Consider the following 72089-nt stretch of genomic DNA (forward strand, 5'->3'; position numbering starts at 1 on the left):
GAAAGAAGAAATGTCAACAACAACTCTCCTCCAACATTGGGCTACTCCCAACAAACCTCTTATCAAAATGACGATCTTGGGCATTGACCAATCAACAATGGCATCCAACTTGGAGAGGCTTTCCTTCAACTTACCTCCTCCAATATCATGGCCCAAATGCATCAAAGAAGTGAAACCCAACTTGTACTTTGATATCTTCAAAACATAAAAAAATTTCCTTCATAAATGACATGTGCATAAGAAAACTTTCTAAACATGTTTATATCACCTAGGTGGACAATTTATTCAAGAAAGGACTATTTTTTTCCATAATTAAAATACATGTATGTAATAGAAGTGCTACAAATAACATACAACATTAAAATCCATACAAACCATTCTTGTTTGGTGTTATGTATATTCTTGCGCTAGCCTCTTTTTACAACTTTGCTTTGGTGAAAACTACTCCTTTTTTCCTCTTTCTTAAAATTCTTACCATTCCTCTTTGGCACCATAACCATTAGTGCACAACATGGCATAAGGGACGATTGAATGAGCCCATTGTTAAAAAAACTTTTACATTGCATTGGTCTCTCTAAACTCTGCAGTTTTGTCAACCCTTGCATGCGAACATCACAAAGAGAAACCTCTTGCTGCGAAGATATTTCATGTGAAGTTTCTTTCTCCTTGAAGGATGATTCTTTCACAGCTTGAAATACTTCATCACTCTGATGAACTGAACCAACCAAATCAGAATTGAAACTTGCATTACATGCAAAAAAAATTCATAAACAATATCATCATTTAGCTTGAACATGAGAAGTACTAAACTTTTACTTGAATTCACTAGTCTTTTTGCCTACCCTGCATTAACAACTGAAATGTTTAACTATTTGGGATGGGATATCACTATATACTCCACACTATCCCTGAACAAGTGATACTTGTTTTCATGGAGGTAAAAGACTGCTTTTTGGTCATACAAATATGGACTACCCAACACTACACCTGAAATATCAAGCAGTACCACATTTAACTCTACTTCGCCAACAAAATTTGCAGTGATTGCAAACTTAAACAAACATTTTCTTGTAACTTGTAAATTGGTGCCTCTTGTTATCCATCCCAAAGGGTATGGTTTATGGTGAGGTACAGTTACAATATTCAATCTATTGATCAAGTCTTCAAAGATTAGATTCGCTTGTGATCCACTATTGAAGAGTGTGTCAATCTTGGTGTGTTTAGATATGACCCTAACATGAAATAATTCAATTCGTCTCTTTTCATCTAGAGTAGTAGTAGTGTTACATTTTTGTGAACTAGTGGTTGCAATATATTGTTTTCCTTTGATTCCCATGACAATGATTTTATTTTCATCACCTGATTCAGAACCTAAATCTTATTGAGTGATAGCAGTGGTTTTCTGTTTCCCTTTATTGTTGAACTTATTTGGTCTCATTTTTGGATGAAGTTTTCATGAATGATCCTCATTATGTCACTCTTTTGAACAATGTTTACAAATAACTTTCTCCCCTTCTTTCTTCACACTTGCACTTTTCGCCCCTTTCCATTTTCCTCCTTTCTCTTTCTCCTAACCCTTAGGTGGCTTTTTATTATTACTCTCTTCATAAGTGTTCTTTCCTCTAGATTCAAGGTGTGTGGCTTGCACACATACTTCATCCAAATTAGTTGGATTGAACATAAGAATAGTGTGTTTAAGATAGGAATGTAAACCCCCAATATATTTTAGTAGTGTATCTTGGGAATTGAAATTCACTCCTAATAACAAAGCCCTTTTTCTAAACTCCTGTGTATAATCTTGGACTGTTTGGCTTTTAAGCTGCCTAAAATTCTACCAACTCATAATGGAATTTTGCATATAGGATAAAGGATAAAACCGGCTTTTAATTGCAGAAACAAATTCAACCCAAGTGATGGATATCTTACCATGGATTCTCATTTCTTCTTGAGTCTTTACTTCCCACCAAACTAGTGCAGCTCCTTCTAGCCTTCGTGAAGCCAACTGGATATTTATGTCATCTTCTTGAAGGTTTTGAATTCTGTAGTATACCTCCAACTTTCAAATCCAATTGTCCAACTTTTCTGCATTCACCTTTCCGTTGTACATGGGATGTATGAATTTTATGTCCAATTTCAGTAATGGAGTCTTTCATTTTCGGGTTTTGGAATGAGTATGGGCAGTTTTAGTGGTGGTAGTGGAAGATGATGCTGTGTGAGATAATGGAGATGATGAGGAAGATAATGAGGATGGTGGATATGGAGGTGGCTTTCCACCATTCCCTTTGGAATCCTTCTTCTCATCTTTTTGTCCTCTGAGTTTCCTTCTCCATGTGGAGGTTTAGAACTCTCTCCAACTATTCTAGTGTTCCTCTCTTCATAGAGGACTTTAACCATCTCAGTCAAAGTATACAAATATTTCTTGAATTCTTCCTCTTCTAAAGAGGGAACTTTAGGATCTCTTTCTCTAGACATAATGGCTATGGATTTAGGCTTAGAAATTGGTATTGTTTGTACCTCTTCAATCTTAGCTGAAGAAAAAAATTGAGGAGTTTCAAGTGTAGCTGGAATTGGAACTTTGAGTGGTGGAGATTGTGGCCTTGTGACTCTCCTTCTTCTGGGCATTACATTAGGAGTTGCAACCAATAGCTTCCCTTCTCCTTTCTGCAACTTTAACCTTGTAAACATCACAATTTTGCAACCATTAAAACCCTAATTACACAAACTCAAGCAATCAAGCAATTCAACCTTTATTCTGATACCAACTTGAGCTGTTTTTGTATCATTAGTTTTGATATGCTAATAAAAATTATAGATTTATAAATATGTGCATGCTTATTGCTCCTTGTGCTGAGGTCTCATTAACTATTTGTGCATACAATCAGGTAAATTTCCTTAAGTTTTTAAAGACATTCATGAGAAAAATAGCTTCAGAAACAAATATTGAACAATAAACATGTACAGTGCAACAAACCATCAAAGAGGCACATTAACACATTGTCTTTATGAAGGATTTCACTCCTCCTGGGCTACATCTCCTTGGTCCAACTTCCATGGCTTGGGCCTCTATATTAGCTCCATGTGGAAAAATGTTGTTTACAAAACTCCATGGCTCTTGATACTTGCACGAATGTGTTTATAATGTCAAAATTAGTTAAGAACACCTATTTTTGAGCTCAATTTGGTTGAAAATTTCTCAAGATATGCTTCTTTCAAATTTTCCCTAGGAAACCATGCTAAAATTGGAAAAGACTCTAGTTAGCACCGCCAAAGTTGGAAATTCTGCTGAATTTGGTGCACCTCCAAAACTGTCACCATATTAAATTTCAGATTAATTAATTTAATCATGATTAGTGACGCTCTATGTACGCTTATATATTTAGCACTGGCCTTGGTTTACATGGCTTGGTCATATGGTGAGGGAGTTGGCTCGTGGGGCTGGCTCCCTTCGCTCTGCCGTCTGCATTTATTGTAAGCAAAAATTAAATATTGTGCCCACATTTTAACAAAACTACCGCTTGGTCTAGTGGTAAAGAAATGGAGTTGGGAGGGGGAGGTCAAAGGTTCGACTCGCCCTCCGCCCGTCCCTTAATACATTTTGCCTCCATATATAAATATTACGCCATTCAAATATTTCTTGGACTTTGGTATAGTTCGGAACTATGACCATACAAATGCGTCATTATATAAATATATATGCGGATTTGGAATTTATAATGTTTGATTATATATATATATATATATATATATATATATGTATGTATGTATGTATGTATGTATATCTATGACATTATGCCATATAAAATAATATAATTAATATATATATATAAAACATATATATCAATATTTCTAAAAAACATTTCCACATAATATTAATCATGAACCATAATTCCACCTTGGAGGACATTAGACAATTTCACCTTCACACAACCAAACTGACGAATCTTGAAGTGACACTTGTCACAACCTCATTGGGAAAAAACTGAAGAAGATTCCCTTCATGCTGATTGTACTTCCATGTCATCATTTTGTCATGTTCTGCAATTTTTTAGCTGTTTAGGAAAATGAACAACAGGCCTTTTCTCCTTCATCTAGGCTTGGTTTTCAGTGAAACAAATTGCGTTGCGATCATCTTGACGAGATGAATGCATTCGTTTAGGTTTTGATATGAGAACTTTTATTTTTGAGCTAAATACTGAGCACCTGATAAAGATTGTAGAGACTAAGCCATAGTCTTTCAACGAAGAAGTAGGTAAGCCTATATGGGTTGATACAATGGTGGAAGAGTATGAATCCATTGTAAAGGATAGTGTTTGGGAAGTGGTCCCAAGATCAACAGATAAATCAGTTGTGGGTTCAAGATTGACCTTCAAGGTTAAGCATGCAATAGACAAAATCATAGAGAAATATAAGGCCAAATTTGTGGCCAAAGGATTATCTCAAGTTGAGGGAATCGACTATGAGGAAACATTTTCTCCTGTAGCTGCAGGTATTCATCCATTAGATCTATTCTTGTTCTGGCTGCATAGATGGGGTGGAAGATCCACCAGATGGATGTAAAAACAACATTTATCAATGGGTTTATTGAGGAGGAGGTGTACCTTTACACTGAAAATTCCACATGATGTACTCTTTCAGTCTAACGGAAACTTGTTCCAATATGAATTTATGAAGCCACACAAATTCACGATCAATCCAGGCATATAGATATCTAGTATCACCTTTTATGGGATTGTGTGTAAAGGTGGATAATGTTGTTACAATACATTTTGATAGAGGAAAAAGATGCTGACATTTGGACATAGGATTTGTCAAGAGGGAAGTTCGAGTTCCAGAGTTGTAGGATAGGGGTGGTTGATAATCTATTTCTTACTGAGAGGGAGAGTTAAAAAATGCAGCAAGAAAGTATCAATTTGATTTTTCCTTGGTCAAATTTAGAAAATTCGAATTTCCACATAACAAAACAACTTCGATGCAGTTAACTTGTGTGACATGGCTCTTGTCACTCAGTTAGCTTAGTAAATTCGAGATAGAGGAGTTAGATTTTAGTTAAGCATGTGGGATTGCTAATTTGTAGCAATCAAGGTCAGTTATTTCAAGTTGTTTTCAGTTAAAATAGTTCTAACTATTGGTAGAACTAGTGGAAAGTCAGTTGTGCAGTGAGACTTCAGTCTAACTCAATGATCATTTATTTTATTGATCAATAAGCCCAAAATAACTAGTGCATGCTGAGAATTTGAGTTCCCCAACTGTGTTGGAGATTCTAAGGCAGTGTAGCATAAATTGTAGAGTAGTCTTGAGTGTACCTGTGTTGCATGCAGTCAGATGTTCAAACTTGGGAATTATGCAATCATTTTGGAGGAAATTCCTAAATAATAGGGGCTTAATTTCATCAGGAATTGCGGAAAGAAATAGGGGCTAAAGAAGAGGTGGAAATTGACTAAGTTTGGGTCAGATCCTCTCAATGAGCAGAGAGATAAGTTATTCACTTTTAGGGTTAGCTAAAATTGAGATAGCAATTGTACGACATCTCTATTCATCAGATTAATGCAAGCAGGAAAATGGGTTTTTAGTATATTTCTTTCCCCTTGAAAAAATATTGTTTACATGTGTGGTATATCTCATTGCATGCTTATGATTGATGTTCTAAATTGTGAATAGAATTCTGCAGAGAAGTAGAGTAAGATCATGTTTTATGATTTAGATTAAAATTTCATGAGTAGTTTCAATTCTACACCATAATTTCTACAAAATATTTGATAAATTCTTCTTATTAAAAAAATCAAATGTTTAATAGAGAAAGAATATCCAATAGAGTACAATGATATAGAGTCAAAGTAAAATTTGACTTTCCAAATAGATGATCAAATGCCATTGCTCTTAGAAAAATAAATCTCCCAATCAAAATATGTAATTATGCTCTTAGGAAAAAAAATCAAGCTTCCCTAACAAGAAAGTCAGCAGTGGTCAACATAGAAGAAAAGGGTTCCTCCTTGAGATCGGCCAATCTTGGTAAAATTTGGTCTTTATTGCTGGTCAAACTCATCCCAAAATAGTCAACAAATCATAAGTCAAAATTGGTCAAATTGAAGTCATCCCTATAGTCAAACAAGATTGTGGTCAACATAGCTCAACCTACCCAGAAATACTTGAAACTTGTGCCAATAAATGTGTCTAACTGAAATAGAGACAGGATCACCAAAACTATAGTTAAATGAGGTCAAACAAGGCCCAGTCAATGTTGGTCAAATCTGGCTACAACTTGGTCACAAAGAACATAAATACTCAGTCAAACCTTCGCACGTGTGGATTAAATAGGCTTCCCTACAATCATTATGAACCAATGAATGTAGGAGAGAGAAGGAATGAGTGGGATGAATGTACCAAACATGGTATGAGGTCTCTTCAATTTATATTTTTTTTCCACAAGAAAAAAAGGTAACCTTTTATTTAAAAAACGAAAAGTTACACAAAGCATATGCATTGAAGCATTTCCATAAGTTTCCCATTGGGCTTGAGTGCTTTTGCACACAATGCAACGTAGAGAGGCTACCGTGCATTTAAGAAAGAATGAAAGAAAAGAAAAAATAAAAAAGAAAGAAAGGAGGAAAGGACAGAAAAACTGGTTCCCTGTAGTGAGTAGTGGACTCACACCTCATGTTTTTCTCCCCTTCTTCTTTTTGACCTTGCACCACTCTCCTTGTGTGGGCTCAATTGAAGCTAGGAATAACTGTGTTTCTGCTTTCTGTGGAGCTGTATCCTTGTCTGAGTCTGACGTATCTGAGGGGTGATGCCATTTGATCCCTCCCATACTCAAATCCTCGCTTGTCTTCTCTGTCTGATTTGAATGGAGCTGTGAAACCTTGTTGGCTGATATGTTTTCCTTTTGGGTCTCCTTTCCTCGGGAAGGCTCAAAAGTCTCTGTGGGGGTAACTTCCTCCTCTGCTTCTGATTCGTCGTCCTCTGAGTTAGGAGGGGGAAACTTCCATCCTTTCCTCTGCTTCCCTTTCTGCTTCTTTTTACTGTTTGCTTTCTTGGCTTCTGGGCATGTGCTTTGCAAGTGTCCTGTTAGCCTACAATTCCTGCATCTGAAAGTAGTGTTTTCGTAGTCTAGTCCTTGCAGCCAATTTTGTTGTTTGTATACCAGCCTTATACTTTCCGGCAGCCCTTTACTTAGATCTACTTCCACGCAAATGCGTGCAAAGGTGTAGATCCTCTCATCAGTCCTTTCTAGATCTGTTTTGATGTATTTCCCTATGCTGTTCCTAATTCCTTCTAGAACTTGTTCACTCCAAAAGTGAAGGGGAAGGTTATATAGGCGGACCCATACCAGAATTTTGGAGACAATCATTTTGTTTGGATCAAAATCTGGAAACCATGGGGTCATAAAAAGACCCGATGTTCCCCAAAACCAAGGCCCAACACTGATGATTGTATCTCTGACTTCCGTGGATGCGAATTTAACAATGAAAAACCCCTTGGAGCATAAATGTATATCACATTCCATGGTCCAATTGGTGAAGATCCAGTGAAATAGATCCATTGGCTTTGGCCAAAAACTGTTAAATCGGCAGATTAGGGCCCGCGTTTCATATGACTTAACGAAATACTCAAGTCCTGTAGAATCAAAGTTGAGGGCTGGGGTTTGCCCTAGCTGATCTACTATGTATGGCCTAGGTGTATATCCACCTTGATCTGGAGGGGACCCTAGATCTCTGTTACCCTGTAATATATTTTTGTAAGAGGAGCCTCCCTTAGGTTGATGCTGAGATGCTGTCTTTTTCCCCTTGTCTCCTCCTGAGGAGCTTGGATATCCCTAGTCCGGAGCCCCTCCTCTCAGCCTAAGGTTTAAAGCAATGGTTGTTTCTGGGCTAATATCATAGTTTTTTAGGGTTCTGCTATCCTGAAGGGACCACCTACCACTGACCAAATGTTGGATCTGAACATGGTATCCCATCAATGCCCATATTTGCTGTTTCAACTGCATAATGGTGCTTTCTGCATGCACCCATACTAGACTAGTTTTCCCCATAGGGGGTTTAATAAAGATCTAAAAACAAGTTGATGTTACCTGTTGCCTGGGTTTTGGCTGTTCTAGCTGCCCATGATATTGCGCTTCCGTGGCGCTGAGAAGATCAGAAACCCTAGTCAAGTTATTCTCCTGAGCCTTAAAGCTACATGTCAGATCTACCTTATTCAGGCCCCGATTTACTAGATTGTAAACCAGATTTGGCGGATCGATTGCAGATCTAGGGTTATCTGCCAGCGTTAGAGCCTCACTCTCGTCTACGAAATCCAAGCCCACAGCTTTCAATATCTGGGTCGAAAAGTCATCAACTTCACGGTAAATGGGAGTGGGGAGACGTGAAACATGCGACAAACACCACCGCTCCAGAAGCAGCCCTTCTTCTTCTTTCATTCGCCGGGGTTTCACCACCTGCCGTGTCTGTGATTTGGAAGCAGAAGCCACTACCTGAATGCCTTCACGAAGCTTTGTCAGCCCGAGATCCTCTATGCGCTTCTCCAATTGCTGTTTTCGAGCTTCCTCCGACTCTATCTTTCCGGCATCCCCATCCTTGTCAAAAAAGCTGAAAGCCTCCTTGAATTCAGAGATCTGCTCTTCAGTGAGATGCACAACGATTCTGGTTGCCTCCATCGCCGATCTTCCTCTCCAACTATTCTCTATATCCGGTCTCTTCAATTTATATGTGATGGAGAGGGTTTCAATTTTCCCAACTTGACCTAAGGTTGACCTTGACCAATTGCACATGTGTGGGCTGACCTTCAAAATCATATTGCTCCTAGTCCAAATTTACTGATCCTTATATCAATTTTGGACCTCTCAGAAAGAAAAATTCAATCCAATAATCATATTCTTCAATTGAGTTTCCCAAAGTGTAATCAGGCCTTAGTTGCACATTTTAACAACTATCCAAGTCAAGCTTGGATCCCACTATGATAAATCATTGGGTTATATCACATATATGCACCTCACATGTGTTCCTAAATGGGCTTAAAGGCACTCCCCTCCACTTTCATCTTTGAACAAACCTTATTGATATTTAAACTTGGATGAGAAAGGGAAATCCCCCCTCCTTTTTTTTTACAACACATTATCATATTTAAAAAATGTTTGAAACATGTCATAATTGGTCAACCATGTTAAGACATTATCCAAGTTAAACTTTGGTGTTGTGGTTATAAATTTTTGAGTTTTACCCTTATGTATACCTTGTTACCCCCTCAAATTTAGGGGTAAATAGAGGATTTGTTTTCTTTGATGATCCACATGATCACAAAAATGGTACCAATGATGACACTTAGAATTTTCCTTGACAATTTCCTACATATGTCTCTCATATCATGCTCAACTTGACATACATGAGATACATTTATCGATTACTTCATTAAATGTCAACAATCAATGTATTTGACATGAAAGTAGTGGCCATGAGTTGAATTGGATAATAAATTATGATTCATGGAAGTTATGGCTTTTGCATTTTCTCACCTTGGTGGGCATCATTAATCTCCTAGTCAAGTGTTCCAACTCTTTGGTATAAGGGGTACTACTAGGGTACATTGATAGGGGTAACATGTCCATGTCCCTTAAAATGTTGGCCCCATTCACAACCCCCTTTGTGTAGGGTCAATTAATTAAAGCACAATTTCCACTGATTTCTAAATTTCAAGTGAATTGAACATTTACCTAACCCCCAGAGCATTGAGAGAATTGAACCTGTGACCTCTCAATTGAAAATTAAGGTTCTTTGACGAGGGGTACTCGACCAATTGAGCTAAATCTGGGGCTAAATATATACCATGATAAGGATAGTAAAAAATAATGAAAAATTTCATCTCCTTGACATTTATGTTATAATTTCTTTTTTTTGATTATCAAATTCTTTGTGTGATTCATATTTGAGTCTTGAAACCCTCCCATACCTTCAATGCATGAATCCAATATAACCTTGTCCAATTTTAGTGCATACATGCACAAACTGAAAAAAATTCAACGTTTTCTCCATTCACAACCTCCTCTGTGTGGGGTCAATTAAGTAAAACATAATTTTCATTGATTGTTAAATTTTAAGTGAATTAAACAATTACCTAACCCCAAGAGTGTCGAGAGAATTGAACCTTTGAACATTTATGTTATAATTTTGTCTTTAATTGTAGAACTATTTGTGAGAGTCTGTTGATGGTGCTGGACCTGCCAACATGTCAGGGGATCTCCCTGGTAAGAAGTTTGAACTAGACCTTAGATCGTTTGGAGTAGGAGTCCCAGCGGTGGGTAGTACAATAGTGCCTTGACTGTGGTAGCACGTAAAGGTAAGTATGATAACTTTGTCGGAAGTAAGTGTGTGACCTTGTAGCGAGTCAAGTGAGATGCATGGGGGTTATAACACATAGAGGGGAAAGGAAAGCGTGTCCCTTAGAAGCCTATAATAGTACGCAGCCTGAAAGGAACACATGAGCTGAATGGCATCATAGGTTGGAAGTGTAATAGTCCAAAATCCAAAGTGTCAGGTTAATGTAACAACACATCTTCAATAATATTTATACAATCATATAAAAAATAGTTCATAGACAAATACGTAAGTTAAATAACATACATTGCTAAAGTAACCAAAATAGTCTAACAACAATAAAAATATATGCATGAAAACATGTTGGCTTAGTTATGTATATTAAGTGAAAGTTCCATCCGTACATACACCATTGACAACCACTAGTCCCAACAGTGGAACATTACTGTCAACACTACTTGCTCCTCCAAAGAGATGTACTCGCTCTACGCTGTGGAGAAGCTAAGGCTCATCACAATACTCTCCAAGCCTTCTCTAAGCAATGCCTAGCCAAAAGTTTGGCTCCCAAAATCCTGTTCTATGATTTATGAGGCTCTATTTATAGCAAAGGGTAGGGTGACCCTTGACATTCCCCTTTGACTCTTGGACTACCCTCATGACTCTTCACATTACATAGTGACTGTTCACATTCCACTAGTGATACTTGGAATTTCACTTACAATAGATTTACAATAATACAATTTTCCGCATGTACCCATGTGAGACAAAATAGGCTAGAGATAACCTAACAAGACAAAACACTGTGACTCTGAGGTTTGGGGAAAGACCAACTCGAAAAAATCCACTTGATATTTATCGGTCATGTATTGATGCCAATCTTGGTACTGTGTTGTGATGTACCCAAACTGCTTGATGTTGTCTTGCTGAAAGTGGATTCTTGCCTCCATGGCATCTAGGAATGTGGTCTTGGAACCTATGTCCGTCTCATCCTGAAGCATGCGCAACATTTTCCTAAGTGTGGCTGGACCACCAATGTACATTTTCATGTCGTTTGTGCTCAACTGCAAGTCATCACTGGTGGCCTCACGCATTAGCTTCTATGTATACTTGTCGTCCTCCAACTAGACTTGGTTCTTGTGCTTAGCTTTGGTGAAGGAACCTGCATCTATCCACTCTCTTCCTCAGTTGTTGGCTGTTCCAGTTCATCAACCTGTATTAGCATTGTTTTCTCTGTTGTTACACCTTTCCTTTTTTCTTCTTCCTATTTCTTCTTCTCAACTCTCATTCTTCCTTTGAATCTTGTTCTACTTGTTGCGATCTTAGTTTTGCTACCTACAAGCTCTCCTCTTCTGTCTACCTTAGATCTGCAGTCTGTGTCCCGTGCTTCCTTTTGATTCTACTGTCAAATATGGCTGCATTAAGACTGAATGCGATTTCACTATTCAAATTTGTTCTCCCTCTATTATGTTAGTGATTTCCTCTTTCTCTAATCATGTATTGGCTTGTTGACTTCTGCCAGTACTGTTGGTTTTGCTTCCATGTTAGTGTTGATGCCTTTTATATAAATAGTTGGGCATATGCATATATTGACAAGTAAACTGGCACTTTCTCAACTTCTTTCTTAGTATTTCTTTCATTAGTTGCTTTCGAAGTAGCTCTCTTTGGTGCCATGGTATAATGACTTCTACAGAGAAGCACTTCACGAGTGTGGTACCTGTGGGACAAAACAGACACTCATGGAAAGAAAACATTAGCTCTTACAAATCTAACTTTAAGGCATGATCAAGCAGCATCCAGGGCATCTGATGAGAGGAAATGTATAATTGTGATTGACAAGGGGTGACTACTTGACTGTGGGAAGTGCGCACTGCGTAGTACTGATAGTCAGTGTGGAAGCCTGTTGACTGAAACTGCATAATGCACAGTTCAATATGGGAGAGGGCTTGGGAGAGATTGCACATTGTGCACTCTCAAGTGAACAAGTTGGGAGACTGGCTCCTAGAACTTCATAGTGCGTAGTTGGAGCCAGCCTAGGACAACCTCCACACAATTCCAAAAGCCAAGGCAGATGCCTTGAGCTACTAGATTGCACAATGCATGCAAGTGAATGTGAGACCTCGGCACTGGGAGTCCAAATATGTCCATGGGGAGAGCGAAAATAGGAATATCTGAAGGATGATGTAAGAATGAGTGCAAATATAACTAAGTGTAGATGTATGCATGTAAAAAAAGTGCAGCAATGGATCGAACTGAAGGAACATGAAGCGTGCAAAGGGAGTCACCGCATCGGCGACTGTTGGGGAAAATATGGGAAAACTCATACGACGCTTGGGGAAGGAAATGTATAACTTGTAACAACACTTATACAAGATAAAACAAGTTAAAATGCCAACGATCGTTCAAAACAAGACTGAAACAACACTCTCACAAGCTAAAAAAACAAAATCCACAAAAAAAGCAACAAAAGGAAATAAAAGCAAAACTCACCCCGAAAAGCAATGACAATGCTTCAAAGGTCCTTGATCTCCTAGGGAAGCTAGATCTTGATCATCGAATGAATAAGTCAGCTCTAGAGGTGTCTGTTACATAGATTTGAGCAAATGGAGTTCATGACACGTGTGCTTGAGATCAAGGACAACAATGCCACTTAACAGAAACTTCTAAAGATGGAAATGTGTCACCTTTGAGAAACTAATAATAGCTTCCTTACATATGAGTATGAGGGATGATTTTCCTCATAGCTTCTTTCTTTTCGGGAACCCTTCCATGTACTTCTTAGAAAGATTGTGTGGTCCTAGGGATGACTAGGCAACTCTCTGGTTCACGCATTGACAATTTCTGAGCACAGTATGGTTCTGTGAAATTTTTGGGTTGACTCTCAGGCTCTCCTTAATTTCCCAGCTAAAGGTAGGTTTCAGCTTTCTCTAAACAATTCTGGAGTCGAATCTCACTACTAAACTGATCTGCACAATTACTGGACTAAAGGATGGATATCAATTGTCTCTGCGCAATTCTAGAGTTGAAGGCTTACTTGATGTATTGGATTGATCTGCACAGTTTCCTAGTTGAGGACATGTTTCCAACTGGGTCTATGCAATTCTGGAGCTGAAGCTCACTACTAGGTTGCACTACACATTTCTTGAGAAAGCCTAGTTTCCCTCAAGGATTTCATAGATCATCAAGGCAGTGCAAGAACCAGATTGCAACCAAGTCACGGGGTCAGCTTGTGGTTAGAGAGTAAAGAAAGTAAGTGAAAACAAGTTGTAAAGCCAAAGATAAATTTAAATGAAAACACAAGTACGTGAGCAGTGCAAGACAAGTTGCTAATATTTATGGAGGGATGCTCCAAAATGAAGTGAAGGAAAAATTTTGGAGGGTGGTTGTAGTTGCTACAACATTGGCGACATACTAGTATAACTCCATCTCTATGTATGGACATTGTCTCGTGTAAAGTGAGTCTAACTCCCCCAGAAGTATTGTTTGATTATTTGATTGTCATGGCTTCCTCACTAGCTTGAGTTAAAGATATAGTCCCTTCCATTCTCTTGATCATTCAACACACACACCAAGCCAGGTCAACTGAGTTGTTTCTATTGGGGATGTTCGGTATATTGATGCACAAGTAATGTAGACTATCAGAGTTTAAGTTTCATCTCTGGTGTTGCTCTGCTGCAAGTAGGCCTGGATAGTACCCTGGCGGAGTCACTTCAGGACCACAAGCATCGCTCTGCTGCCAGTGAGCCTAGACAATACCCTGGTGGAGTTACTTGCTTCACCTCTCTGTGCAGGAAGCATTTCTCTTCTTTCACCTTTATTTATTATTTTTTTCATTTTTCATTTTTTAGAGAATTGTGCATAGTCACTTATTTATTTCATGAGGCAGAAGAGGGATCCTAACTTATTGAGAGGAGAAGAGGTTATACCTTCAAATAAGTATGTTATATATACCTCTGACATACTTGTTAAGGTTTTCCACCTCACCTTGATTTACTTGATTGAGTTTACAAGGGTTAACTGAATATAGAAAAACCGATTAGAGTAGGCGGTACTAGTTAAAAGTGCAAGTGTTGTGTTTTCACCAAGACTCACTCTAAACAAAACATATTTTCCTTTAGGATATCATTGACTGAAAGAATGCAAGATCTTCATACAGAGAGGGGATACATATAACCAAATGTTGATAGTTGTACAATTCCTCTTGTACTTTACCCTTCCTGTCTCAAGAGCCAAACATGGTTTCATGTGAAGCTAAACCTATGGGTGCAAAACAAACAAACAAACAAAGCAAAGGACATAAGTAAAATGAAAGAAAACAAGTAAAGAAAAACAAGTAAGCAAAGAAAAACAAGAAAGAACACACTACTCTTACTCCTAAACTAAACAATGCATGGGCCTACTCACATGAAATGATATTTCCAATGCAGCCACCGGCGCATTGGGTGGCCCATGTTGGCGAAGGAATGGTCGAAAAGAAAGATATTCAAGTAAACTAACATGTAAGAAATATAAAACAATGAAAACCAACACACTCGAAGTTTGAATGCATCCACATAAAAGAAAAAAGTAAAAGTGCAAGACAAACACTCTGCGAACATACCATGGTGTGATAACATATTGTGTATAGGCAAAGAACGTGCACACTCTTTTAATCTTTGAAAACGAGCAAACATGCAGAAAGAAGAAAACTTTCGATTCATAGCATGACTTGCTACATATGAATCCTCCAATGCATGAGCAATAGGATCGTGTGATTTTGGTGGAGGGTGTAATATGTGCATATCATATTGATTTTCAACATAAACGAGAGAGAGATGAGAGCTTGAGGTGGTTCAACAGATTTTTGATCGGGAGCGGAACTAACCTCAAGACAACGAGGACCTAACATAACCATCAACTCAGGCTGAAGTGCCTCAACAACTTGAGGAATTTCCACTTCATCAGGGGGTAAATCATGAAAGATCGGTAGCTTATAAAGATAAATAACAAGTGAATCAGAATTGTGATCAAATGAAGGAATAAAGAGGTCACGAAAGCCATGATTAGAAAATTTGAGATGTAAAATGACATACTCATGATATGGCGAATCATATAGAGGGGTTGATGAGAAACAAAAATCATCACCCTCTGAATTTTTAGAAAGAAAAGATGACAGATTGAGTGGATCCAGAAGGAAAGATTTTTCCTCTCCGTAATCAAATGATGGACTGACATCCTGTGCATCTTGTGAATGATCAGAAGTGGAAACATCCGGGAATGAATTTTCACAAGAAAATTTAGAAATGGAAAGATCACAAAAGGTGTCAGGATTGAGCGGACCAAATGTGGACAAAAGGAGGCCATCCTTCACCGCAAATTTTTCTTCATATTCCCACACATACTCATCAATAATGATAGTGTAGGTCAGATGGTTAACACCAACTCTGTCGAAAACTTGATCCTCGTGAACATCACACATGGATTATGGAATGGACGAACTTAAGACACAAAAATCCACAGAATCAATAAAGCGAGAGGATAGAGGTTGAGAAAATAAGTTCACATGACAACAAATGGGCTTGAAGTCCACATCTATGCTGGAATCTAGAGCAGGTGGGGTGGGAGGAGGTGACAGTTCAACAAATGGGTTCGTAACTTCTCCCACCTCACCTTGCATAGATTGAGCTGTGTGATGAGGAGAAGACGACGGGTCACTTGTGACATTAACCTTGTTCGTCTTAGATTTGGCAGCTCTAACAAAAAGGTATGTTGGGAGGGGTTCAAATGATTATAACTCATGTGGATTTTCAAATATGTAAGAAGATACTGAAACCTTTCCTTGAGAAATTTCCAATCAACTTTATCTTCGGGGATTTGGAAAGCAAGATTTTGGAAGCGCTCCCAAAATTTCCAAAGAGGTTCATTAGGTGCATTCCATAATTCCACGATTTTTTTATTGATTTCTTGATAGTCATAACGATAGAAAGCACGACCTAAATCTCTAATCATGTGATCAAAAGAGTGAATGGAGGTTGCGTGGAATGTGAGACAACATACTTCGAACTCCTTTCAAACGTGTGAGAGAATAACCTATAGGAAATGATGTCCAAGGGGACTTCATTCTCGTGACAGAAGCATGCGAAGGAGAATTGTGCCTTAGCATGGTTGCTCCACCTTCACCATCATACGTAAATAGTGACAAGTCATCAAGAATTCCCTCCAGCACTTCGAAATCTTCTGCATGAGAAAAACATGCCAGAGGTATGATTGTAATGTAAGTCATGAATGATGTGTAGAGATTCAGGACAAAATTTGAGGACTTAGCTTGTCATCTTTCCCTCCTTCTAGCGCCAGAAATGTTGACAGTGATGGACCCACCAACATGTTAGGGGATCTCCCTAGTAATAAGTCCCAAATAGACCTCAGAACATTTGGAGTAGGAGTCCCAGCAATGGGTAGTACAATAGTACCTTGATTGCGGTAGCATGCAGAGGTAAGTATGATACCTTGTCAAAAGCAAGTGTGTTACCTTAAATCAAGTCAAGTGAGATGCATGGGGGTTCTAACACATAGAGGGGAAAGGAAAGTTTGTCCCTTAAAATCTTGTAATAGTACACAGCTTGAAAGGAAAACATGATCTGAATGGCATCACAGGCTGGAAGAAGAATAGTCCACAATCCAAAGTGACAGTTTAATATAACAACACATCTTCAATAATATTCATACAATCACATACAAAATAGTTCATACACAAATGTGTAATTTAAATAACATACATTGCTAAATTAACCAGAATAGTCAAACTACAATAAAAATATATGCATGAAAATGTGTTGGCTCAGTTATATATATTAAGTGAAAGTTCCATCCATACTATTGTAGCGGCTACAACCACCCTTCAAAATTCTGGCTCGCATGCAAATTTTAGAGCCTACCTTGGATCTTGCGATTGATAATCCTTGGTCACTTGTTGGTAAGATGATGATTTCAAGCTCCCCTCTTTGATCCTAAGAGTTTTCTGTGTTCACATCCTTATGCAGCATGTGTCATTTTTGGGCATAGGTGTTGCTTTTTTTCATACAAAGGGAATGTTGTTTTGCTTTAAGGGAAAGCATGTGCACATGAGTGGTTGTCATCAGATAGACATGTTTCACACTCACTTTGTGCACTCTTGTCATGAAGGTTGTTGCATCAAGTAAAGTATGTCTTATGTATTCTGTATGGTCTAGGTTGTGTCACTAAGTGTTCATGTGCGATCACAGTTAAGTCCTATCAATGTTTACATATGTTTCACTGATCTCACACTTAACCATTTTCCCAAGTAACCTAGGCTCATCCAGCTTCCCAAAATTGTGTGCTTTGCTTCTGCAACCATTAATCTTCCTCCCTTGCCTGCTGAAACCTCATAGTGTGTAGAGAAACCAACCTCCCTTGCCTCCTGAAGCCACGCAGTGCACAGAGAAACCAAATTCCCTTGCCTACTGAAACCTTGCAGCCCATAGAGACACCAACCTTCCTTGCTTGCTGAAAATCTGCAGCCCGCAAAGACCCTAACCAACACTATTGTCCAGAAATGTGTAGAACAGTCCAGCTACGCTGCACTCAAAAATTGTGTAGAGGTGTCCTCCTAGGACCCCTATCTTGCAACAGTGTCCTGTGCCTCAAAACTCCGTAGTGTTGTCCAAGCTATGCTTTCTGTCTTGCATGCCGAAACTACATAGATGAGCCTTCCCAGACCTCATTCCAGCAACATACACTGTCCGCTGAAATTCTACAGATCTACCCCTCAGTGTCTATAGGAAAAGGTGACATGCTAAAATCATTTCCAAGGAGTTGAGGAGAAGGACCAAGGAACCAAGTAATGGAAAATATCAGGATTACATGCAAACTCCATCGGATGCATGATCATCTTGAGGGTAATTATGGTAAGTAAAGAACACCTTCTGAAATACACCTCTTAGTTGAGTTTGCAGGATGGCTTGTCAATGTCAAACCATCCTTTCCTCAGTAACACACATGTGCACAAACATGAAAAGTCATTTTATTTGTTTCTTCTACATGTCTTGCTACCTTTTCACTTGTTTGGCCAACTGTCATCTTCAACATGCTGATTGTTATGTCATGCTTGCGACCTCGTTCTGGTGATGTTGAAAGTTGTGTTAAGTTGTGATCACTATGTAAAACTCTATCACACTCACACACGATGTTGTAAGCACTATCGCGAAAGTGTCGTCATGGTCATCCTCACCGAGTGTATGTTGTCTTGATTGTTCGAGGTGTCTTATCGTTGAGTCACGTTGAGTGTGTGTTCGGAAAGTCATGCATCCACAATTTCACTCCATCAAACACTTAGTCATTTTGCTGAAACTCTGTCGATCGGACCTTCCTCCAATAGTTGTACCTTCGCTGAGCTGCACTACGTAGTCTCAACTCTTAGTGATCACGGACTACTACCCAAAATTGCATAGAGATTGTGGTTGTATCCTAGGCAGTATACATTATGTAATCTTGGAATTGACTAGACTGACCGTCACCCAGAACAACACAAAATTTTCTCAACAAGTCATCCCAAAGTGCGTTTCCCACAAGTAGATCCATCAAGCCTCCATTTGGTCAACCAGAGAGTTTGACCGGGTAGTGACCATGGTGATGAGCCCCATAAATGGGTAATTATATGGGCTCATTTTACCTCCTAACATAGTCAAATCAACCATTCTCTTAGCTTATTGTATGTTTTTTGATTAAATTTATGCTTATGGAGTGAGTTGAGTTAGTTATGATGCCATGTGGTCTAATATGTGTTTAGTGCAACTTATTGTTGAATTTTGAAGACAAAGTCAAAGATTCAGTGGACAAATGGCAGCAGTAACTTGAAGTGGACAAAGGAGAGGACTTATAGGAGGGAATACCCCTCATTTATTACTCCCCACTCCGTATTCCCCTTCATTCAGCTTGGAGTACAAACAACCAAATCAACAAAATAGGATGCAATTGAGCAAGTGGAGGATAACTAATGATTATCTCAAGTTTTGGGAGCCAAGCCTCCCTGATTTTAAGGAAGCTGTTGGTAGCTTTAGTTGTATAAGTAGAGAGGCTTAGGGCCTCACTAGGGTTAGATTTTTGTTGGATTTTTTGTACAGTATTGCTTATGTAAACTCTGCTAAACTTCAAGCTTATTATTTTGACAGTTCATGTAATCTTGTTATTATTTTGATAATAAAGATGGAATAATTTTTGGGCTAGCACTGAGTTACCTTAGAGGGTTGAAGCTCTTGGGTTAGGGCCCAATCCAAGCAGCCAAGCTCCTCTTTACTTGTATTTATATGCTTTGTTTCAGTTTGTAGATTAGTTGTTGTTTGATGTATCTCTTTCATGGTTAAGAATAGGTTGCTTTTGATGATTTAGGAGTTTGATTCCATTTGTGCTTTCTATAGCAGGTTAAGAAGTGATAAAAAGAAGCTTCAAAAGGCTAGCAATAGTGCCTTGGCCTCTCTTCCTCCCTTTGGGACCATGAATTGAGGTAAAGACCCTCTTGCTGCCCCAAAAACATAGATTTTCCTCATTCATAGCACTTCTAGTGTTTGCAGTTTGTTAGATGGTTAATGCTTTGCTTTAGATCTTTTCCACTAGGCTCACTTCTTTATTTGCAATCAGTCTTTTTCCATGCTTTCTTTCTTGTAGCATTTCTCAGCATTTGCTTTCATAGATCATATTTTAGACTAGCTTGATGCAAAATTCTATTTTTCTAGATGCACTCATTCTTTTGCAATAGATCTATTCTCACAACAGAACAACCTATCAACCATCACATCCTCTCTCTGATCCATGCCCTACAGGTCACCCAAAGCTCAACTCAAATCTGCCTTATTTTTCTGCATTTTTCCATATAACTTCTTCCTCTCTCCTTGAGCAAACCCAATCATCTTTCTCTCTCCTGGTGATTCTTGATAGACCCTAGGCATCTTAGCACCTCATTCCAACCTTCATCCACCTTTTACACCCACTCTCATACCCTCAAAACCATGAAAACTGCTCTCGGCCTCCTCCCGTAGACCTCTTGTAGACCTCCTGTAGATCCCCTGTGTCCTCCTGTAGATTTTCTTGTAGGCTTTCTTTTGAAGGCCGAGTGTGGGAAAAGCCTCCAGAAGGCCACCTAAGACCTTCTAGGACCCATCCACACCATCCTACATCCTCTCAAGTCCCAAAACCGCCCTCCATCGCCACCTATTTGCTACCACATTCACAAACAAATAAATTACATGCATGACACATTCACATAAAAATGCATAAAAATCCAAAAAGATGCTTTTTTCTAATTTGCATCCAGAAATAGCTTCAGTAGATGTTGTTTACTTCCTTGAGTAGGTAATGGCATTCTTTTCATGGTTTTCATAGTGCTTTATGCAAAAGTAGGATTAGTGGTTAACTAGGATTTCCTTGGTTTGCTTTACATTTCAGTCTTCCTTTCTGCAGTTAGAGTAGCCTCTATAGAGTAATCTATTCTTTCATCACATATAGAGCTTCTTCTAGAATCCATAGAAGTTGGCTTGAGCTCCTAGTGATCTTGCACCGGTTGACCAAGTGACAACCTGCAATAAGAACTAGTACTTGTGCATACAACACCATCGCTTCCAAGTTTGTTATGAACTACCGGGTTGATAAGAGTAAAGTAGGCAGCCCAGGAGTTGCAACATTATTGCTGCAATACTGGTGCTCACCACTTTTTGGAGTGGGGAAGCATCAGAGGATTTTGTAATTATTGCTTCTATTTTCTATCGCAATATTATGCTAATAGTTTATTTCAACAAAAGTAGACAAGTCATTTCTTTCAGTTCTGCATTTCCTTTCTTTCCTTTTCAATTCTGCCAATTTCGTTTCAGCAAGAGTAGACTAGTCATTTCTTTTCCTTCAAATTTTGCATTTCCTTGCTTTCCTTTTCAATTTTGCAAATTTCATTTCAGTTAGTTGAAATTTGTTTTGTTCAATCAATTTCAGTTTTGTAGGTACAATCAATGTGGGGAAAAAGAAACAAAAGCCAACCAAAAATATTTCCTTTCATGCCTCATAGGAATAGAGATAATTCAAGAAATTTTTTTCCCAACACCCCCACTACCTCAAACAGCCAACTTTATCTCTTCTTCAGAATTAGTGATCAATAAGAACCTTTAGGTGAGAATCCTATGATATTTGAAGAGCCTATAGGGGAAGAGGAAGAAGAAGAAGTAGACATTCCTTTAAAGCCAATGGATGAACACAGAAATGCTAGGGGGAATGGAGAGAGAATAGAGGGTACCTTTCCCATTTGGGAGACCAATGGGGACACCAAAATGAAGAATATAAGTCCTTCAACCCTACCTCACTTCCATGGTTTGACTACAGAAGATCCTAACACTTTCTTGTTTGAGTTTGCTATCATTTGTCGAACCTATGACTATGCAGAAGACGAGCAAAATTTGAAACTATTACCTTATACTCTCAATGATGCAACATTGTGCTGGTTCATGGGGTTAACTAGCAATAACATCACAACTTGGGCTTAGATGCAACAGACCTTTAATGACAAGTATCGAGACTACTGTAGGTCAAAAGATACCAAAGAAGAAATCTTCTGAATGACCACGGGAAGTGATGAATCCTTGGAAGATTATGAAGAGAGGCTCCAACTCATTTACAAAAGGGCCAAGTGTACACTTGACCCTGAATCTCTGAAGTTGGTCCTGCTCAGGGGAATTCCGGAAGACCTTCTAGACAACGTCCACCTGTTGGTCGGGGGAGACATCTACCAACTATCTTATGAGGACATAAATATTGTTTTTATAAACCATTCTAGAGAAGCCAGAAAGAAAGGTAGGGGGATTCAACCCATAGCCAGTACCTCTTCTTCCAATTCATCCATTAAAGGAGAAACTGGAAACATGCTGGAAGACTTCAAGAGTGTGATGCTGCATACTCTTACAATGCAAATGGATACCTTACGTATCAAAAGAAAACAAGAGGAAGAAGACAGGGCTTTGGCCATTTTTCGTCCTAGATGAACTAGGAGGCATCCTAGGAATGAATGTCCATTGAAATCTATAGAGGTTTGTTCAGTCTATGAAGAAGATCATTCTACAGATAAGTGCCCTTCCTTTCCCGAGCTTAAAGTGGTATACCAAGGGGCTGAAGGGGCCACTGAACCACTCTATTTCATGAACCAAAGGAGACCATATGGACCTAGACCATACCAGCAGGGGATGCAAGGGACATCTCAGGCATATTACCACCCCAACCAAGTCACTTCCGTACCTTCTTGGGGCCCTCCTACTCATCCTTCCTGGTCCACACCTCCTCCTTGGTCCTTCACAGCTCCATATCATGTCCAACCAGCCACCCATTCATTCCAATCCTATGCTCAGCCGCAACCTCAATGGAATGCATCTCATCAGTGGTAGTGGCCCCAGTACAACTCTTCTCCCACTCTTTTTCCTCCACCACCTACCCAACCACAACTGTTACCTCCTGCTCCACCAAAGCAACCCCAGATGCCTGCCCATCCAAACCCGAACTTGAACAACAGATAGGCTCAACAAGTGTATAGTGGGGAACCATCATGCCCAACTTATGCTCTGGAGATTCAGGAGATTAACCTGTCATCTGGGAAGGTTCTCCCAGATAGCCATCCTCCACCCAGGGAGGTTGAGGAAGATAAAGAGGAAAGTGAACCTAAATCAAATCCACCCTTTCCTGAGAGACTATCTGCAATAGTACAACCTACCCTAGAAGAAACTGAACTCCTGGGAGAATTGAAATAGTTATGTGTGAAGATACCACTTCTCAAAGCCATCAAAGATGTGCCTATCTACAATAGGTGATCAAAGAGAAGTGCTTTAGGAATCCAGGAAGGCACAAGAGAGATGACCCAGCCATCAATGTCCACTACAACAAAACCAGTGATTTGCGCCAGATTTTGCGCCAGATTTTAGTGCATTTTTTTTGTAATTGTGATGAGCAACCTGGCACTAAATCTGGCTCTATTGTACAATTTTTAAAGCGTCCTTTTTTGCACCTGATTTTGCATCCTTTTTCACGCTAGATTTTGCATCATTTTTTACACCAAACTATGCATCATTTTTTGCGTCAAATTTTGAACCAAGATTTATATCTTATTTTATGACAGGTTTTGCTTCTAGTTTTGTGTCATTTTTTGCATCTATTTTTCATTCTCTTTTGCTTCCTATTTTGTGTCATTCTTTGCTTCCATTTTTGCACCATCATTTGCATCAAGTTTACACTGTATTTTGAATCCAATTTAACGTCTTTTTATGCATCCATTTTGTGTCAGTTTTTGCATCTAGTCTTACGCTAGGTTTTGTATCTAGTCTTACACTAGTTTTTGCTTCTATTTTTGCACCAGCTTTGGTGCCTATCTTTGCACCATGTGTTGAATTTGATTTAGCACCAAATTTTGCATCCATTTTTGTGCCCATTTTTGCATCTTTTTTTGGACCATTTTTTACATCCACATTTACGTTTGATTTGTCTCCATTTTTCCCATCTCATTTTGCACCATATTTTGCGTCATTTGTTTTATCCAATTTTGCATCATTTTTAACACCATCTCTTGCATCTAATGTTACATCATTTTGAGCATCCAAATTTGCATTTATATTTGCATCTTATGTTGAGTCATGTGTTGTGTCCACCTTTGCATCTTATTTTGTGTCTAATTGTACATTCAATTTAGAGCCATTTTTTAAGTCTACTTTTGTATTTGTTTTTGCACCAAGTTTTGCATCCAATTTTAAGCTATTTTATGCCCCTTTTTGCACCATTTTTTTGTGTCTACTTGTGTTGAATGTTGCACCATTATTTATACCGACTTTTTCATCCAATTTTGCATTTTTTTGGTGTCTAGTTTTACATCGTTTTCACCATCCAAATTTGCATCTTTTTTTGCCTCATTTTGTGTCCACATTTGCATATAATTTTGTGTCTGAGTTCGAGCCTAAATTTGCATGTGATTAGGAATCATTTTTTACATCCAATATGGCATCCTTGGTTTCACCTTTTTTCAGCCCCATTTTGCATCTTGTTTTATGTCTTTTCTTACATCTTTTTTTTTTCCTTTTTTGCACCCAAGTTTGCATCCCAAATTTACACCATTATTTGCATCATCATTTGGCATATTAATTTGTAACGTTTTTTTCTTCTTTTTAACGCTCAACTTTGCATCTTATTTTACATCTAGTTGTTGTCTTTTTTTGCATCTAATTTGGTGCCCATTTATGTGTCCTTGTTTTTTCGCAATTTGATATCCTTTTGTATGCCATGTTTTGTTTCCTTCTTTGTGTCAACTATTGCACAATTTTTCACTTCTAATTTAAAACACTTTGTATGTCAATTGTTTGCATTTTTGTATTAATTCCTAGTTTAACATCCAATTTTACTTTCAATTTTGCATCCATGGTTACATCCGCATTTGACTTCTTATATAGAGTATATTTTTCTTTACATATATGACCCCCTTTATAGATTCATAGTGAAATATATGATAGTTTCTAAATATCATTAAAGCAGATATCACAATTCAAAATCATTTGTAAAGAAATTTAAGAGAAATCGACAACATCCATAAAAAAAAATAACAATGTGTCATTAACAATTTTCAAAACATGTATAAAATAGCAACATAATACTAATAAAATCAGTATTATTTTTAATCAAAACAAGTAAAATTCAAATATGATTAACAAATCAAAATATTTCATGAATATCGTTATTCTACGATAAATTAACAACATACATAAATCAAACTCATCGTATGATTACAAAATCAAAATGTCTCATTGATATAGGGTAAATTCACAACACCCATCTAAACATAGCAATGTCATTCTACACAATAATTTCTTCATAAAAAACAATGCATGTGCATGCATAGCTACCACCACCAAGATCATCCTCATGATCATATTGACCATCCTCATTACTCTGATCCACATCATCACCAACACCGCAACTATCATCATCATCTCCTCCTTCACCACCATCATCCTCATCCTCATCCTCATCATCTCCTGATATATGTTGAACATAATTTGGATCATCGTCTTGGCAATCATTACCTATAGCATTCTGACAAAAAAAATCACAATATTACATGTTAGTATTAATTACATAACGCAACGCATGTTTTTGTTATACAATGTTAACCATAAAATGAGGTAAGATATAATATCTAATAGTACTAAAAAATAAAATGAAAATATGGTTTAAAAGTATATTGGAAATCCAACTAATATTACATACCATAGAGTCCATCCAAACAACAAATTCAACCCATCTCTTTTGCTGCAGCACCTCCTTTTCCAAATGATTTGGAGGTCTTCCATATTTTAGTTCCTATCAATCAGTAAATAGGGAGAAATTAGATAACAATGACTTTCTTCTAGTACAAAATTTATTAAAAAAATATCACATGTTTAATTTACTTACAAAGGTTGTTATCAGTGCTTTTAAACCTTTCTAGCCACTACGATAAGTGACTTTTGTCTTGGTTAACCTCGCCTTGGATGCCTTGTCCTTAAACATAAACCAATTCAATTTATTTTCACACAAATACATGTCTAAGATACTTATAAGTATTAATACATTCTAAATAATGTTTAATGAAAAATTCAATACCTGAATGCTCTCATTGCTGGCTTTTCTTTGTGCATCCAACTTCTCATATGATTTTACAAGTTCTTTCCATACTTTAAAAGGTATGTCAATAGGTCTTTGTTTCAGTCTTTGATCTTGAGGCATTTTTTTAATTTTTCTTGTTTGGTTAAAAATGTTGGTTAAAAAAAACCGAACAAGTAATTCACATCAATGGCATGGGGACTCTATGGATATGTGTAAAAAAATGGCTATAAAGAAAACATCCAAAAAACATATGAGCTCTCCCTTTGATGGTCACTTGGGGCATATGGCTGGAAAGGAACAACTCCATTTTCGAAAATGAAGGACAATCCTTTCTCAAAGTCCTTCCTAATATTTGCTCCAAATGTCTTAAAATGAAAAACAAATTTCAAACGTCATCCTCAAACATCTCCCTTAAATATAACGTTGGACCATAAATTCTTCACTTTTATTGTTATCGGCTCTGGAATGATTTTTCTATATGCAATTATATAATGAAATATGTGTGCACTAATGAAAAAACATCGAGTTTCATTTTTCATAATCACAAACAATGAAAAACGAATCACACGTAACTAACATCATTTTGGAAATTTTATATTTATTAAAAATCTTTAACATGTTTTCCTCCCATATCTCATAAAAAGGTGTGAAATTTTTTATATACTCTCCAATAAGCACTACAACAAAACCAGCGATTTGGAGGTTTTACACTAAGTTTTTCAACATCGAGCTTACTAGGGCTTGCACCACCTGGGTTATTAGTAAGAATCTCATGAGGTTTGCATAGTCATGATTATTAGAATCAAAATAGTAGGATTTGCACTAAAAAACAGTTCATAGAGCTTTCCTGCTGGGGAGAAAATCACAAGTTCAACTTCTGCAGTGCAGAGCACCGAGAGCTCGTAAGCTTTCTTCAGCAATCCACCTACGTTTGGAAAATGTAGCCTGCCTGCTGGCGATGTTCTCAATCCTCTTCCTCTGCATCTTTCCCCTCACTATTCTCGTATGTCCTCTTTCATTTTTCCCTCCAAACAAACCCTCTCAAATTGAGAAAGCAGAAAAACTCACTCGATGAGAATCCGAATCCAATTATCGCTTCTAACAATAACCCAATACGATACCAGAAGTGATTACACAAAACCTCATTGACTCTTCATTTGTTTGGAAAAGAGCTAAGCATATACTTCTGACGAGGGTTTCCGTCTCAAGTCTGGCTCGCAGGACGTCGCTTAGTCAATTGCGAGAAAAATTTTCCACCTGCCTGTCACATATGGTTTGTCACACTATATATTAAAATAAGGTTGATCATACTAACAATAAGGTTGTATAGTTTAAAAGGAGGGCTCTCCTGACTGCATTTGGTTGGTTTATAGAAAAGATTGCTGGAATGTGTAATGTGAATGCTCTGCTAACTGTTTTTTAAGCATTTGAAAGTATTAAAACCCCCTAGGATAATTAATGTAAGACCTGTTAATTAATGTGTAAAGATGGCTATTGTCCTTGGGCTACCTTAGCTGTTCGTGTTTAGTGATCTGTGGTATTATGACTCCTCAAGTCACTATTAAACCATGAGAACCATGCCCAGGCAGACTAGTGTGACATTGTGGATGAGAACCAAAACTAGACTCCTATAACCTCCTTTTTCATCCTTTAAATTGCAGAATTAACTGACTGTTCTAGTAATCGTTCTTGAGCACCTGAAGATGTGCACCCTAAATAATAAGAATAATACCCTATAACATATGAATAGTCCATCCTGTGCATGTAGGATATGCACATGAGGTCCAATAAAATCACTAACCAGAATACCAGGTGTTATTAAAGCCTCTACAGGTTGATATATATGAATGTTACAGTGTGCAGGAGTATGATTCAATTCCATACGAAAATACAAAACATCTGATAGGATTTCCTTATACCTCATAGGCAAACAACCATTGTCCCTTCTATAGATGAGCAGAATAAGTGCTTGGTTCTCTACACTAAATAAAGACAAAGTATAGTAATTATTGCTGACAAAATAGGATTTAAATCGCGGTTCAATTGCTTGACATTCAGCTGGTCACAGAATTGTAGAGTGCATAATCATAAGTGATGTTGCGAGCCTCATTGCTCAAAGTCTAAGGGTCTTGCGAGCCATAATCACAGCCATGTATGGCATATCTTGTGATTATGGCATTTTATGAGGTCAATTCTTGTGAAGACATTTCAGTTTATAATAAATTTTGAACCTCAACAGAGTTTTGGCAAGACCTAGCTGAGCTAGGACATCAACAACACAACTGATATGAATGACATAATCTAGCCTCAAGAGGGAGCCTCTTTTGTTTCATCACTCTAACAATCTATGAAGTGGTGGAAAGCATAACAACTTCCCTTTGAATATGACACCTAAACTGAGTACAAATACTAAATGATGCAGCCCTTGGTGCATGTCTCTCAAAGTATCGATATTTCAAATGTTGAAAGCTCTTGTGCCCATTTGATATGCATTCGATTGCAGTTCCCCTGAAGAAAGAATCTTATAAAGGTGAGGCCATGGCCAATATGTTAGCCATATCCATTGGAGTTGCCATTGCTTGACAAATTTAGTGTGATCAGTCCCACCATGATTCACATGGGCTTCTACTCAACACTGGCTGTTGCTATTGTAAGAGTCTTCAAGCTCGTTGAACCCATAGTATTGATAAGTGTATTCTTTGGGTCTCTGGTTTTCAAATTCTGCTTATGTTTTCCTCTCAGTATCATTATTTCAAATGTTGAAAGCTCTAATTCCCATTGCTGTGTATTTGATTGTGGTTTCCCTGAAGAAAGAAGCTTATAAAGGTGAGCCCGAGGCCAATATGTTGGCCATATCCATTGGAGTTACTATTTCAGCTTATGGGGAGGCCAAGATGAATGCATGGGAGGTGATTCTCCAGTTAAGTGCAGTTGCATGTGAGACTACCCAATTGGTTCTCATACAAATTCCACGAACATCAAAAGGGATTAAGTTGAATCCCATCACATCTTTGTTGCTCCTTGTTTCCTTGTTTTTCTCAGCACCCCCTGGGCCTTAGTAGAATACCCATTTCTGATAATCAGGGTCTCTTCCTTTGATTTGGATTACATGACATTTCTGCTTGTGCCTTGGCTCTTAATCTTGCAGTATTTCTTCTGATAGGAAAGACTTCAGCCTTGACTATGAATGTTGCTGGTCTTGTCAAGGACTGGCTGCTCATAACATAATCTTTGTCTGTAATAAATGAAAAGGTTACAGTCATAAACTTGAGTGGGTGTGGACTGGCTTTTCTGGTTGTCTGTTACTATAATCATTTGAAACTTCAAGCTCTCAAGTCCAATGACAACCAACCAAAGTACCTCAGCAGTGCAGCTGATGCCAATGATGAAGGAGAAGGTTTGATAATGACAAGTGGGAGATTCTCAATCAGAGATTCAGAACCAGTAGAGAAAAATCAAACTCAAGCTTCAGGATTAGGTATTTAGATCATTAATATTGTCTTGTGCTAGAGATTACTGTTCTTGGATTGGCTCCTCTATGCCCAGATATATTTGCAGGGAACAGGCCAATCATTCACAATGAAGAAGATAATGACAAGATTAGTGTATAATGATGGACAGGATGGTGCCATGGTGCCAACCTAAATCTCAAGTAAGGAGACATCTGTTCATCAATTTGTCAAGAAGCATGGCCTACAATTCAATTGCTCTAAGCCTATCACTTCTTCCACCTGTCAAATAAATTGTTTCCTGTTTGTTTAGTTTGACAAAAGCAACATTGAAGAAGAACGTATTTTCACTTGCACTAGGATTTGTAATTTTGTATATAATTGGACTTAAGAAAAGGATTGTTAAACATGTAAATCATAGATTGTGGAGGAGCTCTTTATGTCCAACCTTTATACCATGCAACCACAACCACTAGACATCTCATCTATCAAATCATAGACTAGGCAACCCATCAAAGGGAACAACAAAGTGAAGAAGAACCAACGACACATTTGATCAGCCACAAAAACAAATTTCCAAATATGAGAAGGTATCTATGATGCAGGAAACATGGCCCGCCCCTGCATACCAGCTGCGTTTTCATATCGAGCCACTGAAACACAACTAAAATGCTCTTGAAACACATTTCAATTCATATGAAATGTATTTTCACATGGGAAATGCATTTCAATTCATATGAAACATATTTCACATGAGAAACACATTTCAATTCATATGAAACATATTTCACATGGGAAATGCATTTCAACATCTGTACAACGTGTTTCTAAATGAAATTTGTTTGATTTTGCCTTGATTTAAATGTTGGGAACAACATTTTTTTGTTTTAATAACTAATTAGAGGATAATTATGAATTCATGAGACTTTTAGAAACTTCATACACTAGAAATATTTATTTAAGACTGGGTTTCACTCTCAATTTGCGTTAAAATGATGGCAATTAATGGTAATGTTAAAGTCTTAAAGTAAAACCTTTACTTAAATTTTTAACATTACCATTCATTGTCTTGAGATGTTTAAAAGCGGTTCCCATCTCCTCTAACTTCATATCGAGAAAGTAGAACTTCATATCCCATTCAAAATTCGACAGAGTTAACATTTTTCGAGATTTCAGGATTGGCAATTAATCAAAAGCACCAAGTGCTTTATGTACCTCAATGTTAGTGATATTGCTTATTTGACTCCTCTATCATTGCCTTAGCAAAACTGTACCCTTCCCTCAAACAAAAAATCAATGATTGGGCACACTAAGCTTTTCATACCATATTTTAAAGTTTGGATTACGTAGTTTCATCATGTTAAAATCGGCAACTAGGGCCAAACTCCACATGGGTCATCTTATTTATGACAACTGATATTTTTCTTGGATTCCTCTCTCCGAGAGGTGTAGGAGTGATCTAAAGATCATCCGATTCTGACATGTACAAATGAAGTTATGAATTTACTTTGATTATGGACAAATTGTCAAGGTCGGCCAACAAACTTATGTAGGCTCAGAAGCCCAACAGTCACGTCTATTCATCCTCAACGTTTGCTATAAATACATGATGCCTTAGCCTCATTTGGATACACTCATCTTCACACTTCTCTCTCTCTCTCTCTCCTCGTTCATTGGGTACGGATTTCTAGGCATCTCTCTCTCCACACGTCTGAAATTTCAGGAAAGCAAAATTTCAAGAGGCCGAAATTTCAAGAGACTGAATTTCTGGACAGTTTGACCAAGCGTTGACCAACATGAGTTGACCTCCTTTGACTACGTTTTGTGGGGGCTATCTCTATTTGGGCAAGCCGCATTTCTAGGCACAGAAATTGAGGCCAAACATTGACTTTGACCAACGTTGACTGCAGCTAGGGCTAACCACAGGTTGGTTGTTTGACCAAATTTGACTGCGCTGATTTTGGGTTCTTTTGAGGGTTGATTCATCTTGTTGTTTGGAGGCCGAAGTTGACTGAAGTTGACCAATTTATGAGGGTCAAATCTGCCCTGTTGACCAGCAATGACTTTTCTGGTTAGGTCTCTTTTGCCGCTGTCATTAATTATCAGATCTATAAATTGTAATATCTCTCTCTCTCTCTGCTGAATTATTGAAGAATATAAGAAGAATTGATCAAGAGTTTCCCCACATTGGGGTTAAGTGATGGTGGAATATTGCTTGTCATTTATGTTTGTCATGTAAATGTTCTTGCTCATTTATTCATAATGATTTCTTTCCACATTTCAATATATATATATATATATATATATATATATATATATATATATATATATATATATATATATATATATATATATATAGTGTGGAAAATAGTAGTGAGTAAGGTCTTCTTTGAATTGTGACTTAGTCAAAGAGACCACAAGCAATCCTATCTTTGACGTGCACGAGTTCCTAAAAGTTAGGTCAAGTTCCTAAAAATTAGGATGAGTTCATAAAACAGTTTAACTCGTGCGTATAGTTGGAGGCTCAATTGTTTGTCTCCTAGTGCGAATTATATTTGGAAAAGGACAAGCAAGTGAGCTTCAGTATCTAAATTGAGGCAGGATGAGTTACATGACTCAGTTAGACTCGGTTAACTAGTCAATCACAAGACCGAGATTCAAAAATAAACTTGCTAGATATACCTTATGTGAATTGCTTGTAAGAAGGACGAAGGCACAGAATTGAATCATTGTTTTGTGAGCACAAGGTTGTGAGACAAGACAATAGAGAGCATGAGTTTTGTGTGTGAGCTAGCAGAGCTAGGAAGAGTGTGAAGGAGAGGCCTATACACAGAGTTTTGGCACAGAAAATCCTTGTTGGTGTACGCAGGAATTAGGAGTAATTCCTAGAAGATAGGGCCACTATTGCGCTAGGAAATAAGCGGCTTCCAACGAAAGGAAATAGGGGCAAGCCAGCGCAAAGATTTAGGAGCTAAGGACAGGGTTGTTGCAAGCAGGTTTCAGTTAAGTGTCAATAGAAAGAACAGTGTTGTTCTCTAGTGAAACAATTTTCCTTGTATTAATTCTATTTGCTCAACTTTCTCAATAAAATTCTATAGCTAGCAGAGGGTTTTCCTAGTACGGTTCCCTACAAAAATCCTGTCTTGGTGTTACAAATTAGTTTCAAAATTGTTTACTACAGCAGTTGCAAGATTTTTAAGGAAATTCTACATGGTATCGGAGCAAGGAACAAAATAAATACCAACGCAAGTTGATTGGCACATCCTAGTGCAACATCACAAGGAGAATCTCCCTGAAATAGTCATAGCCCAAAGGAGCCTAGCAAAGTGGAGAAGAGGATTGGTTTTGGTTCGTTTTTCTTGTAACTAATTAGGCCAAGTTAGGCAGGAGCAAGTAGCTTGCAAGAGGAGCATTTTGGGTAGTCTTTTTGTGCATTATTTGTGGTGCAAACAACTTGCAAAACAGACCAAGTTTTTTATGTGTTGTTACAGGAGAGATTAAGCCCTAGTTTAGGGCTGGTCTATGTTCTTAAGGAGCTGGAACAACAATATATAAGAGGACAAGAGCTAACGCATAGAAGAGGAACCTGTGGAGAAATGTTTGCAAAGTTTTGAGGCAACAAACTATGGGTTGACGTAGGTGCAAGATGCCCTAATTAGAGGGTCGAAAACTTCAGGTAATTGCACAGGGGTGTGACCTAGAGAAGCAGAAGAAGTCTCTATTGGTTAAGGTATGTTGAATGTTATTCTCAAGTTGATGTTCTATTAAGTGGATGAGGTCCCATTGGACAATTGTGTGGGCAACTTAAGTGTACAGGTTGGAGGGTTGTTAGAAGTTGCCCTATTGTGCCCTAAGTACAGCCTCTTGTGAAGGACTACTAAGCTATTAGTGGGCAGGTGTTGGAGAGCTCTCTGGGAAAGCAGGATGGCGTACCAAGGTTTGAGAGCAGATAACTGTTTAGAGGGAGCATCAAACTTCGTTTCATGGAAAGGGAGGATCATGATAGTTTTGAAGGATAATGGGGTGGGAGAATTTGTGAAGCAGGCTATACCACCACTACAAGATCCCCAACAGTTGACCCGGCATACTAAGAATGATATCAAGACAAGGACGATTATTCTAGAAGGGGTCAGAGATCATATATTTCCTCATATCCATGAGAAGAAGACAGCTTATGAGATGTTCAAAACTATTTTAGATCTATATCAGAGTACCAGCGATACCAAGAAGCTTGCTCTTAAGGAGAAGCTAAGGAGTATCTAGGTGAACAAGGATGAGTCCATTGTCACGTATTTGTCAAAATTCACTCATGAGTATACCAGAGCATGACCTTGTGAGTTTTGCTCTTCTACGACTTCACAAGTCTTGGTATGGGTTCCAGGATGTTGTCAATGACAGAGATAATTTTCCTAGTTGGGAAATGCTATTGACTGACTACGTTCAGGAAGATATCCGAAGAAGGACCAAAAATGGTAGATCGATGAAGACAGAGGACAAGGAGAACTTTTCCATAACAAGCAAGAGTAGCAAGACCAAGGGCACGGAGGGCCAAGGAGTGGTCGAGTCTAGTCAAAAGGGCAAGTAAAAGGATCTAAGAAAGGTCAAGTGCTTCCATTGCCATGAGTTTGGACACTATGCCACTAAGTGTCCTAAGCGAAAGAACGAGTCCAGTGAGGATCATGTAGCTACATCAGCAAAGCTAGATGCATTTTTTGCCCCGTTCGAGAAATATTTATCATTGATTGCTTGCATGCCAAGCTCAGCAGACAGCAGTGTATGGTATATTGATTCGGTAGCATCCTTCCACATGACATCCTTCCACATGACCAAAAAAAAAGAAAAATTTTAGACACCTGAAGGAGAAGGACGTGTAGTTTCAAATCGAGAGGAATTGGTACTCTCAGTTTTCAGAGGGAGTCAAGTAATCCCCTCCATCTCAGAGATGTCTTTTATGTTCCAAGATTAAAGCAGAATCTTGTTTGGATAACTACCCTTGAGGACAAGGCTTATGATGTCATTTTCAGCAAAGGTAAGGCTTACCTCCAGCACTTAGCTTTTGGATGTAAGAAGCAGATAGGTGTGAGGATGAAAAATCACTACAAGTTCTAGGTAGAGACAAGTGCAACCTTGAGCAGCAAGGCAAGGAGAGCTCAGAGTAGAGAATTGATGGTTGAGGAGAGCAAAACCCAAAGGGAGTCCTTAGAGCAAGAGCAGATTAGAGTACCTAAGAAAAGCTACTCAAGAGTCAAGATGGAGCCTCAGCCAATATGTCTGTTTAAGTCTAAGGAGCCCTTAGAGAAAGAGCAGATTAGAGTACCTGAGAAGAAGCTACTCAAGATGGAGCCTCAGCCAATATCTCAGTTTAAGTCTAAGGAGTCCTTAGAGCAAGAGCAGATTAGAGTACCTGAGAAGAAGCTACTCAAGATGAAGCCTCAGCCAGTATCTCAATTTGAGTATAAGCTAGTTGGCAGTTGGGCCAACCAACAAGATGATGAGGAGCATAGCCGAAGGCGAGTCGAGGCAGCGACTCAAGCAATGACTCCCAGCATAGGGAGAGTTTGAGCCAAGTGGGCAAAGGATTTGTTTAAGGGAGATCAAGGGAGAGTTGGATCTTCCAATATCACCTTCAACCAAAGGAAGCAGCCACAAAGGTACACAGGGTGCATGGCCCTTATGACTGAAGTGATAGACTCGCAGAGCATGGTGGGAAAGAAAAGGTCTTATCAGGTTCCGCAAAAGAAGGCAAAGTCTTCTAGTTCAGTGGAAGAAGCTGCAACAACGGAGAACGTGGTAGTATTGGAGATAGATCCAAGTGGACGAGGTTCTTCCAAAAGCACCTTTCTCGCTAAGAGGGAATGTTGAAAATAGAAACGAGTAAGGTCTTCTTTGACTTGTTCCTTAGTCAAAGAGACCACAAGCACTCATGTCTTTAGCATGCATGAGTTCCTAAAAGTTAGGACGAGTTCCTAAAAATTAGGTCGAGTTCATGAAGCAGTTTAACTCATGTGTATAGTTGGAGGCTCAGTTGTTTGTCTCCTAGTGCGAGTTATCTTTGGCAAAGGACAAGCAAGTGAGCTTCAGTTTCTAAATTGAGGCAAGACGAATTACATGAGTCAGTTAGACTCAGTTAACTAGTCAATCACAAGACCGAGTTCAAAAAATAAACTTGCCAAATTTAGTTGATGTGAATTGCTTATAAGGAGGACGAAGGCACAAAAATGGATCACTATTTTGTGAGCACAACATTGTGTTGAGAATATAGTACCAAGGAAGTGTTTCCTAGGAATTTATCCTTTTGGCCTAGGAATACACATTAATATCCTTTTCTCTAAGTGACATTATGTGTTTATTAATGTCAAGGAGCTAAAGAAGCTTTTATGAGTTGTGTACCTTGTAATTCTAATTTATTAAAGTCACATGGGTTATTAAAGTGACTTTGTGTAAAGCACTAAGTCCACTTTATGTTAATAAGGTAACCTTTATATTTTAAAACTCACTTTATGAGCGACAAAGTGACCATGGTACTAAAACATTAAAAGGTTAAGTGAGGGGTCATCATGAGAAAGGGGTCTAATGGGAGCTTGATCTCAACTATAGATCTCATTAGCTGAGATTTAATCTCAGCCCTTGATCTTTAGCCTTTAGGGTTAGGTTTCCCTCTCAAAAGAAAAACAGAAGTTAAAGGAAATGAATGATTCTTCATTATTCTTCTCAAAGGAAAGAGGAGGGTGTAGGGAAGCTTGAGAGGAGATCGAGACAGCTAAAGGAGGATGCTGTGTTCCAAGGTGAACTCAAATCAGAGCAGAACGCAACCATGTTGTGGAGCTTGCATTTGGAGGCAGCAAGGAAGAGCTCCTTCATTCAATCCTCTTGAGAACTATTGAGGAGAGGAAAGGAGATAGGAGGAAGAGAATTTTTGTGAAGAAATTCTACAGCAAGAACTAGGAACAAGACCACAGTTAATCAAATCCCTAGAAGGCCGAGTTAAAGCTAAAAAGGGAGCACGAAATTTTGGAAGACTGTCACAGCCAGTGGTTGCACACAGGTCAAAGGCTTATTAGGAGTCAAGTTTGGTTACTCCTCACCGTAGGCAAGTGTTTTAGCAGCATATTTCTCTGCCAGCGTATTTATGTGGGACACAGTGAGATTCTTGGGCCAAGACCAGCAAAAATCTCAAGCCTGGTTTTAGTGGTATATCAATGATATTTAGAGAGCTGTTTTGGAGTGTATTTTCTCAAATTCCAGGGAGGTTAAACGCTGATAAAAAAACCTGTGCATATTTGCTGTGATGAACCCGAGTTTCAAGGAACCTGTGACTGTCAGTGTGGCTTGAATTCCTAAGAAGAAGGAGCATTTCAGAGGACTGTAATTTCAACATGAACATTTGTTGAAGACAGTTCAGAACTCAGTTTGAGAATGGGATTTCAGTGATGCTTCGTCAAAGAAACAAAATAAAATCCTCCTAGAAGAACTGGTTTTCCCCGCTGCGGGGTTTTTCTAGGATCATGTTGACCAAAAACAATGTAAAATTCATGTGTGTGCTTGCCTTATTTTTTCTCTTATCAGCTGAAAGTGAAATGTAGAGTACCTCTATGTTGTTTCAAGTTAAATGCAGAAAATGATAAAATGATGTGTATATCAGTCATATGCTATTGATGGGTTTTGGGCATTAAACCTTGCAAGAATTTGAAACTGGGTGGGCTACAGCATGAGCAGACATTAATTTTTTACAGGTTGTGAGACCAAACAATAGAGTGCGAGTTTTGTGTGTGAGCTGGCAGAGCTAGGAAGAGCGTGAAGGAGAGGCCTCTGCACAGAGTTTTGGCAGAGAAAATCCATGCTAGTGTGTGCTAGAAATCAGGAGTAATTCCTAGAAGATAGGGCCACTATTGCACTAGAAAATAGAGGCTTCCAGCACAAGGAAACAGGGGCAGGCCAGCACAAGGATTTAGGAGCTAAGGACAGGGTTGTTGCAAGCAGTTTTCAGCTAAGTGTCAGCAGAAAGAACAACCTTGTTCTGTAGTGAAACAATTTCCCTTGTAATTAATTTTATTTGCTCAACTTTGTCAATAAAAATCTACAGCTAGCAGAGGGTTCTCCATGTATGGTTCCATAGAAAAATCCTGTGTTATTGTATTGTATGAATGTGTTTTTAACTCTTTTTTATTCCGCTGCAAAAGAGTAGAGAAACTCTGTGTCTTGGTGTCACAAATTAGTTTCAGAATTGTTCACTACAGCAGTTGCAGAATTTTCAAAGAAATTCTACAAAAAGGTGCTAATGGTTCCCTATAACGCTAAATCTGGGCACATTGCTCCATCATGATAAGAGGAAGCTGGTTCAAAAGAAAAAAGTCTGGAAGTAAGGTTGCCCTCAGGTGCAAAATCATATTATAGCAAAGCAAGAGGTTACAAAATAAGAAAACTCAACCAAGTGAGACTATCAGATAAAGCATGAAAGGAAACTGTTTGAGGAAACTGATCGGCCCGATGTTCTTCCGCAATGTTAATTTTCTCTGTTTTGTTTTGCTTCCACCAAGTAAATACATGTAAGTGAGCGTTTATGATATCACAATATAGCCAGCATTGTTTCTCATATTCTACTCAGAAGCACCTTACAATCCTAGTTTCAGGATATGTGCATTAATTTAAAAATAAAATCAAAAAAATCCTTTGCAAACGACAAGAGCATTACCTCTTTGAAGAAGTGTCTAAAGAACAAATTAAACATAACTGCAATTCATCAAACGCAACTTTGTCTTGAAATATGTGTCTTCGGGTACAGATTATCTTGTCTAGAATTACCATTAATTGTTGTCGACCAGAGAAATATCTGCCTCCGATCCATTCATCTGCACCTCAAGATAGCTATTTTGATTGCAATGCTGTTGTTTATAGCCCTTTGGAGGAAACTTTGGAATTTTGTGAAGTAAAGACAAATATGATAATGTGCATTGTTTTATTTGGTCAAATGAACCTATCTCCGTTAGATACGAAACATTATACATTTTGAATGTTATATTGGAAAAGTCTAACATGTTATTTCTATTCTATGCTTGCTGATATAAGAGAAATAAGCCCTCATAATCCTGACTCAAAAGAACAGAGAAAACAGAAATTTGTGAAAAGACTGAAATACCATGCCACAAATGCACCACTGTGATTGCCAAGAAATGCATCCAGATCTCTCTTTGCCTGATCCTGTTGCTTTCCATGACAGACAAGTACAGCAACATACTCCTGCAAGTGGAAATTCAATCCCATTTATCAGTTCATCAAGCTTCATCCCCACTATTCCGATGGAAAGACAAAAAGCATGACTGGATGAAGGAAAGTGTATTTAATTTAAAATAGAAAGGGAGCTTATATTGCTTGTGTATATGATCAACGCTCGCTGAAAGAATGACAAACCCTCAATTCTAAACCCTAAGATAAACCTAAAGCTCCCGTGGTTTGAATTCAGAACTTGTTGTTTTCGGAATTCCCTGTTTTTCCGATTACAGAACATTGCGAAGGAGTTCAACAATATTGAGAGCAGAAAAGACAAAGCAAACTTGATGATTCAGTATGTGTTCATATCTCAGGAAGTTCCATAAAGGTACTATCAATATTCGGGTAAATTTTCTTTGGTGCTCAGAATTTCATGCAATATCTTGCGAAGAATCCAAAATGTAACGAATTCGCCATCAAAGCGCATCAAATCCCACCAAAAATACACAGAAAAGAAAAACCCTAATTACCCGATAAAACAAACCATAGCCCGCTAAATGCATCTACCATAGAGTTTCTTCAGCACCCCATTGAAATGACAAATCTGATCATCATCAACAGGCGAACAAAACATCGAGAACCCGATAAAAACAGATCTTACTAAAAAGGAGAAAAATTAGAAGTAAATAACTGCCCAAATGCATCTTCTTTATAGTCAAGGTCCCATTTATGTGCACAGGAAAAGGGCCATCGAAGAGGCCATGAAAACAACTTTCAACTGAGAAAACAAAATCATGAAATAGCCATGGATTAAGAAATTTACATGTCAAGAAGGACATCCTCCTCTTCTTCACCCGTGGTGACAGTAACCTCCTCAAGCTTAACAATGGGTGCAACCTGAGCTCCAGTGTCCTCTTCCTTTCCGGCATCATCCTCGTTCTCTCTCGAATCGTCATCTACTGCCCGTGTAAGAACAGGATCCTCCTGAGTTCCAGCCATCCCAATACCAGATAGTGCACAGAGGGAGGGCTCGAATGAAATCGATGGATCCAAAATATGCCAAAAACTCGCCCAATATCAGACACGAATGCGAAACCCCGAGGATTTTGGACAAAGGATTTAACTGTGAAAAAATGATTTGAAGGCAAAGGGCAAAGAGGTCGACGGAGAGAAAACACTCTATATAAGGGTTTTTGAGGTCGATGGAGAGAAAACACTCTATATAAGGGTTTTGAAGAGGGAAGGCCGGTAGCTGTTAAAGATTGAGAGTAAAAGTAGCATCGTTAAAGATAATATAATAAATTATTATAGGGATGGTTGGGGGGTTTCAAAGGGAGAGAAGGCCATGGAATAACCCCTAAATCATCTCCAACATGAGAGGCCTACTTCATTCATGTTGTCATGTTGGGACCAGAGGTTGTTGTGCGTTTTTTGTTTTCGCAATTTTGAACTCTTTCCTCGGTGATATATTATTGTGTTTATTGTAATAATAATGGGATGGGGTTGAGGGGTTTGTAAATGAGATAAATATGGAAAAGTAATTAGAAATATTGGTTTTAAATTATTATAATAAGTATTGTTGTGGTTGATCCATGATAAGTTGTAGGGTAGTTGGTTTGTATGGGGTTTAGTTGTTACGAGGTCTTAAGTTCAAATTTCATGGGGAGGGGTTGAGAATGGAAGTCATTTTGGGGGCATCAAAACTATTCTAAGGGGCATCTTCCACTGAGCTTTACACAATCCTCGATGTTGAGGATGAAAATAATATGAATATGCCAAGCTCACTCTACAGCCTAGTATGGTTACAGCCATGTTTGTCCATCATTCCAAGGGGCATCTTCCACTGAGCTTTACACAATCCTCAATGTTGAGGATGAAAATAATATGAATATGCCAAGCTCACTCTACAGCCTAGTATGGTTACAACGATGTTTGTCCATCATCAAAGTTGAAGTTTTTCTAGTGTCGGCCAAAATAAATTAAAAAAAAAAAAAAAAAAAAAAAAAATACAAAACATTTAAATAATGTTTGCTCATAAAAAATAATTGCCAATGAAGAAATTGGATCCCTCTCCGCTCATATTATATCTATATTTAAGATGGGTCTATGCTAGTGGATAACACAAAAATCACAAAGTGAAGAAGAGTTTAATTTCAAGTCAAAGCAAAACTTTGGGACTAGCGCAATTCATCTAACTTCTATTAAAATGCGGTATTTATACGTGTAATGTGATCTCTCTCTCTCTCTCTCTCTCTCTATATATATATATATATATATATATATATATATATATATATATAGTGTAATTGCTATTATGTTGTTAAATGGTTGTTTAATTAATGTTGGTTATTCGATGGCAAGATGGTTTTGTAACTCTTAATGATGTAATTGTTCATCTTCTTGGTTGTAGTGTGCCATGTTGTTGACATACAAATATTGTAATGGAGCCAAAAAATAATGACAGTAAAGCATAGTAGGAAGTTATAAGTTTATCCTCCTGGAAAAGCAAAATTGTGGAGTTAAAGAACCACTTCTAGGAAATCAATTTCCATCACATCCATAGGGAGCTAAATACAACTGTAGATTCTCTCTAAAAAAGAATTATTTGTCTGGAGACAGGTTACATATATTATGATGAATTAGTTGGCAACCCAGTTCAAAGTTCTCATTCGATGCCCATATACTAATATGGATCAGCTTTAAGTCAAATTTTCAATTAGTTATCAACTAGCTTACTATAAATTTCAAGTGAGTCTACATTCAGCTTTCAATTAGCCTCAAATACAATGTCTTTCTTTTTCTCTTAACAGGGACCTCTTCATGGTTGTATAATACACTTTCGGGAATTTTTTGTTACAGGCTAATGTCATTTCTAGTCACTGTCTTTGTTTTTCTCATAGTAGGGCCCTCTTCGTGGTTGTATAATACACTTTCTACAATTTTTGGTTGCATGCTATTGTCATTTCTAGTCAGTCTTATAATTTGCAGAAGAAAAAAAATTGTAAAACCCTGGTTTTACGACAACTTCTTTTTCTCTTCTTCTGGGTCGTGATGCCTTGTCTTCTGGCAACCCATTGTAATGACAGAAGTTACAATCTTTTTGTCAATGTTTGTGCTTTTTTTCTTCCTCGTGAATAACAAAAGGGTCATTTTTTTCTATAGTAATAAGAAGAAGAAGAATAAGAAGAAAGATATTGTAATGGTTATGTCATGGTTGGAATTCCTAAATATAAGCAGATATAGGATAAGCATGCATGCATATTAGAACTTGGTGCGCATGGATGGAATTCAATGTGCCAAATGATGTAGATGTTTCACAAGCATGGGGTGTGACATTTCAACCCTAGTTAACAATAGTGATGAGAGGCCACCAAGGACAATACCCCTTGGACCCTATGATAAGTGTTGCACATTTTGGTGTTAGGAGTGGAAGGGTAAGCTTGGTTTGAGGAGGTTGGTTATGGGATGTTTTTTGGTGCACATGAGGTCGTGCATCAACTACCATGGCTACACTTGAATTAGTGGGTCTTTACAAAAATAAAGTGGGAGAGTTAAGTTTTGTGAACAAAAGTAGCCTATGGGTGATATTTGCATTGATCACTTGTGTTAGGAACCTTTTTAGGCAAGTTAACTAATACTTGGAAGGTGTGAACCATGTAATTGAAATAATTCAATAGTGTCCTCCTTCCTTCAAATGAAGCAACAAAGCCAAGAACGTGACTATCAAATAAATATTAGCCCCCTATTGAGCCCTTGTAGCACATTTACAAATTGCTCAGACATTGATGTCATGGTGTTTCACACTAAGTATATCTAAGATTACATGTGATGGTATATGCCTCATTTTAGTACTAACAACTTCATTAGTTTTGTTCTTATATATTACATACTTTTTTTATTTGTGGTTGTTATGTATGTGATATTTATAATAATTACAAAACTAACTATGTGAAAGCATCCCTAACATAAATTTTCATTTGGCACTAATAATATTTTCCTTACAACCCCCTTCCTTCATTGGCGGTGGGAAGGAAGCTGATCCTTCCTTCCCCCCACACCCCCCTTCCTTCCTTTGGAAAGAGAGGTAAGAGCAAGAGTTGGAAAGATGCCGGAAAGAATGCCTACCTTTGGTAGTTGTGTTGTCGTATCGAGAGAAAGAAAGTCAGTTACCTGTCGTCCTCCCTTCGGTAGATGAATGCCTACCTTTGGTAGTTACCTTCGGTAGGAGAGAAAGAAAGTCGGTTACCTACGCTTCGCTTCGGTTGCCGTATCGAGAGAAAGAAAGTCGGTTACCTACGCTTTGCTTCGGTTCGGTAGGAGAGAAAGTCGGTATGAGTACTTTGGGTGTTGTTGGTTGTTCTTTTTTTTCGAACAACTGTTACTTGTTTGAAGAAAGAAGTCTATCTTACTCTGAAAGAGGTAAGGGGCGGCACTGCAGGAGAACGGAACACTCTCCGGAGGAGCCATCAAAGGTACGAGTTCAAGAAAAAAGATAAGCGGTAAGCGATCATAGGGCGAGGATAGGGGAAGGCACGCTTGAGGGCCGTCCGGGCGAGGGTGGGGTACGGGTAGGGAGAGGGGGGAAAGGACAGGGGAATAAGAGAAAGGAGAAAAGAAAAAAGAATAAGAGAGAGGAAATAAGGGAAAGGAGAAAGCAGTCGACATTAAATTCAACAACTAAAAAGAGGCTCTTTGAGCCATGGCTAGCTCTCAGAGAATTTCATTCTCTTCGAGCTCTATACATATTATACTCGTCTAGACATATGATACTCGCATCTCTACGTTTCACTTCTTTACTCTCTTCTCTACCGAGATAAAGATCTAGATCTAGTATAACTTAGCCATTCCAATAGCCAATAGTCTTTGGTCTTATTTAGTACCCTTCTAATAGTCCCCTTGGCATAGTAGGTAGATATTGATTCCTTGTCCATGCATGAAGTTCCATAGCAAGATATTAGACCCACTTCACCATTGACCTTAGCATATGGAAGGAAGGAGGTGTAGATGCCAGTCATAAGGCCAGGAGGTGCCCTTCTAGATAAGCCCATAGCCGATTATAGAGGAATCCCCTGTTTCATCGCAGATTGATGCTTAATATTGAATTTTCCAGAATGTTCCTTGCTCTCGACACGACACTGGTGAATAAGAAGCGGGGGGGGCTTGACAAAGCACCCAACCCCTACTTTAGCCCATTGATCGGTGAGGCATCCAACCCTTCACCTTCTCTCTTTGACCCTGCAGCGCTTAACTACGGTACTCTCTCACTTCGCGTAGCTAGGTTGTTCCTAAACTTGACCTTGCCTAGCCGGGTTGTGAGCCTAACAATTGGTTGGTCGGGGGAAAACCATCAAATACCAGAATTTCTTAGGTAGGGGTTGTGAGCCCTAGCTTTCTATCTTCTTCTGTGTAATTTGAATAGAACACCATCAAATACCAGAATTATCAATTCCCATTGTCCAAAACTTTTAAATGTGCGGAACTGAGACAGAAATCATTCAATCAAACCACTCGAAATGCATCTGAATGCTGATCCATTAACTTAAAGAACTTCTTCCCAAACTCTGCCATTTTTTAAACAAAATTTTGAGCACAACCTTGTCTAGTCCATTTATAGAGAGCGTTAGTTTATGAAATCTTGCCTGTAAGCCAAAATAGAGTCAAAATTTTCCATTGAAAGCTCAGAATAACTGAACTAGAATACACAATTCCCATCCACTTGAGCTCAATTTTATCTCGCAAAACTTCATTGGGATCTACCTAAACACATATGCAAACATAGGTGAAAATGCCTTTCAAAAGTCTTTCCCTGTCTACTTTGATGAATCTTCCAATAAAATTGCCCACTTTTTCTAAGAGATCTAGATGGGTAAAGTGAATGGGAAAACTGGGAATCTTACCCATACTAGAGTAGTCATCGGCAACATAGTGAGAGGATTGAAGTTGGGAAACCATGGCTTCACTAGAAGACCAACTCATCCCCAAAACCATGGACCTTGGTCAAGGATTTTTTTCTTATCCTCAAGACATTTGAAGATCACCACAAAAAAACATGGGTCTACATCCACCCAAACTGGCGTTCATCCAATCCTATCATAATCGAACAGAAAAACGCTACTTTTTCAATAGAAAATGGGGAATAAAAGTATCACCCAAGGATAATGACCATCGCATCAAGCGCTCAATCATAAGGGAGGAGCAATAATTTGACAATCACACGTCCTTGATTTCTGTTGATTTAACTCTGAACACTCACGTAATATTCTCTTGCTTGGCGAATTAAACACCACTGCATGGAATGGACGAGGATTGAGCCGAACCCTGGATGAAGCCCACTTCATTCTCATCTAAACACAAAACTATATATACGTCAAAGCTATTACAATAGATTCTGACTGTCAACACCTCGAGGTTTTGTTTATATGTGGCTACCTTTTATGGTTACTATTGAATGTGTGATTGGCAATAGTAATGGCAACTTAGGGCTGCCAAATTTCCTTCGATTCCCTCACTACATCCTAACGCAAATAGTTGTTCAATGCCTTGGTTGTCTTTCAAAACTGGTAGGCAGCGTCTTCTTTGATATTTCTCGATGGTTTTAATTCCACTACAAACACAACTTTCATTTACATAAACTTCGTGTTTTCGCACGAGCGACGATTGTTCCAAGGTGAATTGTCACTTGGATGGTTTCAATGTTGTTGACCCATCATAACTAACTAACGGATATGCCCATTACAATTTTATACCACCCCATTATCAATATCAATTATGCATGGGAACCAATTAAAGCAACTTTTCACATTAATTTTATATGAGCATGAGAACATGTGTTAACAAGCAGCCCATAAAGCCTCATTTTCAATGCCATAGTCACTTAGAAGGAATTCCTCTTGTAGTAGCATCCTCCCTACTAAACTTTGCTAGTGCTAACATTAGAACCACCATTACAACAAGATATCTTTCTAGTGTTGACAACACCATTATAGTAACATACCTCAAGAGAGACAGAAAATTTAAAAAGTATGATAGTAATACGTATCCAGAAGATGGTATTGAAACTAGTAATTGTTCACGAATCCATAAGATTGTAAGTTCATTCTCATTATCATAATCATTTTCATCATCATCACCATCATCCTTGTCATTGTTATTGCCATCATTACATTATCATCATAATCACCATTCATGCCATCATCATCATCATTATGCACATTGTTTGCAATTGTTCATAATTGTAGATGTTGTAAGAAATATCATCAACCCAAAAAATGTGATCAATGCTAGAAAAGGGTTGTTTAGGACACATTGATATACGTAAGAGAAATAACAACTCTATTTTTGACAGATGATCGATGATGATCATCATCACCACCATTATCATCGTCATTGTCATTTTTATCATCCCCATCATCATCATTAATGTAATTTCTATCGACATTGTTGTAATCATGCATCATCATCATTCATGCCATTATTGTTTTTGATGATGACCTAGATGAAAATGATGATCATGACACCAAAGATAATGCTTATGATTATGACAATGACAACATCTAAAATTGGGAAGATTCGCCAACGTCATTAGCATCGTCATCATCATAATCATTGCCATCATCATCATTGTCATTGTAACCACTATCGTCTTTATCATCATAATCACAATTCATGTCATCGCCATCATCTTCATTTTCATCATTGTCAATATTATTGACATTGTCATCAATTGTTCATAATTGTCAATGCCATAAGGAATATCATCAATGCAGAAAATATGATGAGTGTTGGCAAAGGGATGCAAAAGTGAACATAGAAATGGGGGCAACAATAGAAATAAAAATGGACGAAAAGTGGATACAACATAAGTAGATGCACAACAACATGAAAAACCTGACACAAAAGTGGATGCAAAAGTAGATGCAGTTGTCAATGCAAACTTGGATGCAAACATGAAGGCAAAAGTGGAAGCAAACATGGGTCCAATGGTAGGTGTAAAACTTGGCACAAATTGTGGTGAAACAAATGTGGATGCAACAACGGAAACAAAAGTATGTGCAAAAATGGATGAAACAAAAGTGGATGCAATAGGGGATGCAAACGTGGAAGCAAATGTGGTTGCAATGGTAGGTGCAAGATATGGTGCAACAAAAGTGGATGTAACAATAGACAAAAAATATGCAAAATAAGATGCAAAAATGGATGTAAAAGTGGAAGCAAACATTGATGCAACAGGCAAAACAAAATTGGATGCAAAAAATGGATATAATGTAAGTAGATGCAAAAGTAGATACAAAACGAGATGCAAAACCCAATGCATAAACCTAACATAAAAGTGGATGCAAAAATAGATGCAATATTTGATGCAAAAGAGGATGTGAACATGGATGCAAAATTGGAAGCAAACGTGGATACAACAATGAGTGCAAAACATGGTGCAAATTGTGGCATAACAAAAGTGGATGTAATGATAGATGCAAAAAAAGAATCAAAGTATGATGCAAATGAAGATGTAAAAAGGGATGCAAAAAGTGAAATTTAAAATGGGTGCAACAGTGGATGCAAAATTGTGTGCAAAAGTGGATGCAATAGAAGTCGATGCAAAAGTAGATGCGAAACGAGACACAAAACCCGATGCAAATCCCGATCCAAAATTGGATACAAAAAGGGATGCAAAAATAGATGTAGTAGTTGATGAAAACCTAGACGCAAATGAGGATGCAAACGTGGATGCAAAATTATAATCAAAAGTGGGTGCAAAAGGAGGTGCCAAACTAGGCGCTAATTGTGGCACAAAAATATTAGATGCAATAGTGGATACAATAATAGATGCAAAAGAGGATGTAAATATGGATGCCAAACAAGAGGGCAAAGTGGATGCAACAAAAGTAGATGCAAAATTTTATGCAAAACTAGACACAAAACACGATGTAAAACTTGGCGCAAAAGGGATGCACAAATGGATGAAAAAATGGATGCAAAAAATGATTTAAAAAAGGATGCAAAAAAGGATGCGAAAGTCGATGCAAAAGTTGATGCAAGTGTAGGTGCAAAAAGTGGATGCAAATGAGGATGCAAAAGTATGTCAAACAAAATTAGGTGCCAAACTTGATGCAAAACCTGGAACAAAACCTGGTGTAAAGGATGACACAAAACTTGGCATAAAATTTGGTGCAAAACGTGGTGCAAAACCTATTGCAATACCTGGTGCTAAACTTGGTGTAAGATTTGGTGCAAAACTTGATGCAAATTTTGTGTCAAGTTTTGCACCATATTTGATAAATGGATGCAAATAGCACCAAAAATGGGCTCTAGATGCAAAAAAAGAAGTAAAAAGGGACGCTAATTGCTGGTTTTGTTGTAGTGGTCATAGGACAACTGTCCAACCTGATGTTGGGGGAGGTAATCTGTCCAAAATATCTGGACCCTAGAAGCCTAGTAGTTGATGTCCACATTAATGGCACCATGATCCCACATACCTTGATTGATCTAGGAGTTTCCATTAATGTGATGACAAAGCACACAATGCTCAAACTTAACCTTCAGGGCTCCTTGAGGAAGACGACGATAGTACTGCAGCTAGCAGACCGCTCCACTGTGACCACTAAAGGGATTGTGGAAGATGTGATGGTCTCCATTGATTCTTGGGAGTACCCTACTGATTTCTTAGTTCTCCAGCTGAAGGCAAAGCCCATTGGGTATTCTCTCATCCTGGGAAGACTCTGGTTGGCTACCGTCGATGCCTGCATCAACTTTAGAGATGGGAACATGACCATAAAGAACATGCATATGTCCAAGTAGTTAATCCTATACCCTCTTTCCCAACCCTTTGCTAGAACATGATCTACCTCTCTAGTTGGAGGAGAAGGATGATGATGAATTCTATTCTACACCACTTTGTGCATTAGAAACTATCATGGGGGGAAAATCACAAGATGAGGATGATATGATTGAAAATTTGATTCAAAATCCACCTCCCAGTGTATTACCCTTAGAGGACATAGTGATAGAAACCCAAAACAACCCCTCAACTGATCTCTGTGTGGCTGACTCGACCTCTCTCCATGTTAAGAATATAGAGTTCAGCCTAGAAAGAATCTTGAAAATTAATCCATCCCTATCCACTTCCCAAGAGAAGGAGCTATGCAGGTTACTGAGAAAACATTTAGATGCCTTCGCCTGGAGTTATAAGGAGATGAAGGGAGTGCACCATTCAGTACATACTCATCATATATACATTAAGGAAGATTGCAAACTAGTCAGGAAGCCTTAAAGGAGGATGAATCCAGCACTTAAAGATATTGTTAAGGAAGAACTACAGAAATTGCTTGATGCAGGATTCATCTATCCCATCTCTGACAATGAATGGGTCTCTCCTTTGGTGCTAGTGCCAAAGAAAAATGGTAAGTCGAGAATCTGTGTCGACTATCAGGAATTGAACAAAGCCACTAAAAAGGACCATTTTCCTTTACCTTTCATAGATCAAGTGTTAGACGGTCTGGCAGGGAATTTTTTTCTCTTTCCTAGATGGGTTTAGCGGGTACAATCAGATTCAAATCAGCCTGGAAGACCAAGATAAGACTACTTTCACTTGTCCTTGGGGTATCTTTGCATACTGGGTCCTTAATTTTGGTTTTGTGCAACACTCCAGCCACTTTCCAAAGAGCGGTATTAAGTATATTTTCTGAACTGGTTCATGATGAAGTGGAAATATACATGGATGATTTTACTCCTTATGGTTCTCAGTTTTAGGAAGCTTTAGCTAACCTAGGTAAAGTTCTAGACAAGTTTATGGAGATGAACCTATCCCTCAGTCTGGAAAAATGTGAATTTTTGATGACTGAAGGGACTGTGTTAGGTCATGGAATATCTCAACAAGGACTGCAGGTGGACCCCAACAAAATTGCCATCATCCAAAGGGTCCCACCTCCTTAAAAGTTGAGAGATGTCAGAAGTTTCCTAGGTTTAGCTGGTATTACAGAAGATTCATTAAATATTTCAGCAAGCTAGCCTCTCCTTTGTTTGGCCTTTTAGGTAAAGATGTCGAGTTTATATGGTCGGAAAACTGTCAAGAAGCCCTAGATACCTTGAAGAGAAAGCTCGTGACCACCTCAATTCTGAGAGGCCCAAACTGGGCCCTACCTTTCCACATTCACACAGATGCCTTGAAAAAAGCAATAGGAGCAGCCTTGGGACAAATTGATGAAAAGTTACCTTATGCCATATACTTTATAAGCAAAAACTTGTCAAAAGCATAGTTAAACTAGATGGTGACCGAGAAGGAATTCCTAGCTGTCGTACATTCCTTAAACAAATTCAGACATTACATCACAGGCTATCAAACCTTTGCACACATTGATCATGCTGCAATTAGATATTTAATGAACAAACGGATGTGAATGCTTGCATTATTAGATGGTTGCTTTTACTGCAACAGTTTGATTTGACCATTGTTGATAAGCCTGGTAAGGAAAATGTTGTTGCTGACTTTTTTTCTAGAGTAAATTTGCTTGCAGGTGAAGAAGGAATGGTGGATGACCAAATGCCAGATGAACACCTGTTTTCTATCTCAGTGCTCTCTCCATGGTTTGCTGATATAGAAAACTAATTGGTTTCAGCACAGTTTCCACCACATCTATCCTCTAAAGAGAAGAGCAAGATAGTGAGGAAAAGTGCCCCTTTCACATGGATTGGGGGAAATCTCTTGAAACTTGGCCCAGATTAGATCTTGAGAAGATGTGTCAGGGAGGAGGAACTCTTTGACATCCTCCTAACCTGTCATGATGGGCCTTGTGGAGGTCATTTTGCAGTAACAAGAATTGCCTTCATGATACTGCAAGCAGGCTACTATTGGCCCACTCTTCATCAGGATGTGAGGGGATATACCAACCAGTGTGATTGATATCAAAGGATGGGGAAACCTACTCCAAAGGATGAAATTCCCATGCAACCTCAAGTAACCTTTGAGCCATTTGAGAAGTGGGCATGGACTTTGTGGGTCCTATCAGGCCTCCTTCAAAGCAGAAGCAATACATCATTGTGTGCACCAATTACCTGACAAAGTGGGTAGAGACAAAAGCAATCAAAGCAGTGACAAAGGAAAAAGTAGCTAAATTTTTGAGAAAGAACATATTCTACAAGTTTGGGTATCCAAGAGAGTTGGTCACAGATCAACGCAGCCAATTCACTTCCAATTTGATTGAAGACTTTCTCACACATCATAGAATCAAGCACACGACTTCCACCCCTTATCATCCACAAGCCAATGGGCACGTGGAGGTCACTAACAGAGCATTGGATGGATCCTGACAAAGGTAGTGAATAGCAGTGGAAAATATTGGGCGGACATATTAGTTGAGGCCACTTGGGCCTACAACACAACATGGAAGACCACTATAGGGTTCACACCCTATGAATTGGTCTATGGGAAGAAGGCTTTGTTGTTAATAGAATTTGAATTCAATACACTAAGGATGGCAGCTCAGTTGTACCTAGACCTCAGCCATGCACAGAAGGAAATATTACTCCAGCTCAATGGATTGGATGAACAAATATTGCAGGCCCTTTTCCACACAGAGGTAGTTCAGCTTCAGAGGAAGATATGGCATGAAAAAAATATCAAGGAGAAGCAATTTAAAGAGGGATATTGGGCACTACTCTATGATTCAAGATATAAAGACTTCAAAGGCAAGCCGAGGACAAGATGGCTGGGACCCTACACTGTGGAAAAATACAATGACAATGGTTCAGTTCTGGTCAGAACCATTGATGATGAATCCATCCCCATGCTTGTCAAGGGACATGTTACACTAAAATTTGTCACCATGACTATTTGTAGTCAGTATGGCTCCATCAATAACCATACTGTCCTCCTTGGCAAGTCTTATACCTCTGCTCCTCATGTCAAACTCCAAAAAAGAGAGAAAGCCTTTAAAAAATCAATATAACTCTGGTTCTGCACTTTCTCTTACTCTTACCTGCGTGCACGCACCTCAAGTACATAATACCTGCGTACTTGTACGCTCTATCTGTAAAGGGGTGGGTGCGTACCCCTGTAAAAGTCAAAAGGCGCAAGTTTTACTTCAAAAAACTTACTTGCGATCGATTCTAGAGCATTCTAGAAGATGGTTTGACGTGGATTGAGCACCTCCAGATGGTTCATGCATCCCAATGAAAGAGGAACTTATCCCATGAAGAGGGGAACTATCCCTTTGAAAGAGGGGCTTATCCCATTGATGGTGGACCTGTTTAACTTCCTCCAAAGCATTATAAATATAGGCATTGGGCCAGAGGCAAGAGAGGTTGAAAGCTGAACATTCCTAAGGGTAGATGCTGCTGAAATTAGGACTCCCTTATAGAGCTTGAGAGGAGAGATCACATTCCTTTCTTAGCATCATTTGGAAGTGGGCGAGCTGATCAAAGTAGAGGAGAACTCTTGTTGGACCCTGGGAGCGACCTGTACAACACCAAGGCGTTGGTTGTAAGGTTTCTTTTGTTTCCAATTAATACAATTAAGTTCATTTTTCTCAACAAGTTGTTATATATAATTTGTTTCATAAACTCTTTGGCCTTTATGATGAATATGTTTTATTATATGAGTTATTCAGGTGCTATGTAATCGTTTTCTTGTTTGTGTATGCAGGCTTCAAGGAGAGGAGCTCATCTGGATCGAAGAGGCTTGGCCACTACAAACAGTGTTGGACTAAAGGTAAGCCTTAAACACCTGGTTGCTTTTATTTTAAATGCATATTTAGGGAAAGATAGTGCTTGATTGTTTTGTTTGTCACTAGAAAAGCCTTAGTTTCCGGGGAGGTTGGTTTTGTCCGCAAAATTGACTCTTTCCGCATGACAAAATGGCGACTCCACTGGGGAATCCATGGATTTGATTGATTTCTCTTTTGATTGATACTTTGATTTGAGAAACGTTGATTTCTTTCTAGTTTTTGACTGATTGACTGTGAATTTGGGTAGAATAGCTTAGGATTGAGTTAGTTTTTTATTTTTCTTGTTTTTGAGAGAAGTACGCACCCTCTGAGTTAAGCACAGTGCGTACCAGTACGCACTTCTGCTTTGCACACAGAGCGTGGCCGCACCTGTGCAAACGGGCTGCCTACGTACCCTGTCAAAAGTTTAGAAAATTTCAATTTTTTCCTTTTTTACCTATTAGATCTTATTTATAGCTTATTTATTGCTGCCCAGATCCACTGGTTACCTGTCAGAAGTTTTCATCTAGGCTTGTTTCATTAGCATCAAGGGTTTTAGTGAAGTTCATAGAAATTCTAGCCCTAGGTTTGATTTTTGTATTGGTCTTGTAGTGACTCTGGATTTAGAAGTTGTAGAAACCTTGGATATCCCTGGTCTTTTCAGTGTTCTTAGGAGTCAGAACATTCATAAAATCTACCTTTGTTTGAGAAACCTACCGTTGTGTTGTCTCTTTGTGGAATTTCGAGAAGGCTTGTTTGTTAAGCTGTGAATTTCATTCTTAAGAAAAAGAACAAAAGCTTTTTATTTTTGTTTTTGACTGATTTATGATTCTGCATGAATTAGTCCTTGGTTGAATTGTAACTGAGTAAAACAACCTGGAATTATATTTTGTAGGTTTTACCTCATTGGATTTGCTTTTAGGTAAATTTCTCTTAGATTTTCATTGATCTTAAAATTGATTTTTGTTAAGTAGTTTTACATGTTTTGTTAAAATAGGAAAAATACAAAATCTCTTTTGAAGAAAGTTTGTTTTAGTAGCGTTTGAAGTCTTTGAAAAGAGAAAGGAAGTTTTCGTGAAATAATTAGTGGTCTTGTGTTGTGTGCTTTGGAAAAGATAAAGATATTTTTTCTTTGATTTTCATTGCTAAGAAAGTTGTCTTTATAAATTTTGCATTCTCCAACTCTCTTAGCTAGGGAATTCATTGAAAAGGAAAGATTGTTTTTTCATCCTAGGCGCATCTTTTTAGTGGATTTGAGTCGAGTCTACACATCATAAGTTTCATCTCCGCTACCTTTTGTCCTAAAGAAAAGCCATAAAAAATAACGCTTAAAGTAAAATTAACTTAGTAACTTTTTATTTACTAGGGCTCTGATACACCAACATAGATCAGGCTAGTGTCTTGGAGTAGGAGAGTAATTAACTCTCCAAGACAGTAAAAACAAATAAGTAGCTTATCTTGCGGTAGGATAAATCCAATTGTTACATTTATGCTCTGGGAAAGCTCCTCTTAAAGGAGAAGCACGAGATTGTGTCCGAACCAGTGAGGGGATCAATCCTCCTTCATTGGGAACGACGCCAGATATGCACGTACTACAAACGGTAAACCTCAGATTAACCATTGTCGAGGAGCCTGGGGTCACTTGTCGGTAAACCTTGGATTATTGTCAAGGAGCCGGCAAGGGGATTGAGCTTGTTACTCTGCCCTTGCGTGCGTATCGGATCATAGACTGTTCCCCCGGGTATATTTGTTGCTGTTGGTGACCTTAGTGACTATTATCTTTAGGATTCTTCCTAAGGTGACGGTGGAGGGAAGATCCCACTGTACCTGGAGCAAACGTTGGCTAGACTCACTTGGATTTTCTGGGGGGTTCACTTCACTCGAGACGGTTCAAGTGGAGGAACTTGGTCCAGTCTATTCATTAAGCAGGTTGCCGGGGTAACTGTTCCACCCGCCATTTCTGTACTAAATTCTGCGACGTTGGATTTCATCACCAACTAGTGTTTTCGGTCCGGAAAGTTACTGTTTGTGTGTGGTTTGACGCCCTAGATTCTTTAGGCGTGTGATTCGAATTTGTTTTGGTTTTTTAGAGACTTTAGGCGGTTTGCTTTGAGATTTTACTTTGTTTGCGTGTGCAGTAGTTAAAAAGTTTTTAGCTGTGGCTGAATTACCAAGACAATCCCGTAGACTTCAGGGCCAGTCTCCTAAGGTTGTAACCGTGGCTGATTTGTTGAGGAAGTCCCGTAGACTTCGGGGCCAACCTCCTGAAGATGTCCCGAGCCATTACGAAGGTTTGAAAGTCGTCGTAACTCCTAGTGGTAGTAAAGTTGGGTCACCTGAAGAAGGAGAGTCTTCGTTGGTTGTTCATCCTGATTACCAAACTCTAGAAACAGGTTATAATCTTGAAGCTATTTCAGTTTCCGAACTTGCTGGTAGCTTTTCATCTACTAGTGATATAGGCGAAGAACCTAAGATATCTAAACCTGTTACTCCAACATCGGGGTTTGTCTCTCCAACTTCTAGTGCTCCTAATTCACCTAGGGTAGAAAGAGTAATCACCGAGAATCTTCCTTCTGGTTTGATAGCTATTGAAGAACTTGCTCCGGAAGAAGAAATAGGCATCCCTATCCCTGAAAATCAACCTGTTATTGATCTAAGGGAGCGTGAATCAATTTTTTACAATCCACCTAGAAGTACTACTTGGTATCTTTCGTTAACTAATTATTTGGACAACTCAGGGATAAGTTTTTCACCACCTCATGCTCCTTATCATCCTAGAGGTCTTTATACTCCTGTAAATATGTCTGGTCAGTCGTCCATGTTTACTCAATCGCTTGAATCCTTTTTGTACGGCAGTCCTTCTATTCCCTCTGGGTATCAGTCACTTTCTGGTACTTTTGCGGGAGCATCTCCTCAACCCATTGAACTTGGGTTATTAACTGGAAACAATGGTAATAAACCGTTGAGCGTAGAAGACATTCTCATGATGTCAGGTTCTATTCCCAATTCTCAACCTCAAGGTGGCCAGTTACCGCCTGGGGGCAGCCTCAATTAACGCCTGGGTGGCAACCTCAAGGTACACAAATTGTGTCTGGGGGGCAGCCTCAAGGTGTTGAGATTGCAACAAGATGATGGAGCTTAGTGAAAAGAGTCGCCTTCACTAAGTGGGCCCGCAGGCTATTTTTGGCGCAAGTCTATTTTTAGACTATGTCTATTTTTAGACATATGGATCATGTCTATGGATTGTAGGTTGCTGTTTATGGATGATTGATCAAGCTGGGAAAAAATAGATGGACTTCTATTTTTGATGAAAGTGTGAGTGATCACAGTGTGAGTGATCAAAGTCTATTTTTAGACTGGCTGTCAAAAATAGAAAAGTCAAATATTATTATCTCACAATAATATTTGGACTATAAACTTAATCTTATTCTCTTGGAGCACTTCAGTTTGAGCTACAGAGGTGGCACATGCAGCTGTCAGAAGGAAATACGCTTTTCTTATGAGTCAGTTGAGTTGTTGCATGCATGACTTCAGTTAGAACTCAATCAGTTGAGTTTGGTGGAGTTGATTGTGGAGTTGATGGAGTTGTGTTCAGTTTAGCTTTGTTAAACTGGTTGTATTTAGTCTAACTGGAAAATAGACTAGAGATGAGTTGGGTGAATTAGTTATTAATTAATTCACAAGTTATTAACTCATAATACAACTAATGAATACATCCGTTAACTCAGTTGCATGTCAGTGCATGTTCAGTTCAACAGGGACATGTGGTAGAGAATCAGATTGCTATCAGTTGTGACTATAGTTGTGCACCAGATCTTGCACAATCAAGGGATTGAGTATGCCAATGAGTTTTCTCACGTATTTGCCCACATTATAGCTTGTGCTCACGTCCAACAAAGTGTGAGTGACTATTTTGCAGGTGAAAAACGAGTTTGGTGAGCCATTCTCATCAGTTCTTGAGCAGGTATTGAGCAGTGGAGGCAGGCAAGCAGTGGAAGAGATTTGGAGATCAGATCTGAGCTGTATTGTGTGTAACAGAGGTGGAGATACTTGTGAGAAGTATTATGCTGTGTAATGTTACATGAATCAATCATTAATATATATATAGTTGGGGTTTTTAGCGAGATGCTTTCCCCGGGATACATACTGTGTTAATGTGTGAATGCTCTTGATGTTTTATTGTTATTGATGCTGCTATATTGATGATCAACGTAGAGGAGCTTATGTATTGTGTATGTTTTCCGCAATAGTACATGATCAGGATAATCTCCATTGAATATGTGTTAAATTATTCAAAATTTCTACATGGTATCAGAGCTGCTTGATTTGTAGAAGAGATTTTTACAGGATATCAAGCGAGGATTGATCATCAGATCTACTATTCAGAAAGTGTTTACATTCTATTTCTTTAGGCAGAGTCTGTAATCGGGCCAGGTAGCCTCTGGATTCATCCTTCCTTTGGAAGGTGAGATATCCGGTGAATGCCCATACAGTCAATCTCTGTACGAGAAATATTGTGTTCTCACGAATTCTAGATCGGAAGCAGTTGAGTTTGGAGCTGGTGGAAATCAAATTTGTAGCAATGTTGTTGAAAATGTCTTTCAACGGATTGCAAATGTTATTCCAAAGCAAGAGCGACCTGGCGCTCAAGGATAAACTCATAAACAATAAAGGTGAGAATGTATCTTCATCAAAGGTATCTGATGAAGAGAATTGTGCTTTGGCTGCCAAAGCAAAGAAGGGGAAGAACAAGAAAGCTTCTCAGTCTGGTGCGAAAGGCAAGAAGCAGGATATGTCCAAGGTGAAGTGTTTTCACTGTCACCAGCACGGACACTATGCCACAAATTGTCCGTAGAAGAAGAAGAACAAGCAAGCTGTTGGATCTGCAGGAGGAGAGGCCTTACCTTCTCAGTTTGAGCTTGATTTTTCATTGATCGCATGCTTGGTTTCAAGTGTGATGGGATCAATGTGGTTCTTGGACAGTGGTGCGTCTTTTCACATGACGGGAGATAGAGATTTGTTCTCTGATCTGGAGGACAAATATCTTGGAGTGCACATCGAGATGGGCGATGATGGTAGATACAGTGTGACCGGTATCGGTACCATTTCCTTTGAGAGGGAGTCTGGTAAACCCTTTGTATTGAAGGAAGTCATGCATGTTCCAGGATTGAACAAGAATCTCATCTCAGTGGCGATGTTAGAAGACAAGGGGTATGATGTTGTTTTCAGCGAGGGAAAGGCCTTCCTGCGCAGCAAGACAACTGGTGAGACCCAGAAGATAGGGGTTCGAGTGAGGAACCTTTATCAGTTGCATGTAGATGGATGCGCAGCAATGGCAGGCAAGGCAAAAGGATTGGTGAGCCGGGATGATGGCGAGTTGTGGCACAGGAGATTGGGTCACCTTCACCATGGAGCCTTGAAGATACTGCAGCAAATCACTACAGGGCTTCCTAAAGGCACACTTGCGCAGTCAGATCAGTGCAAGGGGTGTACTTTGGGGAAGTTTGTGAAAGCCACCTTTCACGAGAAGGATAGTCGCGCCACGACGATCCTTGAGAGAATTCACACAGACGTGTGTGGACCTTTCTCAGTTGCTTCGACAACAAAACACAGGTATTATGTGATTTTTGTTGATGATTTCTCTCGTGTGTGCTGGATCTTCTTCATGCAGAAGAAGAGCGAGACATATTAAAAGTTTTGTGAATTCAAAGCACTGGTCGAGAAGGAGTCGGGGAAGAAGGTGAAGGCTCTTAGGAGCGATAATGGTGGTGAATACATCTCGGACGAGTTCAAGGATTTCTGCAAGACAGAAGGGATTCGTAGAGAGCTCATAGCTCCCCATAACCCACAACAAAACGGGGTAGCTGAGCGGAAGAACAGAACGATTGTGGGTGCTGCACGGGCAATGTTGCATGATCAGGGCCTACCCCTTCACTTGTGGGCGAAAGCATGAAATACAGCAGTTTATGTGCAGAACCGTTGTCCTCATAGGATACTTGGCATGAGTACACCTAAGGAGACTTATTCTGGTAAGAAGCCTGATCTTTCTCATTTGAGGATTTTTGGTGCTAACGTTTACATGCATGTGACGAAGGATGCCAGGAAGAAGTTGGAGCCGACTGCAGAGGTTGGGATAGTTGTGGGGTACACTGATACGCCCCACAACTATCGTGTGTATTTTCCAGACAGTGGTAAAACTGTTGTGCGACGGGATATAAAATTTCAGGAGGAGAAAGCCATGAAGTGTTCGCTTGAGAGGGAGCTACACTTGCATGCAGATGAGGAGCTATTAGTTCCTAAGGATGAGCTTCAGGATGTGGATCAGCCACAGGACGAGGTTCATGGAGTGGAAGAGACCACTCATGCAGCGCCAACCATCAGAGGGCGAAAGCGCTTGACAGAAGCTGAGTGACTGGCTCAAGATGCAGAGAAAGTTGTAGGACCACCTACAGCCCAACGCAGGCAGAGACAGTCACCTGATCAGTACACTAGATACATGGCTCTTATGAGCAAGTGTGTTGTGACTGAGCCATCCTCTTTCGAGGAAGTTGTGGAGGATCTCGCATGGGTAGACGCCATGGTGGAAGAGTATGATTCTATTGTCAGAAACAGTGCATGGGAGATTGTTCCTAGACCGGAAGGGAAATCAGTGGTGGGTTCGAGATGGATCTACAAAGTTAAGCAGGCAGCTGACGGGAGTGTGGAGAAGTACAAGGCAAGATTTGTTGCCCGAGGCTTTTCACAGATTGAGGGGATCGATTATGAGGAGACCTTTGCACCTGTCGCAAGGTATTCTTCCATACGGACGATTCTTGCTCTCTCAGCGCAGATGGGATGGCACATTCATCAGATGGATGTGAAGACTGCGTTCCTCAATGGAGTCATTGAGGAGGAGGTGTACATTGAGCAACCTGAAGGCTTTGAAGTCTTCAACAACGAGTCGCATGTGTGCAGGCTCAAGAGAGCGCTGTATGGGTTGAAGCAAGCACCACGTGCTTGGTACACACGGATAGACAGCTATTTCACAGGACTTGGATTCTCCAAGAGCGAGGCGGATCCGAACCTATACCAGATTGTGGTGGAGGGTAAGTTGCTTATCATTGTACTGTATGTTGATGATTTGATTCTAACGAGTGATGAGCTGTTGATACTGTCATGCAAGAAGGATCTTGCTACAGAGTTTGAGATGAAGGATTTGGGCCTCCTTCACTATTTCCTAGGATTGGAAATATGGCAGCGCAGTGGTGGACTGTTTGTTTCTCAGGGCAAGTATGCTCGGGAGATACTGGAGAAGTTCAACATGCATGGCTGCAAGCCTGTTGATACTCCTCTTCCTGGAGGTTGGAGGAAGGAGGATGCCACTTCGGGAGAAGAAGTGGATGCCAGTGTTTATTGACAGTTGGTGGGGTCACTGATGTATTTGGTCAATACACGACCTAATATATGCTATGCAGTTAACCAGCTTTCACAAGCTATGGTTAAGCCTACCAAGCTCTTCTGGAAGGTGGGCAAGCATGTATTGCGCTACTTGAGAGGCACATCGGGATATGGTTTGTGGTACAGACAGGAGGATGAGGTGAAGCTATGTGTCTTCACGGATGCAGATTGGGCAGGGAGCCCAACAGACAGAAAGAGCACATCAGGAGGGATCTTCAGTATTGGATGGACAACAGTTTCTTGGTACAGTAGGAAACAAAGATCCGTGGCACTCAGTTCAGCGGAGGCCGAGTATATGGCAGCAAGTTTGGCTGCATGCGAGGCTATATGGATGAGGAAGATCTAGTTGGTTTGTTCGGTTCTCATTTGGATCCTACTGTGATTTACTATGATAACCAGAGTTGCATTAAACTCTCGGCTAATCCTGTATTTCATGATAGATCTAAACATATTGACATCAGGTACCATCATATCAGAGATTGTGTGCAGTGGAGGATCATGTTACTTTCGTACATTCCAACGGAGGATCAGGATGTTGATATTCTGACGAAGGCTCTCACCAGGAGCAAATTTGAGTACCACCGAGGCAGGATAGGGGTTGCTGATAATCCATATCTTGTCGAGAGGGAGTGTTGAGATTGCAACAAGATGATGGAGCTTAGTGAAAAGAGTCGCCTTCACTAAGTGGGCCCGCAGGCTATTTTTGGCGCAAGTCTATTTTTAGACTATCTATTTTTAGACATATGGATCATGTCTATGGATTGTAGGTTGCTGTTTATGGATGATTGATCAAGTTGGGAAAAAATAGATGGACTTCTATTTTTGATGAAAGTGTGAGTGATCACAGTGTGAGTGATCAAAGTCTATTTTTAGACTGGCTGTCAAAAATAGAAAAGTCAAATATTATTATCTCACAATAATATTTGGACTATAAACTTAATCTTATTCTCTTGGAGAACTTCAGTTTGAGCTACAGAGGTGGCACATGCAGCTGTCAGAAGGAAATACGCTTTTCTTATGAGTCAGTTGAGTTGTTGCATGCATGACTTCAGTTAGAACTCAATCAGTTGAGTTTGGTGGAGTTGATTGTGGAGTTGATGGAGTTGTGTTCAGTTTAGCTTTGTTAAACTGGTTGTATTTAGTCTAACTGGAAAATAGACTAGAGATGAGTTGGGTGAATTAGTTATTAATTAATTCACAAGTTATTAACTCATAATACAACTAATTAATACATCAGTTAACTCAGTTGCATGTCAGTGCATGTTCAGTTCCACAGGGACAGGTGGTAGAGAATCAGATTGCTATCAGTTGTGACTATAGTTGTGCACCAGATCTTGCACAATCAAGGGATTGAGTATGCCAATGAGTTTGCTCACGTATTTTCCCACATTATAGCTTGTGCTCACGTCCAACAAAGTGTGAGTGACTATTTTGCAGGTGAAAAACGAGTTTGGTGAGCCATTCTCATCAGTTCTTGAGCAGGTATTGAGCAGTGGAGGCAGGCAAGCAATGGAAGAGATTTGGAGATCAGATCTGAGTTGTATTGTGTGTAACAGAGGTGGAGATACTTGTGAGAAGTATTATGCTGTGTAATGTTACATGACTCAATCATTAATATACAGATAGTTGGGGTTTTTAGCGAGATGCTTTCCCCGGGATACATACTGTGTTAATGTGTGAATGCTCTTGATGTTTTATTATTATTGATGCTGCTATATTGATGATCAACATAGAGGAGCTTATGTATTGTGTATGTTTTCTGCAATAGTACATGATCAGGATAATCTCCATTGAATATGTGTTAAATTATTCAAAATTTCTACACAAGGACAGTATGTACCCATGGTGCAGTACATTCCTCAAGGTCAACCCCAGCCTCAATATGTACCCCAAGGTCAACCTCAGTATCAATTTATACCTCAAGGTCAACCCCAGTATCAGTACATGCCTCAAGGGTATCAACCCCAAGGTCAGTACTTGAACCAAGGTTTCCAACCACCCCAAGGTCAATCTTATGTTCAAGGAATGGGAAATGTACCTTTCAATTATCAAACCTACCCTCAACCCGGTTATGGTCCTCAATATTCTCAACCTGTTATGGGTCAGTACCCCAGAATGAACATAGTGTGGGATCCATTGCAACTTCAACAAGTGTTGCAGCCAAATGTATAGTTGTCATCTAAAACTGGACAACCCTTAGTTTCTGGTTCACCCTAGCAACCAGTCCAGTCTAATATTCAAACTTCTGTACCTTCGGTAGTTTCTCAGTCTGGGCCTATTGCGCCTAGTACTCCATCTCAAATGACTGCTGCAACTACCGCAACATCTGTTCAATCTACCCCACCTACTTCTGGAGTATCGACAGCTCCGGTTTCTACTGTTCCTGTATCTACTCCTCAGACATCTTTACCATCGTCTGGATCCATGATTCAAACTACGGTTCAGATGCCTGTAGGACAACCTGGTTTAAGTACGGTTGTTACAAGTCAACCACAATTCACTTATCAACTGTACCAGGGACAGTACCAATTCGGTCCTGTTGTCTAGCAGCCGGTTTATCAGTATCAACCGTATCCTGGGTACACTTATCAACAACCTCAACAACCCCAGTATAGTCCGGTTAATCCTGGTTTTCCGGGAGGATACAATATCCCGAACGCAATTCCTATTCCAAGTTATCCCGGATATCCTCCTCCTGGGGCTGGTCTCGTGACCCAGAGTTTTAGGGATCCTAATCGGCAGTTACCTTTTATCGCAACTTTGGACTTACCAGACTTGTCGCGCCTAACGAACGATCCAATTAATTATCTTCCGTTTTGGCCACCAATGCCGAATAAGTTACCCAGTGACATTCCCAAGTTCGAAGGTAAATCTGGAGAGGACCTGTCGAACCATGTGATGACTTACCACCTCTGGTGTGCCTCCAATTCCATCTCGGATGATTCGATCCGCTTACGTCTTTTCCAGCGCACTTTCATTGGTCTTGTGGCCAAGTGGTATATTGAGTTACCCGGGCCTCTTTTTATAATTTTAGCCAGTTAGCTACCTCATTTTTAACTCATTTTCAGTTGCCGGTCAGATATGATAATGGCACAGAGTTACTAACTTCATTAAAGCAATCGACGTCCACTTATATTTCTGATCATATTCATGAGTGGAGACGTCGACGACGTTTAGTGAAGGTATTTATCCCGGACCAGATCTTAGCTGAATGGTTTGTTAAATCATTGTTACCGAAGATTACTGAAGACGTAGCTAAAGTCGGAGTAGTTACTGAGGAGCAAGTCATTGCTCAAGCACAATACCTTGACTTAGTTTATACTCAGTCAGGTACGTTACACGAAAAGATCCCCGATCTTCCCAAGTCAAATCAAATTGCTGCAGCTCCTTCTGGATCTCATGCCGCTGATGGTATGATTGGTACGGTGAACACTAAAAGCAAGAAGAAATCCTCCAAGAATTCTTCTCCTATCATAACCTTGCCTGATTCCCTGATAGGAGATTCTTCTGCAAAAGTTTCTGCCGATGTTCACATTGTAGAATCATCTACGACTAAATCAAAATCCGGTGGGAAGAAGAAAGGGAAGAAGAAGAATAAAGCAGACAAAACTCCAAAGGAGAAAACTGAAAAATCGGAAACCAATGACGAAAAACGCAAACCTCGATATCCTTGTCTTATTTGTGAAGAGGAACACTTTACAAGAGATTGCCCTCATCGAGCAGAGGTTGCGAAAATCGTCAAAGGTTCCCAAACTCCTGTTGTTTTGAGGGATCCATTTCCAAATCAAGATAGCAAGATGATAGGTTCTTCCTCGAATGCCAATGAAGAACCCATATTGATGATGTCCCATGTAAGGATTGCGACTCGATCGCAAGATTATGGTAGTAAAAGTCCTGTTGATGGTAAAGAAGCAGAATCTTCTCATTCTAATCCGTCAACCTTAGCTCCCAGTTCCGATCCACTACAGATCGAGAAGCCTAATCCAGACTTAGTAATCAAACCGCCCGCCAAGGGTATACTTCGAAAGTATGCTTTCAATCCACATGCGAGAGTGGCTCAAAATTATAACATTGTTGAGGACTTAGCTGTTTCACCCTCAACAATGTTGGCTTTGGAAGTGCTACAATCATGCCCAGCACAACGAAAATTACTTTTGTCGGCTATTGGAGCTGTTGATGTTCAGGACCCGAACCTAATAATCTTTGATCTAGAAAATAGTACACCGCGTTTGCCTCATCAAATGGCTTTCCAAATCCCAGTGATAGTAAAAAACAGGCCTATTCATCGGACTATAATTGATGAGGGAGCTTCAACGTGTATTATGTCGATACAGTGTTGGAGATCGCTTGGTTCTCCTTCACTAAATCAATCCCTGACAATTCTTAAGGCCTTTGATGGCCGTGGGTTTCATCCTTTTGGCATTCTACAGGATTTGCCTATAGCGGTTGAAGGAAAAACCGTTAGTCTAGATGTGGAGGTGGTCGATGCCCCTCTAGACTACAACCTTCTCTTGGGTCGAAGTTGGTCTTACGCTATGACAGAGGTCGTTTCATCAGTCTTCCGAGTAATAAAGTTCCCACATAATGGAAAGATCGTAACAATAGATCAGCTGGCTTACTTTTCATCCGACCCAGCCTCTTCAGAGAGTATTCAGCATGTCGGTAAAACGACTATCCCATATAAGGATGTTGGAGTAGGATTAGTTAAAGATGTCGGTTTACTGGGAACTTTTCCTTTTCCTCCAATCAATGCATTATCTTCATTTGCAACCATTCATATGATTACATTAGACACCATTGTTTATGATGATCCTTGGATCGTTCCTTCTGAATCTGAGATAGACTCATTTGGTGATGCTATGCCTTTGAGTCCATATGAAATTGCCTATGAAGCCGTGCAGTCTTTTACCGACCTGTGTTCAACCAAAAAAGACTTAATGAATGTGGTCCGTGAGGAATCACTTTTCACATCAACCTCGGAGTTAATAGTGTTTCCCGAAGTTGTTTTATCTGACGAGCAACTTCGTGAAGTCCTGTGTATAGATGATTTACCATGGGACGATCTCCATCATAGATCTTCGTTTCTACCCGAGGATGATCATTTTGAAAATGATTTCTCATCAATTTTTACAGCTGAATATGTCAAAGAAGCTCAGAATCCCATGAAACATCCTGATTCAGAGCTGAATTTGGGAAATATCTCTCGAACTATTCCCATTGACATTTCGGTTAAGCCTGGAATTGTTGAGAACATTCATATAGGTGCCTCATGTACAGATGACGAAATTCAGACATACAAGGCCCTATTTCAAGAATTCCGCGACGTGTTTGCCTGGTCCTATGAGGAAATGCCAGGAATTGATCCCGCGATTGTTGTTCATGAGATCAAGACTTACCCGGACGCTAAACCCGTCCGGCAACGTTTGCGTCAGATTCACCCACGAAAAGCGGCTCCAATTAAAGAAGAATTTGAAAAACTGTTGAAAGCAGGCTTCATTTATCCGATCCCGTTAACGGATTGGGTATCGAATATTGTTCCGGTTAACAAAAAACAGGGAACAATAAGAATATGCATCGATTATAGGGACATTAATCGAGCTTGTCCAAAGGACAACTACCCAACTCCCTATATCGATCAACTAATTGATGATTGTGCTGGCAGCGAAATATTTTCCTTTATGGACGGTTTTTCCGGTTACAATCAAATCAATATTCTACCTGCCGATCAACCAAAAACGGCTTTCATTTGTCCATGGGGGACATTTGCTTATTGCAAATTACCTTTTGGGCTTAAGAATGCTGGAGCAACTTTTCAAAGGGCGATGCCTTATGCGTTTCATGACATCAAACACATTGTGCAACCGTATCTCGATGATTTGCCCGCTCATTCATTACATCGAGCTGATCACCTCGTCCACTTACGTGCAATCTTCATGAGGTGTAGGCATTATCGTATTCGGTTGAACCCACACAAATGTGTCTTCTGTATAGAAACGGGTCGATTGCTGGGGTTTGTAGTTTCGAAAGCCGGAATTCGCGTTGATCCCTCGAAGGTCGAAGCTATTATCAATTTGCCTCCTCCTTCGAGTCTTCGCCAACTCCAAAGTTTGCAGGGGAAAGCAAACTTTTTACGACGCTTCATTCCTAACTACGCCGAGGTTACAAAGGGTTTTACATGGTTGTTGAAACAAAACGCTCAATTCTCTTGGGATGAGATAGCTCAGAAATCTTTTGATGCACTCAAGCACACGTTGACCCATGCAGCGTTGCTGCATCCTCCCAACTACAACCAGGATTAGTTTTTGTATCTTGCCGCCTCACATTCCACCATTGGAATGGTCTTAGTTCAGGAAGATGAATTCGGAACGGAACATGTGATATATTACCTTAGTCGGACGTTAAATCCAACTGAGCTAAAATACTCACATGTGGAGAAATTGGCATTGGCAGCCGTTCAAGCTGTCCAACGTTTTCGTCACTGCATTTTACTACGTAAAACTACATTCATTTCGGATTGCAACCCTATGATCTACATTTTGACCAAACAATTGCTAGGGGGCAAGTACTCTAAATGGATTGTTATCCTGCAAGAGTTCGACTTAGAGTTTGAGAAATCTAAGTCTAAGAAATCTTTAGTTTTTGCAAAGTTAATGCGTGACTTCCCGCGTGCTGACACGGAAACTGTGGCAGAGGAGCCCATTGCGGATGAATCTTTGTTTCTAATCAGCACTTTAGATCCGTGGTATGGGGATATCATTGTCTATCTCCACAACCAATCCTTTCGGCCCAAAGTTTCAAAGTCGGAACGTCGGAAAATTCGATTCCAGTCCCAACAATACAAAATTATTGGAGATACTCTTTATCGCCGTGGGGCGGACTGTATTTTTCGACATTGCTTAACTCATGAAGAGGCTGAAAGGGTTCTAAATGACTATCACTCTGGAGCGTGTGGCGGTCATATGTCTGGGTATGCCACAGCCCAAAAGATATTGCGCGCCGGGTACTTCTGGCCGTCCTTGTTTAAAGATTGTATTACTGCGGTCCCAAAATGCCACAACTGTCAAGTGTTTGATCAAAAGATGCATGCTCCACCTGCTCCTCTCCACCCTATAATTTCCGTTGGTCCTTTTGCCAAATGGGGTATCGATTTTATTACATGTAACCCTCACTCGGCCGGGGGGCATGCTTATATCATCCTTGCGGTAGATTATTTTACTAAGTGGGCCGAGGCGATGCCTACATTCGAGGCAGACGGAAAGACAGCTGCAATTTTCATGTTCAATCATATAATTGCTAGGTTTGGTGTCCCACAAGCAATAATCACTGACCATGGACGCCATTTTCGAAATGTTATGATGACAGAACTTACAGGCCAACTTGGTTTGCGTCACGATAGTTCAACTCCTTATTATCCACAAGCGAATGGTCTGGTTGAGTCCATCAACAAAGTTTTAGTTATCATGATCTGACGAATCATTGGTATTCATTGGTCGAATTGGCACAACATGTTATTTTCAGCGCTTTGGGCGTACCGAACCTCAGTGAAAACATCAACAGGGTTCACTCCTTTCCAACTAGTTTATGGTTTGGAAGCTGTGCTACCCATTGAATGCGAAATCCCATCACTGCAAATGGCCATCGAGTTACTTCCAGCTACTTTCGAAGAGGAAAAGCGTTTATTATACTTAGCTCAATTAGATGAGAATCGACGTGATGCTGCATTGGCGATCGAGACTCACGCAAAACGTATAAAAGCTCAGTATGATCGAAATGTGACCCCTCGAAATTTTTCGGAAGGAGACCTAGTGTTATTGTATGATCAAGCTAATGATAAATCAGGTGTTGGAAAATTCATTCCTATGTGGCATGGGCCCTACATTGTCAAGCGAAAGCTAGCAAAAGGGGCCCATGAGCTGGTAGACTTTGACGGGGACTCTTTAGGTAAACCCAGAAATGGTCTTTACTTGAAGAGGTATTATGCTTAAAAGAATGGGTATGGAGATTTTTAGTTAGGTTAGTTTTTCTTTCTAGCTAGTGTGTTTGTTAGTTTAGACAATGTGCTTAGCTTAGAGAGTGTGTTTTCGTCGTTATTTCTGCTTATCTTGGTTTTACTCTTGATGTTGCAGATGTCGATGCCTCTCCAAACATACATTGGTTTCGCTGATGGTGCTTGTCATAGTACATGGAATATCTCTTCCACAGCTTGGGTTATCTATTCGCCCTCTGACGAGTTAGTATCTATGCATGGGGTGAGCCTCGGTCAAACAACGAACAACATTGCCGAATACAGTGCAGTGATTGAGTTATTGTCTGAATCTATTTCATTTTGGATTCGGAGTTTGATAGTGAGGTTAGATTCTGAACTCGTTGTGTTACAGCTTAATAGAGTGTATGCCATTAGAAATCCAGTGTTATTAAGGTTATTTTTGAGAGTGCGTCTCTTGGAACGTGAGTTTGATTACATTGAATATCAGCATATTCCAAGGTCTTTAAATACATTAGCAGATGCAATTGCTTCTCGAATGTTAAATAGACATTTGCAATAATCATACATGTAAATTTAAAACCATTCCATAACATGATTTACAAGATAAGCCGGTAATAATGATATATATATATATATATATATATATATATATATATATATATATATATATATATATATATATATATATATATATATATATATAGTGTGTCAAAAAATACATCGTCTTCGATCATAGGTTGAAAAACACCTTATGATCGGCAAAAATGATAAGTACAAAAAACCAAAATGTCACATGTGTCTACAAAACGACCATCCAATCACTGGTGATGATCTCTATATGACACCACTGCACGGGCCACCCTACACAAGAACCTCCTAAAAGGTCTTGGGACCCTGAATACATAGCGCTGAAGCCTGATTGGAATATCATCTATGGTAGTCTCCGGTATATCTGCTGTAAGACGCTCTTGGTCACTTTCCAACTCAGCCAAAGTCTCTGTGGCCTCGTCCTGTGGGGCCGGTGCCGCTACAACTGGTAGTCTCCTCTCGTAAGGCCGGAGATTGGTTGGACGTCGTGGGACTACATCTGCATTTTGAAAATCATTACTATCAGTTTTGAGACGATATAAAACAAACAAAAATAATAGATAATTTAGAAAACTTGTGAAAAATGAATTTCCTGTATCATCCCATGGTTCTCCCGGTGGAAGAACCATGTCCGGATCTCCATGAAAATCAACTCCGGCATAAGAAAAATCCTGTATAGAAAAGACCTGGTCTTCTAACCAGTGAAAGTACTCCGGAGTAAATCGGACAACCTCCGTCCCCTCATCAGGATGACGGGCCATAACCGCAACCCATCGCATCAATTTGGGCTCTCTAGGAAGCCCAACCTCAACAGTGAGCTGCTATGGGATCAGCATCGGAACCCTCTCTAAGCCAAAACTCACAACTAAAGCCCCATAACCAAAGGTCTTTAGCTGTCCGTTTTTGGCTCTAGTCAGTTGGCCTTTTACATTGGCCAACACAGCATCACACCAGTTGAAAATGGTACCTCGATAGCAATCAATTGCCATCCGCATCTAGGATCCAGTGGCAATGTGTAAAGCGGCAGCCCCGCAAAGTTTGGTAACTGTAAAGGCAATCACCATAAGTTCAGGACGGGATATAGTTTTGATCTCTATCCCCTTCTCTTGAGACTGAGTGTTACACCACTCTAGTCGGAGACTAGCGACAGACTGGCCACCTGGCCTAGTCCCGAATAGAGTCAAGTGTTCGCCTCTCTTGGGCAAACCAGTGAGAAAGTAGATATCTGCCGGCTCCATCTCAAGCTGGTGCCCTCCAATATAAAAACACTGGTCCTGAACGTTCCATCTTTCTACCAGCCACTCTAGAAAGCTCACTTGGGCCCTCATGCCAGGTATGGCCCAGTATTTATAAAGGCCGCATGCCTTCAAAGCATCAATTGACGGTTGATGATTAATGGCGGCCAAATCAACATCTTCATGCTCTCTCTCGCGCCAATCAAGCATGGTGAACAATCTACATACCATGAAACATCCATTAGATTCCATAAAATCAAAAAAATTTGGTTCTTTTTGGAGAATTTAGGTTTTAAAAACTTGTTGCGCGGGGTACGCACCCCGCCTTTAGGAACAGAGCGTGGGTATGCAGGGTCCCTGAAGGCAGGGTGCGTGCCCCTGACATTTTTCCAACTGAGAAAATGTCAGGGTACGCGGGTCCCTAGTGTGGTGCCTGCGTACGCCGAGAGGCGGTTTTTGAAACCACAAAACCTCCCAAAAATGAAATCTGGGGCCTAAAAAGAATTCTAAACGGATGAAATTGAAGAGGAGGATGTTGTAGATTACCTGGAAGAGACGACATTCGATTTCGACGGCCGGATTCTCCGCAATGTCCACGGGAAGTTTCTTGCCAAAAGCCCTTTTTCTCTCCTCAAATGGTAAAACGGTAAAAATGAATTGGTAAAAGCCCTTTTTATAGGTTTTTTGGGTAAATAAATGGTAAATTTGTTTATTTTTCACCATGAAAAGGTATTTTTCAAATTATTTTTATCTATCTTCAAACAGGTATGAGTAATGTGTTGGTTTTTGTGCAGGATAAAGGATTTTCAGGGAAAATTGTCATTTTTTACAAACAAAAACATCAGAGTCATCTTTAACCTCTTTTCTGACTCCTAAAATGTGAAAAGATTGCCGAGTTTTCTTTTTAGCTCGTTAAAACGGAATTAAAAAGACGGTCCTCTTACAACCCTTTTCTGACCGTAAAAACATGAAAAGATTGCCGGATTTTTGTCGTTTCAAATTCGATATTGGAAATAAAACGATGTGTCCTTGATCGCTTTTTACTTTTCAGATCAGAGACACTAATCATGAAAGTACTCCTTGGTCGTAAAGATCAAGCGGTTCTCTCAAGTATTATTTTATACTTTTTCGGGCTTGGGAGACACAAATTTATGAAAAAGGTCAACCCTGGAGTCTTCTTAAGTTTTTCAGACTCTCTAAAATTGAAAAACGCCGAGTTTCTCCTATACTGGACTCGTTAAAATTTCACAGTAAAGGACCTGTTCGATTACAAACAGGAACGGACCACTCCTTCTTAGGGTTCGAATCTAAACTAAGTTGGACTCATCCGAAGGATGAGCTTATAATCAAGCAAATGTTATCCTCCTCAAGCTTGTAAAAAATAAAGAGGTACTTGCCAGAAATGGTGGGGGAAAAGAGAGGAAAATGAGCCTATTTGTTATACTTTGTCTCGGAAAAACCTTATCACCACTCTTGAACACGACACTTTTCATTCACCTGGGTTGGGAAATCCTTTGCCTAACAGTTAATCAAACCACATTGAAAGTCTTCAGCCGGTTTCTGGGTATTAACTTTGGGTCAATTGTCACCAAGCCATCTGTTGTGTCGTTATGTGTTCAAGAGGTCACTGCAAATAAACCATTCATCTGCAAAATATCTGTCATCCATCTTGACCATCCCTGAGTCAGTCCTTACAGCTACATTTCTTCAACTTGATCTATGATTTCGTGTTGTGGGCTTGCCTGCAACGGGTCGCTTTCTATAGACATCAGCACATTATCTAGAAAGATGATCTAGGAATCATCAGTACCTTGAAATCTGCATGCCTCAATGGCAGGTTTCTCGCCTTTGACGACAGGTTACATCAATGACCTTCGATCAAGGGATTCTGTGACATGTTTGACATTAACACATTCATTCACATCTCATCGATTGTACTGGGTACTTTGAGAACCATTGACATCACTGGTGGTTTCTCTCACACTTGTTAACAGTTGACATCATTGACTGGTAATCAAGTGGTTTCTACCATGTTCGACATCAACTCATTTATTCGCATGGATAGAATCGTACTATTTCGGGAAGTAGAAATGAAAACCCTGGATCTAGTTTCCGCCATCCAGGATGCGAGGAGTTTTGTATTCATTATACAGTAGACTAATTATAAACAGATGGCTGCGTCCATACTGTGTCTACATGTGTCTATGATTATGATGTATTGCGAAATCATTCCTATATCAAAGCAGTAGTTAGTTTGTTAGTTAAGTTTTTGATCTGAGTATGGGAATGCCTACCTCAGCGATGATATGATCTCATATATGTATTTTGTGTTGAATATTTGCAGGTTCTGACTGGGCTCTCCACAAGATAATCCTCGAAATGATAAAGTGCTTCACCCTTCCTAGATGATATAAAACCCTAATCTACTACAGACCTCGCACTTTAGGGGGCAATCTGTTACACTAAAATTTGTCACCATGACTATTTGCAGTCAGTATGGCTCCATCAATAACCATACTGTCCTCCTTGGCAAGTCTTAT

General features: G+C 39.4%; 1 protein-coding gene across 4 annotated transcripts; it reads right to left on the reverse strand.

Moving 5' to 3' along the window:
* Nucleotides 1–25155: 25155 nt before the first annotated feature.
* LOC149230122 (ran-binding protein 1 homolog c-like) lies at nt 25156–39780 on the reverse strand. Of its 4 annotated transcripts, none has more exons than XR_016247993.1 (5): nt 39429–39780; nt 38535–38635; nt 25758–25844; nt 25572–25664; nt 25327–25387 (listed from the first exon to the last, which is right to left on the reverse strand). XR_016247993.1 is itself a non-coding variant. In XM_089378854.1 (4 exons), the coding sequence occupies exons 1-3, from the start codon at nt 39602–39604 to the stop codon at nt 25597–25599; spliced, it is 345 nt and encodes a 114-aa protein (XP_089234980.1). In that variant the 5' UTR covers nt 39605–39780; the 3' UTR covers nt 25156–25387; nt 25572–25596. The 4 variants fall into 4 exon arrangements, 2 of the variants coding, with proteins under 2 accessions (XP_089234980.1, XP_089234979.1); XR_016247992.1 differs by having other exon boundaries at nt 25327–25397; XM_089378854.1 differs by lacking the exon at nt 25758–25844 and having other exon boundaries at nt 25156–25387.
* Between the last annotated feature and the right edge of the window lie 32309 nt (nt 39781–72089).

This window comes from Pinus tabuliformis, chromosome J (assembly GCF_031772625.1).
Source record: "Pinus tabuliformis cultivar Carrire ecotype Pingquan chromosome J, CPIR1, whole genome shotgun sequence".
Lineage (NCBI taxonomy): Eukaryota > Viridiplantae > Streptophyta > Pinopsida > Pinales > Pinaceae > Pinus > Pinus tabuliformis.

Bases quoted from the DNA above. Each gene is read 5' to 3' on its own strand.
- LOC149230122 (XM_089378854.1), bottom strand. From the start codon at position 39,604: ATGGCTGGAACTCAGGAGGATCCTGTTCTTACACGGGCAGTAGATGAC. The intron at 38,636-39,428 runs GTAAATTTCTTA...TTCCACTTGCAG, and splicing joins GAGGATGTCCTTCTTGACAT to GAGTATGTTGCTGTACTTGT. The intron at 25,665-38,534 runs GTATTTCAGTCT...ACTGATTGATAG, and splicing joins AGTGGTGCATTTGTGGCATG to GAACTAAAATATGGAAGACC.